The sequence below is a fragment of the Bos indicus genome, chromosome 3 (assembly GCF_029378745.1).
Source record: "Bos indicus isolate NIAB-ARS_2022 breed Sahiwal x Tharparkar chromosome 3, NIAB-ARS_B.indTharparkar_mat_pri_1.0, whole genome shotgun sequence".
In the NCBI taxonomy this organism is placed as follows: Eukaryota; Metazoa; Chordata; class Mammalia; order Artiodactyla; family Bovidae; genus Bos; species Bos indicus.
The window spans coordinates 76135196-76207284 of NC_091762.1; positions in this window are offsets into that span (position 1 = coordinate 76135196).

Below are 72089 nucleotides of genomic sequence, written 5' to 3' on the forward strand. Positions count from 1 at the left end.
TTTTAGTCCTTGGCCTGCCTACTGTAGCCTCATGTGATCAAGATCCTCCCTCCTCCCCCAAAAATGCCTTGATTTCTTGATTTTGTTTGTTTTCACTCAGCAGAAAGCAAGAGAAGATTCTGGGCCAAGAGTGGATTGGATCAAAGACACTAGCATCTTTACTTTGCAAAAATTACTTGCTAATTGAAACAGATTGGAAGGAAAAAAGGTCAGAGAGAATGTCATAAAAGGATTATGGGCATAGTGAAGACTATATTGAGTATGTCAAAATTCATTAATAGTTTGAAAAATATTACCCAGGAAGTCTTCCATGATTGTGTTTATATTGATTAACATGTTGAAATCTCATTTTCCCCTTAGTGACCTATGAACCCTTGGGGAAACTCTTGTTTTGAAGTTTAGTTTTGTTACTTATTCCCAGAACATTTAGTGAACACCATTTACTCTCTGAATTTTAACTTTATCTGTAGCTCAGACGGTGAGGCGTCTGCCTACAATGCGGGAGACTCGGTTCGATCCCTGGATCGGAAAGATCCCCTGGAGAAGGAAATGGCAACCCATTCCAGTACTCTTGCCTGGAAAATCCCATGGATGGAGGAGCCTGGTGGGCTACAGTCCATGGGGTCCAGAAGAGTCGGACACAACTGAGCGACTTCACTTCATACAATTTATAGGGGTCTCCCGGGTGGCTCAACTGTAAAGTATCTGCCTGCCAATGTAGGAGACTCAGGAGACACAGGTTCGATCCCTGGGTTAAGAAGATCCCTTGGAGGAGGAAATGGCAACCCACAGTATTTTTGGCTGAGAAATCCAAATCCCATGGACAGAGGAGACTGGCAGGCTACAGTCGATGGGGTCGCAAAGCATGTGCATGCATACTAAGTCGCTTCAGTCATATCTCACTCTTTATGACCCTATGGACTATGGTCCTCCAGGCTCGTCTGTCCATGGGATTCTCCAGACAAGAACACTGGAGTGGGTTGCCATGCCCTCCTCCAGGGCATCTTCCCCATCCAGGGATGGAACCCAGGTCTCTTACTTTGGCAGTGCCATCTGGGAAGCCCACATGCAAACGCACAGGCAAAATTATAATAGGAATCTTGAGATTTCCACTTTTATCTGTAAACATAAACTTTGGGGAGGTTTAAATGGATGGGTAATTTGTACCCTACGGATATTTGCTTTATTCATATTAACAAGCTTTTTCCCTGGGAATGGTCAGACATAGCATGCTTCATGTGCATGAACAGCCATGCAACTTTTAAAATTCTTTATAACTCTAACAGGGTAGGTGATTACTATCTTATTTATCCATGAAACTGTTTTATTTATCCATTTATTCATGAAAAAGAGTAGCAAAGCAAAGATGTTGCCAGCACCCAGAAGAGGCATAAATCAAGATATACTCCATTTCTGTATCTTTTTAAAGAAAACATTTATTGTTATGTATGACTCCCCTTTCAGCCTTTGTGTGATAAAAACTCACTTTGTCTCCATTCCTTCCCCAGAAGAGTTTTCAGTCATGGTATGAACTGTGCATCCTTCCTGGATTGGTCAATCAGAAATACTCCATTTGCTTATGTCAAATCAATAAGTTGAGGGTAATGAGTGGGATCAAAGCTGGATAAAACAGACTTTCTTAAGACAATTAATATATGACTAATCAGAAAACATTCTTATACACTATATTCATTTTTCAGAAATTGTCAACTATCATATCCTAGAGAAAATAGGAAAAAATTGAGAGATATCTCATAACACTGGCATCAAAAATGAAAAATTGTGGTCAGAGCAAAATTATTAGTAATGTTTAAAATGCTAAAAAACTTACCTAATGTTAAAATGTTATGTTAAAACACTAACTAATATCTTGTTAAAACAGTAAAAACACATTTCATTTGTATCACTATGAAGCTTTATTTCCATATTAGGTATAGTTTCTTATATTAATATCTCTGTATCATCATGGATTGCCTGGAGGTCCAGTGCTTAAGACTCTGCTTCCAACGCAGGGGGTGAGGGTTTGTCAATCCTTGTCTAGGAGCTATGATCCCACATGCCTCAGACATAGCCAAAAAATCCCCTCTGATTCAGCAAAATTAAATTCATTAAACAGACAAAGTCTAAACTGCTTGCCTCAGGTTTCCCAGGTTAAGGAAGAAGTCCTTGGCCTCACATAGGAAGAAGAGAGAGACTCGTCTAAAAGGAGAGAGACAGGTCTTAATCTTGAAGGGACTAGATCCTTCATTTACTACTCAAGATGCCAGAGTGGGAGAAGAAGAGGAACAGTAGTCCACACACATCAAAGTTAGCTAGTATTTTATTTGCTTCACTGTCTCCAACCCAGAAAATCATGTCCCAAAATTTAAGAAATGCTTTCATTCTTGCAAACAAGGAGTTTGCAAGACTTTGAATAAGACATCATTTTGTTCTAGCTCCAGATGCATTCTTGGATTACAATAAATAAGAGAAAGTAAGGAAAGATGTCCAATCATCTGTAACAATAATTATTCTCCCCCAACAACCATTTATTTCTCTCACATATATATTTGCAGGTAAAGTATTAGAAGGTATTTTTATTTACATTTCCCGGTAGGTGATTTACCTAGTCACTGGTTTTAATTCTTATCTGTATGCTGATAAAATCGAATTTATATGTTCCTTAAATTTCAGATTGTGTATCCACTTTCTATACTTTCACTTGGGTGTTTAATATCATGTCTCAGAGAGAACTTCTGTTCTCCCAAATTTTCCTTTTCCAAGTAACTACCTTTCTGTTCATGTTCATAATTTGGGAAAATCCTTTACTTTTTTTAATCCATTCAAGTCAACATTCTTCACACAATCCCTGAAGAGATTTCTGATAAAATAGAAATTTCTTTTGATAGGCAGTGTCCTTTATGATTTGCTTTATCTTTAACATGGTTTATTTTCCCACATGACCATAGAAAGAATATTCATTTCCCATAAAGCAATATGCTCTTTCCATATGCTAAAATTCATGGCTGGAATTATTTCCCCACCCAGTTCCTGATGACTTCCTAGCCATTCTTTACAGTTTAACTCATGCCTCACTTCCCCTCTGAATTTACCCTGATACTCAGGAGCTACCTTATTTGTTGTCATAGCATCTTCTGCCTACATAGAGTTATTTTCACTTGGAATCTAACAATATGAAATAATATGGAACTTTATCTCTTTTCTATTTCTCTTTTTTAGACTATGAAAACTTCAAGGCTAATTTTTTTTTTCTCTTTTTCTTCTTTTTGCCTTGTTTATCTTTAAACCAACAAGAATGTAGCACAAATTCTGGCAAAAGATGGTACTCTACTAATATTTTGTTAAATAATAAATGCTACCAAATAAAAAGCATGATTTTGTTCACTTAAATTATTTAAGAATTATTTCCATTATTGTATTAATTAGTATATTAGGCATTCAGTAGGTATATTCCTCTATCAACACCATCTTCAACTCTTAGGTACTGGACAAACAAATCTTAAACCTAAAACACTTTCTTTACTCTGCTGTGAAATACTTTCTTTACTATCCTGTGAAGGGATAAAAATAATTTGTATGGAAACTGCATTTAGAGTGAATTATTAAATCTCTAGTATAGTTTCAAAGTACAATAAATGCCTTTATCTGTGAGTTGAGGTTTGAGGCATATTCATAAGAAGAGATTTGAAGTTTGCATTTACAGTGGTTTTACAAGGACCATCTCTACAAGCAGAGATGTTTTAATCATCTATAGTTAAAGAAGAAAGCCTCAGGGCTGAATGGAAATAAGAAGCTCTGGCTCTAGTTATATAGAGATCATGATCCCTGAGCAAAATTAAAGGTAAGAAACCTAAATCTGGAAGACAAATATTTTTAAAATTTTATTGAGAGAAAGGAAAAAGCAATCTTGAAAAAGGAACATAAGGCTGGAAGTCAGCAGACCTTGACTCTGAACTTTGCTTATTGGGGGACCTTATGTAAATTCTCCATTTGTTCTAATAGTGTAGATAAAACCAGATATATCTGCCTTCAGTTTTTGCATCATAATAAGCAAAGGATAAGATGGAAAAATAAATGAAGAAACGATTTTGAGAAAGGAAAACTCTCTTCTAACTTAAGCAATAATTAGTATTACTTAGAATTAATAAACAGATTTTTCTAAAAAGCAATATTAATAAAATAAGAGGGACTCCTCTGGCAGTCCAGTGGTTAAGACTCTGAACTTCCATTTCAGGGGTCAAGGAATGAAGGTTCAATCCTTCATTGGGGGACTAAGGTCTGGCTTGCAGAGTAATGTGGTTAAAGAAATTAATAAACAAGATAACTGGTGATGGTGCTCAGTTTTAGGGAGAGTCTGTCAATGGATACTAACTTTGAAGTGTCAAGCTGTTCCCCACATACCTGAAACTATCTTGTTCACCTTCTTCACCCATTTATATTCTGTCACTCCTTCACACTCAGATCAAGTTAGAGAATTTTAGAATTATTGGGTATCCAAAAATCATTGGGATGACCCAGAGGGATGATATGGGGAGGGAGGAGGGAGGGGAGTTCAGGATTGGGAACACGTGTATACCTGTGGCAGACTCATGTTGATGTATGGCAAAACCAATACACTGTTGCAAAGTTATTAGCCTCCAATTAAAATAAATAAATTAAAAAAATCATTAATCTAATTGCTCCTCTATTTCATAGCAAAGGAAGTATATAAAACCCAGAAAGATTGATTGAATGAATGAGAAATATGCCCAGTCTTGTCTGAGTCTTTGTGACCCCGTGAACTGTAGCCCTCCAGGCACCGCTGTCCATGGGATTTTCTAGGCAAGAAAACTGGAGCAGGTTGCCATTTCCTTCTCCAGATGCAATCGAACCCATGTCTCTTGCGTCTCCTGCATTGGCAGGTGGATTCTTTACCACTGCACCACCTCAGAAGCCCTGAAAGATTACATAGCTTGCTCTAAATCGCTCTGCCAGGGAGCAGTAACACGACAAGGTCATATTTTTGAGAACCACCAATTTGATGCCATTTTTACCCCCCATGAATCCCTCTGTGTGCCTCCAGCATAGAATCTAACTGCTTGAGTTTACAAAGCAGAAGATTGCAAGTGAGAATTAAATTCTATCTCTGCCACCGACTGTTTGATTTAGGCAAATCACTTATCATCTCTGAGCATCTATTTTTCATTTCTAAAGCAAGAATATAATAAATGGAAAAACTAATTAAAGAAACATTCATAGAATGCCAGATTTTGCACTTGGTCCTGAAAATAAAGATTTATTTGAAACAGACCATACTCCTAAAGATGTCACAAATTTTCAGTGAGACATTTTATAAACTATACTCCTTGGCACTCAGATCCTTTAGGAAGTAAATACTGTTTGGAAGGAAAGATATGGGAAATGAGTAATTATATGTCTGCTTTTGCAGATTTGTAATGCACGTTAGCATACTGAAGGCTTTCAAAACTCCTACTTTTTTGTTGTTGTTGTAAGTTTTTTTATATATTTTATTTTATTTTTTAACTTTAAAATATTGTATTGGTTTTGCCATATAGCAACATGAATCCGCCACAGGTATACACGTGTTCCCCATCCTGAACCCTCCTCCTTCCTCCTTCCCTGGTTGGACTCTGTGAGAGAGGGAGAGGGTGGGATGATTTTGGAGAATGGCATTGAAACATGTATAATATCGTGTTTGAAACGAGTCGCCAGTCCAGGTTTGATGCACAAAACTCCTACTTTAAGTCAGCTTAGTATTGACAAACAAAGATCTGAGATAATATTTCTGAAAGTGCCTTGTTAAGTATAAAACAGAAGACAGATATAACATTCATCCTGATCTTTTGCAAATTTTTATTAATTAGAGTTTTTCCTACTTGTCTTTTTATTTTTATGACTTCACTAATCTTTCTTTCTTTAGTTTTATCTCCTAACTAGTTAGTCATTAATGGACTCTAGAGGTAAATTGAGATTCAGCTAACACAATTTGCCAGGATCTGAGCTAAGCATATTCCTTTGCTGTCTGGCCTAGCACATAATAACCAGTGTAAAAATATTGGCTTCTACTGTGAGGATGAAGTTGAACATGTTTTAAAGTTGGTCCTTAAATAAATATATGAGATTTTGTTCTGAAAGTCACATTAAAACAATAAGAAACTGCTTCAGCACATTTAATATTGATAACTACAACTACTGACATTAACGAAGCACTTCCGGATGACAGGCTCTGTGTTACATAAGAGATTATGAATTGGGGTGGCCAAAAAAGTTCATTCCAGTTTTTCCGTAAGCTGATACAAACTTCTGGGCCAACCCAATACACAGGCATTTATCTCTTTAATTGTATCAAATGCCTTTTTCTCATTGGTGGTTTCACCCTGCTCTTTTCAGGCAACTATTGAGATAATCCTTTTTGGGGGAGTTTACCCTGTTAATGGAGTGAATTTGATTTGTTGATATTTAAATGTTAAACCAAAATTGTATGACTGCAATAAAGCCAGCTTTTTCTTGGTATATTTTTGGATTAGAATAGCTAGTATATATGAAGAAAGTTCATAGTAATGTTTATTAAGGTTGTAAGTGAAAGTGTTAGTTGCTCAGTCATGTCCAACTCTTTGCAACCCCAGGGACTATAGCCCAAGAGTCTCCTCTGTCCATGGAATTCTCCAGGCAAGAATACTGGAGTGGGGTGCCATTCCCTTCTCCATGGGATCTTCCCGATCCAGAGATCAAACCTGGGTCTCCTGCATTGCAGACAGATTCTTCACTGTCTGAACCACCAGGGAAACATATCGGTCTGTACTTTTCTTAAAATGTTTCTGCTAGGTTTTAGTGTTGGAGATAGGGGCTTCTAAATAAATTGGGAGGTGTTCCTTCATCATCTGACTTCTAAAATGTATTGTGAAGATTCTTATGCTTCCTTCCTTAAATATTTTCACAAGAATATCTTCTGGGCAAGAAGTGGTATTTTGAAAAAGTTTTGATAATGATATCTTTTAACATATAATTGTTATTCATATTTTCTGTTTGACATCTTGTAGCATTTTTTCAGTTATGCGGTTCAAATAACTCATTCATTTTGTCTAAGTCATCAAATTCATTGGCTTTAGGTCATTCATACTATTTGGTTATTATCCTTATAATCTGTAGGATCTGTAGACATATTCCAGTTTTATTCTTGATATTTATATTTTCTTCTTTTTTGATCTTTATCAATATAACTAGAATTTGTATGTGCATGAAGATGTAAATATATGTGTGTGTACATATATATACATCTCTGATAATAATTCTTGCTTTGAGCTATAATTTATCTAATATTAATATAGCCACACTTGCTTTCTTGGCATGGTATATGGCTTCTATTTATATATCTATCTATGATTTTATGTTTAAAATGCATCTCTTATAGACATATAGCATATAGTTGGGTAGTACATTTTTATACATCTTGACAATTTGTAGCTTTTGATTAAAATGGTTAATTCAGTATATTTAAAGTAACTTTTATATTGTTTAACTATAACATTTTGCTAGGTGTATTTTTTGTCCTCTATTTTTCCTCTTTGTTCCTTCTTTTTTACCTTCTATTCAATTAAATAAATATTTTTGAGTATACTGTTTTAATTTTCCTAATGAGTTCTTCAATTTCATTACAATTCTATGTATTACAATATGAACTTGACTTCTAAAGTCTTCTTAGAGTTAATATTGTATTTGTTGTTTGCTGTTGTTCAGTGGCTAAGTTGTGTCCAACTCTTTGTGACCCCACAGACTTCTTCCCTGTCCTTCACTGTCTCCTGAAGTTTGTTCAAACTTATGTCCATTGAGTTGGAGAAGCTATCCAACCATCTCATCCTCTGTTGCCCCTTTCTTCTCCTGCCCTCAATCTTCCCCAGCAATAAGGTCTTTTTCCAATAAGTCGGCTGTTTGTATCAGGTGGCTGAAGTATTGGAGCTTCAGCTTTAGCATCAGTCCCTCTAATGAATATTCAGGGTTGATTTTCTTTAGGACTGACTGGTTTGATCTTGCTGCTGTCCAAATGACTCTCAAGAACCTTCCCACTACAATTTGAAAGCATCAGTTCTTCAGCGCTCAGCCTTTTTTATGGCCCAACTCTCACATCCTTACATGACTACTGGAAAAGCCATTAGCTTTGACTAGATGGACCTTTGTCAGCAAAGAAATGTCTCTGCTTTTTAATATGCTGTTTAGGTTGGTCATAGCTTTTCTTCCAAGGAGCAAGAGTCTTTTAATTTCATGGCTGCAATCACCATCTGCAGTGATTTTGGAGCCCAAGAAAATAAAATTTGTCACTATTTCCATTTTTTCCCTTTCTATTTGCCATGAAGTGATGGGATTGGATGCCATGATCTTAACTTTTTGAATGTTGAGTTTTTTAAATGTTAAGCCAGCTTTTTCACTCTCCTCTTTCACCCTCATCAAAAGGCTCTTTGCTTTCTGCCATTATAATAGTATCATCTGCTTATCTGAGGTTGTTGATATTTCTCTAGGAAATCTTGATTCCAACTTGTGATTCACCCAGTAATATTGTATGCTGCTGCTAAGTCGCTTCAGCTGTGTCCGACTCTGTGCGACCCCATAGAGGGCAGCCCACCAGGCTCCCCCATCCCTGGGATTCTCCAGGCAAGAACACTGGAGTGGGTTGCCATTTCACTTCACACTAAATATATTTTAGATAATGCTCCTTACAACACTAAAACTCCATCTTCGTTCTCATTGAATGTTCTATTATTGTCATATATTTCACATGTATAAATATTATAAGCCTCATAAGGAAATACTTTTTTCACTTAAGCAATCAATTAACTCTAGGAAATGAAAAAGAAAAGAATATGCTAGTCTATTTTGTTTACCTAGAAATTTGCATTTGTCTGCCTCAAGTGTTTCCTTCTTTCAAGAATCTGGTTCTATACTGCTTATTTTTCACTGACTTTCAAAAGTATCACATATTTAGCCATGTGATATTTGTTTACAGCAGGATGGCAATTTCAGTCTGCTTACCCTATAGCTTCTTATCATGACTGGATGCAGAAGTTCTGTGATCATTCACTTACCTAAACCATGATATTTTAAATTCTCAGAGAATCAAGGGTAATAATACACCCGAAGTCTATTACCCTAGCTTCTGAAACAGTGGCTAATTAGAAAATCCAAGTTATTTCAAATTTGATTATTTTCTGCTATTAACACTAGAAGAAAATTGTTGGTTTAACTGATGGACATGTGACAATGAAGTCATATTTCATAAAGTAGATGCCTCAAACATAAAGTTTCTTATAAAGCTGCAAGTTCTATTTGATAATTATACCTAAGTTTTTTTTTCAATTTGGCATATTTATACTGGATTTTGATTATGTCTTATCTCATAGTTTCTATATAAAAATATCTATAATTTGATACATGAATTTCTCATTAAACCCAAATTCCTTCCTTGTTTATCTTTAGTTTCAAAATCTCCCTCTTTCAATCCATTATTATCCTTTTTTATACCTACATCCCATACTGTCTGGCTTTCAAATCCATCTAATATTTTTCTTTCTATGTTTGAGAATTGCATGTTGAGTCTGTTTCTTTGGAAAGATTTTTCTCTCTTACCTATGAACTCCAGATTTACCTTGCTAGCTCAAAACCCTCTGGACTTGCTCTGTATATTTTCTGTTGGTATATCCACTTTCTAAAAATTAGCTAAAGACAAGTTTTTCCCACTGTCTTTAATGCTCCAAACTTGGCTCATTCTTTTTTTCTATAGTTATTTCTGCTCTCCTTTTGGGACTATTCCTGAATAAATGAGCTTATCTATTAACATGTAAGAAAATCATCTCAGAAACCTGGCCAGAGCTGCAGTTTTAAATCAACCTTCTGACAACTTATTTTACAGATGAATATTTAAAATAAGGAAGTCCAAACTGGAGGAAATAAGCAATCTTCTGAAATGGGCTTTACAAATAATGATAATAATAAAAACAACTTATGTACCCTATTTCTTTATGTAGCAGCCATGCTGACTTTCAAATGACTGCTGTTAACTTAGGGTACAACATTAATTTTCAGAAATCTTTCATTTATAAAAGAGGCAAGAAAAGTCCTGCTTCCTGATAAGTGCCTCATATTTCCATTTCAGGTGAACAGAAATTGAATGGAAATACAGTTCATAAAAAAATGTAAGCTGGAAATAAGTAAGTTCTTGACATTCAGTAGAAATGGCAGCTTAGATGGGAAAGAAAATTTTGTTCATATCCAGCATCAAATGTATCTGCAATATTATTAAAGAAGTAATGAGAATTTATCTCCTGAGGTCATTTAATACCCGTTACTAAGGGAGTTCTCCATTGCTTGTTCTGTAGGTACATATACACCTGTGCCTTTAGTGCACATACTGAAAGATATATTGCAATTATGTTGACTGTACTTTCTAGGCCTAACATCATGTCACATGGTTGGACAATGATATTTAATATTGCAATCAATATAATATATAATATAGAATGTTAAAACATCATAATATATATAATAGAACTTGAGAGAGAAAACTACATTAAATATTTATTATTATGCATCAGAAATATTGTATATTGCTCTACTGACTTGTAACAACATTATTTCTAGGCAGGGATTACTTTAATATAAAAATTAATATATAGCTAATACGTGAAAAGATAAACTGTGAATTAAGTTAGTCTAACTTATGCATGTATGTGTGTGTTCAGTCAGGTGGATTCTTTACCACTGGGCCACCTGAGAAATCTGACTTATAAAACATGTTAAAACATTTTATACATCTCTCAAGAAAAAAAGATTAATTACAAAGCCACTGAGCACTGAGATTTACTGTGTAAATCGAGATATGTGCTTATTGGCTTCAGTCATGTCTGACTCTTTGTGACCCTATGGACTGTAGCTCACCAGGGTCCTCTGTCCAAGGAAGTCTCTAGGCTAGAGTGGGCTGCCGTTTCCTGCTCCAGGGGATCTTCCTGACCCAGAGATTGAACCCATGTCTTCTGCGTTTCCTGCATTGCAGGTGGATTCTTTACTGCTGAGCCACCAGGGAAGCCCAAATTGAGATACAGTCAGTGGTAATATAAAACAAATATTTATGAAGTAAAATTTATAGAAGTTTGCAAAGACTTTTATGTTAGTAGTTGAGGGAAAGGAAAAATTTAGAGAATACTCTAAGTTAGTAGTTCTCAATTCCACTTATATAAAAGTATTTCTAGTAATTCCCTTTGTTTATCCTGAAATGAAATTTATAGATGCCTAAAAATTATCTGCATCCATTTGTTAAGCAAAATCAGTATAATATTTTAAATGTGACTTATAAAAAGAGAAATTAAAGGAAAGCAGTTTTAGCAAAATGTACTTCCTTATGCAAACTATAGCATAATCACCATGGAAAGGCATAAGGAAGTTGTTATGTATTGAATGGATGAATGAATGAATGAATGAAAAAAGTGATTCTAAGATTTTTGCACCCATATGAATAATAACTGAATACAACAGCTACAAATGCAGACTTATGGTGACTTAAACACCATGAGTTGTGTTGCCAACAGTGATGTAATTTTCTGTAATGATGAACATCTCTGGGCAATATTTAAGGAAAAGGACAATTTACATGGTGTATACATTTCTAAAAATTCATTATGTATTGAAACTGCCAAAAACTCTATGCTTAATGTTAAATGGAGTTAGATTCAAGGCTGAAGGAATTAAAAAAAAAATGTATTTTACCTTTCTGAATGTCTGAGAAACAAACATACCTATGAAACAAAAACAGACTTCCATATATACAGAAGAGATTTGTAGTTGCCTGAGGAGCGAGGATGGGGGTGGGAAGGACTGGGAGTTTGGAATTAGCAGGTGCAGTATAGAATGACTAAACAACAAGGCCTAACTGTATAGCACAGGAAACTATAGTCAACATTCTGAGATAAACCATCATGTAAATGAATATGCAAAGGACATATATGCATACCTAAGTTACTTTGCTATAGAGCAGAAATTAAGCAGAACATTGTAAACCAACTATACTTCAATAAAATTAAAATAAAATGAAATTCATGCAACATGTGAAACAATTTTAGGGGGATGTGGGCAGCCTGATGTGTAGTATCTTTAGCCCCTCTACAAGAACTACTACTGGTAAGTCTCAATTCTCATGACAATCACAACCTGAAGGCCACACAAAAGTCCTAAATGCTACCCTAGGAGAGTATCTTTTCTTCTGAGAACTGCTGTGCCAAGAACTTGAGACTTGGTGTTAGGGATGATGTAGATGTCATTCATAAAGACTGGTAACATGTAAGAAAGTGCAAGTTTTGGAAGGACAGATAATGAAATCAGTTTTAGATGTATTGAGATGAAATTAATGTAATATATTCATGGATAGTTATGTATGACAAGTTCGAAATAAAGAACAATAATTAAAAGAGAGACTATTCAGTAGCTTAGAACCATAAGAATGAGTAAATAGTCAAAGAAGAAAATATAGAAATTAGAAGGAAAGAAATATAAAGACAGATCCATACATTTAGAGGACTTCCCTTGTGGTAAAGTGGGTGAGAATCAGCCTGCCAGTATAGGGGACACAGGTTTGATCCCTGGTCTGGGAAGATTCCACATGCCATGGAGCAACTAAGCCTGTGCACCGCAACTACTGAGCCTGGGTTTTAGACCTTACAAGCTGCAACTCCTGAAGACTGCACACCTCTAACCTGCACTCTGCAACGAGAGAAGCCACAGAAATGAGCAGCCTGAGCACCATAACCAAGTGTAGCTCCTGCTTGAAGCAACTAGAGAAAGTCTGCACCAAAATGAAGACCCAGAGCATCCAAAAATAAATATTTTTAAAAGAAATTTAGAGAAAAGAAAGTGAAATGGCAACCAGCAAATTAGACCAAAAAGTAAGATGCAGAGTGATAATAGAAGTAGGACATATATATTTCAATGAAGAAAAGGGAAAGAGAGATTTGGAAAGAAAGAGTGGTTAGCACTCTCAAATATTTGAAAGCAATGAAGGAGAATAAGCAGAAGAACCAAGATAGTTCGGCAGAATTTGGTAGCATGACACAGTTAAACGCCACGTGTGGGAGGGACTGAGAGGAGTAGAAACTGAAGATATGGGAACAGGCATATGCATTCCTTCCTCTACCAGCTCTACTTGGCATCAGTCTCCGGAAACATTCAAGCTTTGAGCTTAGTCCACAGCAGACAATTACAGAGAACATCTATATAATCTAGAAAAAAAAACCCAGCAATCCGGTAGCATTACAGGGGCCACATTTTCATGGGTATGTGGATCTGGAATGAATCCTATTACCTTCACAGTATTCAGTGGATCTTAGATGAGGTCTGGGCATAAGACTAGACATTCATAGATCTCTACATCCTGTAGAGGTAAAAACTGCTGTGATAGGGCCTGTCTGATGCAGTCTGCACACTCAGCCAGGCTCATGTTGTACTCTGTTTCTGAAACCAGACCAGTTTCAAAATCTCAGTGTGTGACTAGAACCCTGGTCTCACTGAATAGACCTTCTGATTTGTGGTCCTCTATGGCTGGGTACAAATATCCCTATTACAAAGGCATCCTTAAATCTTTAACAGGCCATACCAGGTGACACCAGGATTACTTCAGTTCCAGTTCTTCATGCCCTCGTAGACACCATATTTAAAGTGTTGAAGTACAGTCAGGAGTCTGGCTTCCTGCTTTTCCCCATTAACTTTCATATTCCTGTATCTACAAGAACCAAGCCTAGATGAATAAACTCAGCTGAGGAAAGGTGTGCAGAATACCCATTCAAGAAATTTAGAGGTGAAAATGGAACAATGGACTTTCATCAAACAGTATTATCAATGAGATAATTGAATAGTTATCCTTGGACAAAAACTCAGATAGTGAATAAATGACAATATACTTTTAAGCTATGGAGAGAGAGAATGTTTTTGTTGTTGTTTAGTCGCTAAGTCACGTCTGACTCTTTGCAACCCATGGACTATAGCCCGCCAGGCTCCTCTGTCCATGAGATTTCCCAGGCAAAAATATTGGAGTGGGTTGTCATTTCCTTCTCCAGGGAATCTTCCCGATCCAGGGATAGAACCCAAGTCTCCTGGATTGGCAGGCTGATTCTTACTGCTGTGCCACAAGGGAAACCCTGAGGGAGAGAATAATAAGACAAAAATTCAGAGTAAGATAAATCTACTGGGGTAAAGACAAAAATTCAGAGTAAGATAAATCTACTGGGGTATTAAGGAGAGGGACATGATTGTATGGTGTCTTCAAAGGCAGTGGTCACACATATTTTATCTCTTAAAATGGGTAGAAGTATGTATTTTCTTTATTATTTATAATGCATATATCAATATTATTGGGGCATATGTAATATTTCACATGAGTAAAATTTAAATTTTTTAGGAGTGGTAGCAACCAGAGCATGGTCAACAACAATGCAATCATATGTTATTTGTATGTCATGTTTTAGATACTATGAAAGTTTCTATGAATCTTCACAGAAATTTTGTAAGGTAGTGATTATTACTTTTATTACCTGCATGCTATAAAGCCAGGATCCCTAAGTGCCAGTACTGGTCCACAACCTGTTAAAAACCAGGCTGTATAGCAGGAGATGATTGGTCCCTAGTACCAAAAAGTGTGGGGACCACTGCTACAGAGGATCAGATAATAGTGATCATGAACAAAGGCCCGGGGTTATAAGGGCTTGGGTTCAAGTCTATGAACTGCCACCCAGCTGTATGTCCTGAAGTAGTTCAAACACTGTCCCTATACATCCTCATCTATAAAATGGGGATAACAGAGCTATCTACTTTCCAAGATTGATCACTTTAAAATCAATGTACAACTGTGTTATTATTATCATTGCTTTAAGTATTCCTAACTGAAGGTGTCATCTTCATAGTTCCAAAGTCCATGGTGTTTCATTGTTTGACTTAAGAGCAAGACTGGCAGACTATTTAAGAGAGTGAGGAAAATTAATGTCAAGGTCTTACGTAGTAGGAGAGTATGGAACAATCTATTTCCTTTATGGTTTAGCCTAATAGGCATAACTGGATAGAGAAGCTAGTTTCTTTTTCAGAAGTAACTTTTAAGATTTTCCTGCCCTTTTTAAAGCCAGAGATTTCATAAGAGCTAGATCTCAAGTGCTCTGCCCAGCATCAAGAATACATACATTTGATCAGGTTTAACAGGAAAAATAACACACCTTTGCTGAGGTAAAAATCAGACAATTTTTTCTTTTTTTTTTTTTCAAATATCATACTTGATACCTTATTCTACCAGGAAAAAGATGTGCAATTTTCCATATTTTAAACGCAGTATACACAAAGCCTATCTATGTATCAAGCAGGAGCCATAGATGGCTATTACTTCTACCTGAAAATATTTAATCTAAAAAAAGTCAGGAAGCACTTTGTAAAAATTGGACAGAATTTCATGGAGTCATTTGAATATTTGTTTTGCTGTGCTTAGTTATTCAGTCATGTCTGACTCTTTGTGACCCCACGGACTGTAGCCCTCAGGCTCCCCTGTCCATGGGGATTCTCCAGGTAAGAATACTAGAGTGAGTTGCCATGCTCTCTTACAGGGGATCTTCCCAACCCAAGGATTGAACTGCAGGCAGATTCTTTACAGCCTAAGCCACCAAGGAAGCCCAAGAATACAGGAATGGGTGGACTATCCCTTCTCCAGGGGAACTTCCCGACCCAGGAATTGAACCAGGGTCTCTTGCATTGAGGGCTGATTCTTTACCAGCTGAGCTACCAGGGAATATTTGCTATGGAATGTCAAGTGTCCATCAACAGCAAACAAAATGAAGAGGTTATTTACATCAGGATGGGTTTTTCAGAGGTAGTGTAAGAGGTTAATACTGTGGGCTCAGGAGCCAAAGTGCTTAGCTTCATATCCATTTCTGTCACTCACTAGCTGTGGGACCATGGGCATATTACTTAGCCTCTTTGTGCCTCAGTTTTCTTAGTTTTGAAATGAACTCATTACGAGTACTGATCTCATCAGAGTTTCAGGGTTTAGGTGAGTTAGTACTTACTATACAGCAAGTTGATCTTTCCAGGTGGCTCTAGGGATAAAGAATCTGCTTGCCAATTCAGGAGATATGAGACACAGATTTGATTCCTGAGTCAGGAAGATGCCCTGGAAGAGGGCATGGCAACCCACTCAAGTATTCTTACCTAGAGAATCCCATGGACAGACAAGCCTGGCAGGCTATGGGTCAAAGTGTCACAAAGACTTGGACATGCTAAAGTGACTTAGCACACACACATACAACAAGCTGTTCTAAGAAAAATTCTAGGCACTTAGTAAGCCTTTAATGAGTTCTAAATGTTATGGATGATAATTATAATTCTTTCTTTATACCATTGACATTGTTTTATTTCAGAAGTGTATTATAACTCATAAGAGACTGTAAAACTTCATGAGATAAGAACATTTTCTTTTCAACTTAAAATGATTTTTTAAAAATCAGTGGAAGACATGCTTTTATCATCAGGTTGGGAGAAGACAATAGAAGCTAAATATAATATTTTAGCTTGAGTATAATCAAAATATCTAAACACCTTTTGAAACAATAGTTCACAAAAGGTTATTCTTACCAGAAAGAACATTTCCAGATATTTGTGAAAAAATAGAAATAAGGATGTTCAGGAGAGTATATTTAAGAATGCTGAAAACTTGACAGCAACTTGAATGTCCAACAATAGAAAATTAATTTACTAAATTATGGTATAATAATATATGCATTAAAAATATGTTATAAAGAATATTGCTGTATAAAATGGTAAGTAGAAAATTAAATGGCTACAAAACAGCAATTACGTTATCATAATGTATAAAGGCAAACATAATGTATTAAGATTTACATACAAATTGTATATACAAAAAATACTTATAATGGGACATTTAATTAATGGAATTGTTGATTTTTTTTTTCCCTTTGTGCTTTTCTATATTTTCCAAGTTTTTGGAATTGAACATACATTAATTTTATATTTACAAAAGGTTATTGAAATAAATGATGACTAAAAATATTGAATATGTGAGTTATAAATTTAAAAATATGCAAAATTCAAGTTATAAAAATAGAATATTCATTTCAAGAAAATAACATCTAAAATTTTTAAGGTAAATATAAAAACATTTTCCCTATAACAGATTCAACAAACACAAGCCAGATGCTCTTAACAGCTCCAAAAAAGGACAGAAGTTTTAAAATAAACTGTTAGAAAATGATCACAGGCTGAAACTTTAGGTGGCTCATTATTGGTAGACATCACTGCTGCTGCTGCTAAGTCACTTCAGTCGTGTCCGACTCTGTACGACCCCATGGACTGCAGCCTACCAGGCTTCTCCGTCCATGGGATTCTCCAGGCAAGAACACTGGAGTGAGTTGCCATTTCCTTCTTCAATTGGTAGACATTAGGCACTCTATAAATCTGTGACTTGATTATTTATAATAAAAGATAACAAAGCTATAAACAAAACATTATGTGGATTATTGATGTGCTGAAAACACTGATGTTTATTTCATCGCCATAAATTTCACCTATTAAAAATGTGAGTATTATAGAATTCCTTTATATCTATTAACTGATTTTTTTTTCAAAATCATTTACTAAGTTCTTTCTAAATTATTAACGCTTCAGATGTGTCAACTTAAATAGAGAAATGAATTGTATGGTCTCTGCTGTCAACAGTTTACGCAAGTTATGATGTGGTGTTTTGCGGTACACAGTATTGTCATGTGTTATGAATAACGTGTTTGCATATAGTTGTGTCATCAGACACTTTCTAGATTCACGGACAGCCAAGGCCATAAACATGAATACTGTCTCCTCAAGACTCTTTGGCAAGCAAAGCTTTTTATAAAAATAAGTAGCTTCTGCACAAGGAAAAATGCAGGAAAAAGTGCCAGCTCCCTAAGTAGAAAAGGGCTTTTGTAACAAAGGGAGAGTTTATCTCATGATCACTATAATTTTCAGAAACAGTCAAACTTCTCTGATCAGCAGCAAGTGACTCCATGGTGGCTATCAGAAACCGAAGAGCTTTTGTGAGGAGGAAGAAATACATGAGAGTTTTCTACGTGAAGGCAGAGGAACAGATAAGGTTAAAATTTACAATTTTAACTTGTGATAACTACATACACTCTTTCCTGTAACAGAGAGAGTTAATCTTTTACTCCTGTGAACCCGGTTTTTGTCTCTGGGACTCATGCCCCCAAGGCCTTATGTTCTTTAACTTGCAAGACCTGTTTTACCCAAAGCCATTCCCTAGTCCTTTTCCAGAAAAGGCTGTAGTCTTGTCTTTGTGTATCAGTTGTGTATAGTTTACAACACAATGTGTTTTGATTAGCACTTAGCATGAAATTAATTTTGTTTCATTGTATTAACTCTTTCTAGAGCCTTGATCATTTAGCATTGAGAAATTTGACTAATCAATTGACTTAATATCCCCTATCCAAATAGACACTGTATTCCAAACTGCGTGACACAGTAATTTTAAAAAACTTATAGTCAAATACTCTCTCCTTGATCAATTCCTATCTCCTTTACCAAAATCCACTTTAAACTACTTTTGTAATTATTAGCCACTTATGGATATGGAAAATTACCTCTAGATTGATTAAGATGCGACATCTGAAATTCATGAATTTCTTGAAGGACTAATACTTGTCCAATCTGCTGGGTTTAAATTTCTTCCAGCTCTTCACTTGGCAAGCTGTTGTCTAAGAGCTTGACATAATCAGGAGGAAATGTTGTTAGGTATAAAAGAATGAGAGTATATTTGGATGTTCATGTCATTGACATTCCAAGGATGAGAGTGCACAATCAGTCACTCATCATTTTGAGTTGCAAAGAGATTTTGTGATTCAAATCAGATTTTTTTTTCACTGAATCATCACAGTTGTAGAAGTGGTTTTGACTTTGATGGCACTTAAAATTAGTGAGGAAAATAACACCTCAAAAGGCTGCAGTAACACCAAGACATTAACATTGCATCAGCCGGCATAGCAGTCTACCTATTCCAGGACTGTTTTAGCTTTGTATTTCAGGAGGATTAGTAAACCCTTATCTTCTCAGAACACTATATACATTTCTCTGGATCTCTGTCAGTCTTTTGGATGGACCTGAGCTTATTAGTGTCTCTAAAAGTTGTAGCCAGACAATTCAGAAGCAGTTCTCCTACCTCAGATATAGCTTTGACAAATTCAAAGTGCTGTGGAAGAAAAAAGAATGGAATCAACAACTATTGGTCATTAATGGAGAGAAATACTTTCTGTGAAAAATAACACATGATTTTCATAACAGCCAAATCTGTTTAACCATGTTCTGCTTTTCACATCATGATCAAGTTCCCGTGTCTTCTATCTAAATGGACTATGGCCAGGGCTAATTGGCAGGTGTACCAGGGCACCCAGAGTTGGTGCTCTGGGATATCTACAGGGACAGGGTGGGTAGAGAGGTTGGAAGGGGGTTCAGGACAGGGGACACATGTATACCTGCAGATGATTCATGTTGATGTGTGGTAAAAACCATCACAATATTGTAAAGTAATTACTTTTCTTTTAAAATAAATAAATAATAATAATAAAAAAAATTCCAGCACAGAATCTCCTTGGACAGGAATATACGACTGCACAAAATAAAGTGGTTAGCCTCAAATAACAAAAGTCTGTCTTTCTAGTACCAAAGAAGGCCCTAGATTAGAGAAAAAGAATGTGATGAGATGATGTTGAAGATGAAGATGACGATAAGAAGCATTTTCAGAATTCTTATTAGTTGATAAGCACTATTATTTGTATACTTTAATTCATTTATTTCTCAAAGAAACTCCTATCATGTTAGTATTATTTTTATCCCCACTTTAAAGATATAAAAGCTGAAACTCAGACAGGCAAATTAACCTGCTTAAATTCACACAGCTAACATATAACACAGCAGGATTCCACCAGGGCAGTCTGCTCCATGTCTGTGTTCTTAAGTCCTCTGTTTTGCCATCAGCAAATATTGAATGAGTGAATAGATGCATAGCAGCAAAATATTTTCAAGAATAAACACACACATACACACACACAAATCATATATACTCTGAAAGTTCTTGGTCCTGTCTTTCAGAGACCTAAACAGTGATAAGCAACTTATGACTCACAGATCCCACAAAATCTAACTTCAAAAGTGAGACAAAAACAAAGGTAAAGCCGATGTGATATGAAAAATGCAACACGATAGCAGATAATATTTGGCACCTATAATTACTGATGACAATTTTAATATCCACATCATATTTTTTCATTCTCCAGGAAACAAAACTCTCATCAATGCTTGTTCCCTCAGCATGTTAAACAGCTGAAATCTCTGCTTCATTTCTCATCTTCACTGTCCTGCTTTCTCTGCCTCTCAGCAGCTGTCTATGAATCAGCCAATGCCTGGCAGAGAAAAGCACTATGGACTTTGGATCACCTCTCTGGATTTTGTTTTTCTCTGAAATCTTAGTCTCACAAGACTTGTGTCTTTGTAGCTCTCTGATAACTGAAAATAGATTTGATTTTAAAATATTTTTTTCCAGCTACTCCAACTCTTTTGAATGGGAGGCTTGGTTCAAAGCAAGGCAAATGAATCCATCATTGTTAATTAAAGACTTATCCTCCTACCTAAACTGTAAAGGGAGATTTTTCTTTTTTCCACAGCAGAAAATAGAGATCTCTGATCATTTAACCATTAAGACAACTCTCAAATGCTCAGCAACTAGTCGTGTGCTGCTAAAAGGTTGTAAGCTTGCATATCAGTCTACATAATTTTCTTTTTTCTTTTTTTCAAATAGGCATTTTATGGCAGTTATCTCCTTCAGGGTTTATAGAATATGGGATTCCAGAACTCAAATGTGCATCATTCAGTGACCATGAATTGGGAATCAGATGCAATAACTCTCTGAATCTATGAAAAAATTCAAATGGAGAGAGAAAGAGAGCATTTTTGTTATAAGAGGAATAGTTACAGTGTACTTACTGTTGACAAAAAAATGGAAAATTTTATTCGAGCCAAATTTGAGGATTATAATCCAGAAAGAGGATCTCAGAAAGCTCTGAGAACTGCTCCTCCCTTTAGAAGTCAAGGTACAGTTACATAAGTTTTTTGAGACAGATGGCTGTACTTCGAATGACATATTGCTGATAGTTTACATAATTCAGATCAAAGTGCCACACAGCCCCTTATCAAGAAGGAATATCATCTTTAAAGAGCTGTCTTATTGATGCTAGAAAAATATTACTCTTTATGATTGAGTGGGCTTTTCTTCCAATAGGGAAGGTTTGTTGCTTACATTGTACACAGTGTACAATGGAGGGAGAGAGGAGGGCAAAGAGCAAAGATTTCTTTCTTTAAATTTTTCTTGTCTTGGCATAAAATTTCATTTCATTTCACACTACTTATAAGCATTGTTTAAATTGTGGTTATGAGATGAGATTTGTGTGTGTGTGTGTGTATGGACATGTGTATGCGCATGTGCCATCCATGAGACTGATTATGTTTTATATTTGTGGTTTTTTATAGCCAACCTTCTGTGCTTCCTTCTAATACACTTTTCTCCCCTTTGGACTGCAAGGAAATCAAACCAGTCCATCCTAAAGGAAATCAGTCCTTAAGGACTGATGCTGAAACTTCAAGACTTTGGCCACCTGAGGTGAAGAACTGACTCATTGGAAAAGACCCTGATGCTGGGGAAGATTGAAGGCAGGAGGAGAAGGGGATGACAGAGGATGAGATGGTTTGGATGGCATCACCAACTCAATGGACATGAGTCTGAGTGAACTCCGGGAGTTGGTGATGGACAGGGAGGCCTGGCGTGCTGCAGTCCAAGGGGGTCTCAAAGAGACGGACACTACTGAGTGACTGAACTGAACTGACACCTTTTCTCTTACTCCCTCATTTCAAGATGGTTATTCTCTCACTCTTAGTACATTCCCTGCTTGACCAGTGCCTGCATCACCTAGTCCCTACTCATAGGACTAACCTTCTTACATACATGCCCCAGGTCCAAGCTAGTGATTGATCAAAAAAGCAGATTCAAACATGTGTTAATCAGGGAAGTGCGGGGATGTGGAAACTAAGGAGGAGCAGTCAAGAAACTATAGTTCAGCTCAGGACAACACCCTGGCTCCTCCTGGAGGAATATACATAACAATGTATCTCTGAGCTCTTCTGTAAGATGCTAAGGCCTCCACTGAGGCAGAAGAGAGTAACTACAGCCTCAGACCCCAGACTGCTTGAAAACCAGATGAGTGAGAGTCCTGGAACACTGACTACCCTGTCACTTCACCATCAACTAATCAGAAAAGTCACACACCCTTTAGCCCTCACTCTAAATTTTGCCTAGAAAAACTTCTCCCCAAAAGCCATCAGGGAGTTTGGGGGTTTTGAGCATGAGCCAAAAGCCCATCTTCCTTGTGTGGCCCTGCAATAAAGTTTTCTCTGCTTCAAACTCTGATGTTACAGCTTGTTTGGCCTCACTGCCCACAAACTCACATACCGGAACAAACCCACACTTTTCCTGTGGTTGTCAGACCCAGGATTTTTGCAGGAATGATTGGGAAAGAAGCATGCGATGTCTCTGTAATGGCTAAGCTGGGATGATGAAAGTTTGAAACCATCATGGGTCATCGCAAGAATGTGGGAGCCTACCTGTGGGAGAAGTAGAGCTGAGGAATGGAAAGAAATTCCTGATGATCTGAGTACTTCTTGATGACCACCTTTATGTGTGAAAGTGTTAGTCATTCAGTCATGTCTGACTCTTTGCTACCCCACGGACTATAACTTGTCAGGCTCTTCTGTCCATGGAATTCTCCAGGTAAGAATACTGGAGTGGGTTGCCATTCCCTTCTCCAGGGAATCTTCCCAACCCAGGGATTGAACTTGGGTTTCTTGCATTACAGGCAGATTCTTTACCATCTGAGTCATCAGGAAAGCCCAACCTAAAGGAAAAGGGAACTACTATAGAAGGATCCCAGAGGTCAAAAAAAGGAGACAGTATACTATCAGAATTTATACATGTCCTTTATGTTTTTCTTTTTGCTCAAGCTAGTTCGGGCTTTTCAATTCATATCTGAAAGAATTCTAATTCAATTGATATATATTCTGTGATTGCTTGATGGAGAAGTATTTTCTAAGCAAAAAAGAAGTGGGAATAATTTTAAAGGAAGAGATATGAGGATTTCACTAATGTCAGTAGATGAAAGTCACTGTGATGCTTCCCCTAAGACCCTTGAAATTAGGAAAATAAGATTGCTCTGTGTGAATTAAACCAAGAAATCAATGCTTAATGAAAAGAAATTAAGATATGCAAAGTCACACTAAAGCTAGAATGTGGATTTTGTTCCGGCTATGTAGTCTTTGCAATTAAAAAGAGGGTCTATGGCTTCCTCTTTGTCATTCTTAAGGCTTGCTTGGAAAGTCTTACCAAATGCCTTCATGGACATTTTCTTTTATCTTTATTATTTTTTTGATCCAAAAATCAGACCCAGGCCATTTTGTAACAAAGCAGGACCCTTCTCTGAACAGACCTCCCTCCCCATGTCCTACACCTGCCTCTTGTCTGTAGAAAAACTGTCACCTCCTAGGCCTTCCCTAAGTTCTAAAGAGTAAATTTAATCAGAAAAGTGAAAAAATGCATAAAGAAACCACAATCAAGCAAGACAGAATAATATTTTAGCCACTGAAGAAAGTCAAGGACTTTTAGTTTCTCTTCAAAAGCTATAGATGATACTCTGAGTCAAGTCTTTTGAGTTGTTTTGAAGATACTGAAACCCCTGTAAAGTGGGAGAAGTTAACTGTATGTCACCTACAAGCATATATATAGACACCCGATCAATTGGAACCAGAAGGTTGATGATGCTGATTCCTGATTAACCTCCATCAGACAATCAGAAGAATGGCCAAGAGCTGATCACACACCCTATAACCCTTCTCCCTCACCTTTTCTTTAAAAACCTTTCCCTGCAAGCCTTCGGGGAGTTCAGGTCTTTTAAGCACTGGTTGCCCTGGACTCCTTACTTGGCACCAGCAATAAAGGTTGCACTTTCCTTCCCCACATTCCAGTGTCACTAGATTGGCTTTACAACACATGGGCAAGTAGACCCAAGTTTGCTTCAGTAACAATGTGACCCAAACATCATTCCAGTAGTCACATCTCTTCCCTTTTGTAATGTAAGATGAGACATTTAATTTATAAAATTCTGTGTAGAATGTAGAAACTCAGAGAGAGAGGAAGAGAGAGAGAGAGTTTCCTCTAACTTGTTGCAAGTCCACCAGGACTCCAAGACTCACGTGAGAAGAGAGGTTGAATAAGGTTATTTTCAGTGAGCTGAAAACATTGTACTTTAATTATAAATTTGCAGGTTAAATAAGCTAACAAAAAGGAGGACAGGAAATTAAGACAGAGGCAGTTTGGGAACCAAGGGACTTCTCCAGTTGCTATAACAGATGCTGAATTTCCTGCTGAGTTTCCTCAGAGATGTCTGCATTCTGGAAAGTCAGATTTCTTGAATAAGCTCAGGAATGCTATGGATTTTTATAATATACGCCAACACATAAAATTGTTTAATTACATTTGAGGAAAACAAAGCTCTTGGCCAATCACATCTGTGGTCTATAAAATATTGGTTTGATTGATTAAAATTAAAATATACCTATTTTGGACTTCCTGGTGGTACACAGGGTAAGAATTCCCCTGCCAAGACATGGGTGACAGGTTCAGTCCCTGATCCAGGAAGATTCCACATGCAGAAAAGCAACTAAGCCCATGGGCCACAACTGCTGAGCCTGCATGCTGTGACTACTCAAGCCCATGTGCCTAGAGCTTGTGCTGTGCAACAAGAGAAGCCAGCACAATGAGAAGCCCACAAACCACAGTGAAGAGTAGCCCCTATCAGTACACCTAGAGAAAGCCCAGGCAAAGCAGCAAAGACCCAGCACAGCCAAAATTAAATAAGTATTTTTTTTAAATCAATAAAAGATATAACTATTTCAATTCATTATTTTGGTGTCACATACAGTTCATATATTTGGTTCCTGAACCACAGTAATTCAATAAATTTTGTAAACAAACAAACAAGAAAATAAAATTGTCTCAATGTTTCTACTAAACCTCAGTGAATTTGCTTCATCTAATTTGCAGCTGGTTTTATAGATTTAAATACTCTAGTAAATCAAAATGCTTTATTCAATTATTTTGTGTTATGCTAGCTAACTATTAAGATAAGTAACTGTAGCACAGCATTGAAATGAAAATGAGAGCAGTAGGAAATTTTCCTGGAAAAGAAAAATGCCAAGGAATGTCTACTATTAGCTGCTTTTAGTTTGTGATGCAAACATAAAAACACACAAGTAACATACCAGAAAAGGATGCATTTCTGTCTCATATAAATTATTACACCAGTTTTTGCAAAGTATATCACAGCTTTAATAATGTTTGTTGAGGAACAGTTTTTAGAACTTGCAAATAGAGCAGGTTTACCATTCTTCAGACTCTCTTTACTCTTTGAAATCTGCACAGTGGCCATATCAAGTGCCCACAGCACCAAGCTAGCACTGTGTTTTCTCTGACCCCTGGGAACTTTTGCAATATGATGTTAGACCTTCGATGTCTACATGCAAATTTTTTTATCTTGAAAGTAGAAAATAAATACATCTGCTTATTTCTAAAACCATTTTCACACAAGAAGTCTGTGTTCACTTTCTGTTTATTTCCTTGAATGGTGTTGTTTTCCATTGTTTTTTTTCTATTTACAAAATAGAATAGAACTGCATTGTGATCTTTGAGTTTCCTTTAGCACCCCAGTTAACTGACCAGCAGCAATAGTAAGGTAAGTTTATGCAGTGACACCACAGGGTCCAGACAGTAAAATCAAAGGATCTGCTTAGGCAAGAAATGTTAGTAAAACAGTATTTGAAACAGCAAGTAGGTGGAGGCCCAGCAAGTGGCTGGCTGGTGGTCAGAGGCAACCTGGAGACCATAAACTGAACATCCGCTTGGAGCCTTAGAGGACAGTGCCAGCTACTTAGCTCCATCCTGCTCTGAGAAGACTGTTCCTATACAGGGAAATCCAAGAAATCAGAGCAGACTAGTGCCTAATTAAATGAAAACAAAGTACACCCTCAGAAGGAGTATTCTTCTATCGCTTTAGAGAATCCTATTTCATCAACCGCACAGAATTAATGAGTTAAGTTTGCAAAAGCACTTGCCATAAATGCTTAAGGTTAACTGCAGATTATATCTAGGATTCAAACAGAATTGATATGTACTAACAAAAATTTACTTCCAAATGGTACAAAGCATAACTTTCATGTAAATGTAGAATTAACATGTGTACAAAATTTATTTGATTTATTAATGAAAAATAAGTATCACAATCAATGTGGTTCAAAGGGCATTTTCAAAACTGGGTATTTTACGACATTTGATAAAGAATTTTAAGAAGGATTATCAGGTTAGATTAAAAAAAAACTGGTAAATGTTATACAATACACTGTGAAAGCTAACTTTCATACAAATGATTAGCATTTATACCACATGAAATCTCCAAGTTCACATGTAACTTCACAGTCTTAACTTCAGTCAGTTCAGTTCAGTAGCTCAGTCATGTCTGACCCTGCAACCCCATGGCCTGTAGCATGCCAGGCTTCCCTGTCCAACACCAACTCCCAGAGCTTACTCAAACTCATGTCCATTGAGTCGGTGATGCCATCCAGCCATCTAATCCTCTGTTGTCCTATTCTCCTCTCGCCTTCAATCTTTCCCAGCATCAGGGTCTTTTCTAAGGAGTCAGTTATTCGCACCAGGTGGCCAAAGTATTGGAGTTTCAACATCAGTCCTTCCAATGAATATTCAGGACTGATTTCCTTTAGGATGGACTGGTTGGATCTTCCAGTCCGCGGGACTCTCAAGAGTCTTCTCCAACACCACAGTTCAAAAGCATCAATTCTTTGGTGCTCAGCTTTCTTGTAATCCAACTCTCACATCCATACATGACTACTGGAAAAACCACAGCTTTGACTAGACGGACCTTTGTTGGCAAAGTAATGTCTCTGCTTTTTAATATGCCATCTAGGTTGGTCACAGCTTTTCTTCCAAGGAGCAAGGATTTTTTTTTTAATTTCATGGGTGCAGTCACCATCTGCAGTGATTTTGAAGCCCAAAAAAGTAAAGTCTGTTACTGTTTCCATTGTTTCCCCATCTATTTGCCATGAAGTGATGGGACCGGATGCCATGATCTTTGTTATTTGAATGTTGAGTTTTAAGCCAACTTTTTCACTCTCCTCTTTCACTTTCATCAAGAGGCTCCTTAGTTCTTATCTTAATAAATAATGAATAGCAATGAGAAACAACCGTACATTCTCTTAAAGAATTAACTGTTAGGTGATTCAATCAAATATACTTCAGTTTGACATTAAAAAAATTACAAGCATTCTTTTGCCTTATTTATGTATCTTTAGATATTTTTTCCTAACAGTACTAAGCAGATACCAGAAAATAATTCTTTGTATTTACAACCAAGATGTGCCATTATCTCCTCAATGTGTAATAGCCATAAATTTTCCTGTTATGCCAACCAATTATTTTATGACTGATCCTATTTGGATTATTTCTTGCCTAAAATGCTTTATAGTTATTTGAGGGAACTTGGCTTTCTCAATATAATCTTCAAGGGCACATAGCTGAACATGGTGTTAGAATATCAAAAACAGACCATGTGATTTCAAATAAAAGGTAAGGACGAGAGAGATGTTAGAATCTTCTCTTCTGGTGTGGTGGATGTAATAGGAAGAATAAGAACTGTAGAAACCCTGGAGAAAAACTGTGATCCTGAAACTCAAAGAAGTTGGTAAAATCTCTCTGATTTCAATTTGGATTGGATATTATAACTTCTAATAGTTAATAAAATTGTCCAAGTTTCTGTGAGCTAGATAGCCTCTGATTTCTCTAATTTTACATCTTGTGAGGCCATGGCTAGTATAGACAGAAATCCAGATACTGATTGACAATGATGTGTTGTGTAGCTGATTAAAGATTTTCTTAAGAAAATATCAATCTCACCTTTGAATTTCACTGGGATTAAACATGATAATAGGCCTGGCAATTAAATCTTTATTATTAAAAACAAAAAACAATAATAAGCCTTGTTATCATGTTATTAAAAACAATATAAAGAAACATGATTTTTGTCTTTATAAAGCTCACCTCTAGTAGCTATGTATGGTTCAGGCAGAACCATACATAGGGCATATTTCAGGGCATGCATTTAAGAAAACTATAAGTCAATATAACACTTGGTTGTGTCTATACAGGTAATTTAATAAATTGGAATTTTACATTTTGTTATGTGAAAATGACTTCAAATTTTTAAAAAATACATTCATTTATATGAGGCAATACTTAATATCCTAGAAGTAGTTTATCAATCCTTGGTCTCTTCTAACAATTAGTTTCTGGATGCACTTATGAATTTATATATGTGAAAGAGAAAATTTCTTTTTTTTTTCTTTTGGAAAATAAAATTTCTGGGTGAGGCCAGACTGGATATACAGTCAGGAAAGTCAATGTGATTTGAAAGAATATCCAAACACCAGGGTCCCTGAACTGTGACCTATGATCTATAGGACAGTCCCTCAAAGGATTGTATGACCAAAATTCTGCAGTGGGAATATGAAGTCTTGAGAAGCAGATGTAAAGAACATGAAGAAAGAAGCAAGGGTTAATGCAGCTACATTGATACTATGCAGTTACACAGGGTGTGTGGGATACCAAAAATGGAGTAAAGACTTTAAAAAGTAGCATCACAGAATAGCTTTGGTGAAACTAGTATTTTTGTACATTAAACAACAGTTTTAAAAATGCTGAGAGAATCTCGGTAACTACTATAACCAGAATCATTCTAGACTCTATAGTCAGCCCCGATTCTGTCAAATGATACTTCAGTGTGACATTAAAAAGATATGCAAGCATTCTTTTGCCTTATTCATAATCTTTAGATACTTTTTCCTAACAATACTAAGCAGATAAGTAGAAAATAATTATTTATATTTATAACCAAGATGTGCCATTATCTCCGCAATGTGTAATAGCTATAAATTGATGTCTATAAGGATAATGATAATTGGGATTTAAGGAGAAAAAAAACCTAAATACTTGCTCATAGAGGCTGGCACAGACTTAAAAGGAGAGTGAACTAAGCAGGCACAGGGATGGTTCACTTATAGACAGAGACAGGCGAGTGACATGGTGTTGAAGGAGGAGGAGAGTAATACACCACATTAACAAATTGAAAAATAAAAACCATATGATTATCTCAATAGATGCACAGAAAGCCTTTGACAAAATTCAACATCCATTTATGATAAAAACTCTCCAGAAAGCAGGAATAGAAGGAACATACCTCAACATAATAAAAGCTATATATGACAAACCCCCAGCAAACATTATCCTTAATGGTGAAAAATTAAAAGCATTTCCTCTAAAATCAGGAACAAGACAAGGGTGCCCACTTTCACCATTACTATTCAACATAGTTTTGGAAGTTTTGCCCACAGCAATCAGAGCAGAAAAAGAAAAAAAGGAATCCAAATTGGAAAAGAAGAAGTAAAACTCTCACTATTTGCAGATGACATGATCCTCTACATAGAAAACCCTAAAGACTCCACCAGAAAATTACTAGAACTAATCAATGATTATAGTAAAGTTGCAGGATATAAAATCAACATACAGAAATCTCTTGCATTCCTATACACTAATAATGAGAAAAGAGAAAGAGAAATTAAGGAAACAATTCCATTTACCATTTCAATGAAAAGAATAAAATACTTAGGAATATATCCAACTAAAGAAACTGAAGACCTATATATAGAAAACTATAAAACACTGGTGAAAGAAATCAAAGAGGACACTAATAGATGGAGAAATATACCATGTTCATGGATTGGAAAAATCAATATAGTGAAAATGAGTATACTACCCAAAGCAATTTATAGATTCAGTGCAATCCCTATCAAGCTACCAATGGTATTCTTCACAGAGCTAGAACAAATAATTTCACAATTTGTATGGAAATACAAAAAACCTCGAATAGCCAAAGCAATCTTGAGAAAGAAAAATGGAACTGGAGGAATCAACCTGCCTGACTTCAGGCTCTACTACAAAGCCACAGTCATCAAGACAGTATGGTACTGGCACAAAGACAGGAATATAGATCAATGGAACAAAATAGAAAGCCCAGAGATAAATCCACGCACATATGGACACCTTATCTTTGACAAAGGAGGCAAGAATATACAATGGATTAAAGACAATCTCTTTAACAAGTGGTTCTGGGAAAACTGGTCAACCACTTGTAAAAGAAGGAAACTAGAACATTTTCTAACACCATACACAAAAATAAACTCAAATTGGATTAAAGATCTAAATGTAAGACCAGAAACTATAAAACTCCTAGAGGAGAACATAGGCAAAACACTCTCTGACATACATCACAGCAGGATCCTCTATGACTCACCTCCCAGAATATTGGAAATAAAACCAAAAATAAACAAATGGGACCTAATTAAATTTAAAAGCTTCTGCACAACAAAGGAAACTATCAGCAAGGTGAAAAGGCAGCCTTCAGAATGGGAGAAAATAATAGCAAATGAAGCAACTGACAAACAACTAATCTCAAAAATATACAAGCAACTCCTACAGCTCAATTCCAGAAAAATAAATGACCCAATCAAAAAATGGGCCAAAGAACTAAATAAACATTTCTCCAAAGAAGACATACAGATGGCTAACAAACACATGAAAAGATGCTCAACATCACTCATTATCAGAGAAATGCAAATCAAAACCACTATGAGGTACCATTTCACGCCAGTCAGAACGGCAGCAATCCAAAAGTCTATAAATGCTGGAGAGGGTGTGGAGAAAAGGGAACCCTCTTACACTGTTGGTGGGAATGCAAACTAGTACAGCCACTATGGTGAACAGTGTGGAGATTCCTTAAAAAAACTGGAAATAGAACTGCCTTATGATCCAGCAATCCCACTGCTGGGCATACATACTGAGGAAACCAGAATTGAAAGAGACACATGTACCCCAATGTTCATCGCAGCACTGTTTATAATAGCCAGGACACGGAAGCAACCTAGATATCCATCAGCAGATGAATGGATAAGAAAGCAGTGGTACATATACACAATGGAGTATTACTCAGCCATTAAAAAGAATACATTTGAATCAGTTCTAATGAGGTGGATGAAACTGGAGCCTATTATACAGAGTGAAGTAAGCCAGAAAGAAAAACACCAATACAGTATACTAACGCATATATATGGAATTTAGAAAGATGGTAACAATAACCCCGTATACGAGACAGCAAAAGAGACACAGATGTATAGAACAGTCTTTGGGACTCTGTGGGAGAGGGAGAGGGTGGGATGATTTGGGAGAATGGCATTGAAACATGTATAATATCATATATGAAACGAGTCACCAGTCCAAGTTCGATGTACAATACCGGATGCTTGGGGCTGGAGCACTGGGACAACCCGGGGGGATGGTATAGGGAGGGAGGAGGGAGGAGGGTTCAGGATGGGGAACACATGTATACCTGTGGCGGATTCATTTTGATGTATGGCAAAACCAGTACAATATTGTAAAGTTAAAAAATAAAATAAAATAAAAAAAAGAAAGAAAGAGGAGGAGAAGGACTTGAAACAAGAGTTGAAACCAACAGGTGAGATCTAATTAGACTTACAAGTGAGCAACACTCAAATCAGACCAAATGACCACGGAAAGGGAAGTTGCTCAGTCATGTTCAATTCTTTGCGACCCTATGGGCTGTAGCCTACCAGGCTCCTCGGTCCATGGAGTTTTCCAGGCAAGAGTACTGGAGTGGGTTGCCATTTCCTTCTCCAGGGGATCTTTCCAACCCAGGGATCAAACCTGGGTCTCCTGCATTGCAGGCAGACGCTTTACTATCTGAGCCACCAGGGAAGCTGGCCTTAAATCCAGATACAAAAGGCATTCTAAAAGAAGAGAGATCAATCCCTCTAACATATTTGGGAAATGGTTCACTGGGATGGGGTTTTGCAAATTGTTAGGTCTTTACTAGATTGAATAGGGAAAGTACTACAAAATAACTAATACTGAAAGCTTGCTAAAAATAACTAGTAGCTATTAAAAGCAACAAATTTGCCAAATTAAAAATAAAACACATATAATAAAATAAAAAAGTGTAAAATACAAATTTTTCTCAGTTCTGATGCATATTTCTTTGCTTCTATTTAGTAAGTCTGGCATACTCACAGTGGGGTGCCCCCCAGAGACAACAACATTTTCCAAATGACAAAAAAATCTTCTAATCTGATTGCTAAACATGCCGTGATTAATGTACAGAAAGGTCAAATACAGTAAAACACATAAAATAGAAGATTCTGAGATTTGACCTAAATGATGGCTATAAGTCAAACAAGCCCAATTGTAACTACTGGTTTAGACTGGAATACTTGTCCTGCAGGGTATTTTCACTTTGCAGTGGTTATTTCAGACCTTTTAGAACTATTAAGAACATTGATGGTGAATGGTATTTCATTTTTTAAATTCCTAAGGAGATTGAGGAATATAGTCAGAAAAGCTATGAAAAGTCTGTTATTTGGATCTTAAGTGTGGTGGGAAACAACATATTTTTATTGCAATAAAAACCCTATTAAAATGTTTGACTCTGTTATGTTAACTAAATGAAAGGAGAAGTTTCCAATGAAGTTTTAGTGAGAGCTTTAAAATAATTAAATATTTAGAGTTAAAGTACAATTATGTAACTCTAATTCCTAAAATTTTCCCCATATAAATGACAAAAATATGTAAAGAAATGCAAACAGCATATGAATTCTGCATAATATGAACATATTCCTAACTAAGAACTTCAGATTAAACAGACTTGCTAGGAAAGATTAGGGAAAAAGCACACTATCTCGTTGGTGAGGGGTTCTTTAAATGAATTTTAATTATTTCCCCAGACTTTATTTTTATCTGTTAATATACTTTACGAATGATGAAAGCTATGGTTTATTTTCTTATTAGCTTCATTATTGTCACTGGGAGACGTTGATTCTCTCTTTCCCTTGGCCTTCACTGCAGAAATATGTAGAAGCACAATGAATGTAATAGTCTTATTCCAGTAGAAGGGATGTCTTTTTGTTTATTAACCATGTTTTAAATATCATGATTTTTAATCAAAACAACTGTCCATTAAAACTTTAAATAATTAGATTGAGACAAAATTAAATTCAAGGCAAATTGAATGATATAGAAAGTACCACTTTATAACTGTAATGTGCAAATCTGCAATGTGAACATATTATAGTTTGTCATGAATATTTAAATATTATAGCATCAAAATGTGTGTGTGCTAAGTTGCTTCAGCCTTTTCCAACTCTTTGCGACCCTATGGACGGTAGCCAGCCAGGCTCCTCTGTCCGTGGAATTCTCCAGGCAAGAATATTGGACATACCATCCTCCAGGGGATCTTCCTGACCCAGGGAGTGATCCTGTGTCTCTTAGTCTCCTGCACTGGCAGGTATGTTCTTTACTACTAATGCCACCTGGGAATCCCGATAGCATCAAAATACCAAATAGATAATAAATGCAGAAATGTATCTCTTTTACCTTCTGTTAGATTGCACAGAAAATACTGTAAGTAAGAACAGAACAGTTTATAGCAAAGGAATTTATAAAGTTGGATGAATACTGATCTATAGATATATTTGGTTAAAAAAAGGAACTCATCCATGTAAGAGTTATAAAAATGGACTATATATTAAACTCAAAGATAAAGTCATTTAATTTCAAATTTGAAATAGTACAGACTGCATTATCAGATGATATTACAATTCAACTGAAAATCAGGAGCAAAAATAGAAACCAAAGAAAATTTCCAGCTATCTTAGGTAGGCTCTGAAGGGGCTACCTTTCTGGGAATCACACCTTGTTTCTATTGGTAAGTTTCAGGAGCCCAAGGATTTCTTTAGGTAGAACAGTCACAAGCTGCTACTAGAGAGATTTCTGTTGGCAACACAATTTCCTTAAAATCCTAGTATACATCAGGATTATTTGATTGTGGTCAGTTTCATAAGAGAGTAAACTAAACCCAAAGACAAAGATCTTAAACTTGAGGAATCATCTGTTGGTCACTGGTCCTTTTCTCTACCCATTTGTCAATTTGGAAAATAGCCACAATTTGAAAAACAAAAACAAAAAACATCGCATTTAATCTAGCCCTTGCCTGATTGTGCACTCCTTTTGTTTGACAGAGAAAGCTTACCAAAAACATTTTGGAGGAAATCTCTGGAACTTCAGTGTTGTCAATATCAGGCTTGCTAATTTAAAGTGCTTCAATATTGTGTAGGATAGATTAGAGCTCACATTACAGAAATCATTCCAGCTAAGCTAAGTAGAAAAGGATTTAACCAGGGAAATTTGGTGCTTACAAAATAATCGGAGAGCTGGGTTTGGGTCTGGCAGGCTCTAGGCCTAACTTCTAGGAAGGACTCACAGAACAGCACTGCATACTGGCGCACAGAGAGCGGCTGCTTTTGCTGCTGTCAGGAAACCGGGCCATTGGATAATCACATAGGATCCCACTGTTCTGCCTCAAATTGAGCCAGCCATAGGAAGTCACTTGCTTCTGAACACTTACATGCTAAGTCGCTTCCATCATGGGTCAGTTTAATGATGTTAAGTTTTAATTTCCTCATCTGTAAATAGGAATGGTAATAATATGACTACTGATAGAGTCATTGTGCAACTTAAGTGAAATAGTGTTCTGAAGTGCTTAAAACATCACCTGAGGGCACATAGTAAGCCCTCTGATGGTGAGCCTTGTTTCTTTTTTGTTCCCACCACCTAACTACTTTTTGTTCCCTTGATTTTCAAGTATACCATCTCTTTAAGTCAAAATCTTACATCTGCCACTATTGTTCTAGAGGCAATTAGCTTCCAACATCACAAAATCCACTGATCTTTATTCAGTCCGCATTCAGTTTGGTTACTCTCTTTGATTTGACATCGTTCATTATTCTCATCCATTCTCACACCATTGACACTGATGGCACATACCAGCTTTCATGCTCTCCCTGCCCAGTTCCATCCCTCATGCTCAATCTGTCACAGTAACTACAGCAATATTTGTAATCATCTTTTTTCTTTTTCATCTATCCTCCTAGAGCTAGCTCTCATTATCTTATGCCTGTGCAGATTTTTTATTCACATACTGCTGGCTGACATTTTTCATTATCTTGGCTTCAATTCATTTTGTGTACCAACCAACAAAAGAATATCTTTAAAATATTGATTATGTCATTCTCGTGCTCAAAAATTTTCAGTAACTTTCAACTGTCTATCAAATTAAGTTTGAACACATTGGTCTGGTTATCAAAACACTTCTCATTCATCTCCTACCATGCCTTTTGGCTTCCCATCCAGTAATTTCTGAAACATGGTGCTCATCATGTTCTATGGTTCTATTGAGGCCTTTCTTCTTACAGAAATTTTCCTGGAATGCCCTCTCCCCAGCCATTTCCATCTCTTGAATTTTTATTCATCTCTCTAACTCTAGTTAAAATGTTTTTTCCCCTTGAGTAACCCCAATTAGGAGCAATCAGTCTCTCCTTTTTCACAACATTAAAGATTGATATTCATCACTGGGTGCATCACATACATGTTAGAGCCATTTTTGGGGTAAATATCACTTAACTGGTACATTATACCAGGGTCAAAAATCTTCCTTAAAGGCTAGATAGTAAATGTGTAAGTAAATATGGCTTAAGGACCATATGGTCTTTGTCACAATTACTCAACTCTTTAGTGAGAAAGCAGCTGTAGACTGCTTATGTAAACAAATAGGCATGGCCATTTTCCAAAAACACATTATTTACAAAACAAAAACAGTTGGCCAGCCCAAGGGTTGTAGTTTGTTGATCACTGCACTAGACCATCAACTTCTGAAATGCTGGAACCATGCTATATTTATTTGAACACAGTTAATACTACCACTAAGGAGTCATTCACTATTCCACTATAGTCTATTTCAGGAACTATGGCAAATGCTTTTGTATATGTTGTTTATAATCACTGCCGTGACTTTAAAAAATAAGTATTGCTATATTCCTTTTGCAGGTGAGGGAATTGAGGTGCTTACCACAAATCAAAATTCTTGTTTTTAAGTATTTGTTTATGGAGTTTTAGGTGACTCCCTCTAGAGGGAAACTATAAAAACAAAGAACAAGGCTGTCTCCTTTGCTAGTGTTTCTGGCACAGAATAGCTATTCAACAAGTGTTTATTTAATCAATTAATGAAGGAATTAAACACAGAGCAGTTAACCCATGGTCACACGGTAAACAATATGGCAAGAATTCAAATTCACATCTTCCTTTTCTCAACGTTTCTTCATTTTTTCCAAGCAAAGATTTCTTGAAAACTCACCATATGCCATGGGCTATGAAGAGACCCAGGTTCAATTCCTGGGTCGAGAAGATCCCCTGGCGAAGGAAATGGCAACCCACTCCGGTATTCTTGCCTGGAGAATCCCATGGACAGAGGAGCCTGGCAGGCTGCAGTCCATGGGGTCGCAAGAGTCGGACACGACGATTGAACTACCACACGAGTTTTCAACCACACAGGACCACCTATCATATTGTATACAATAATAGCCAACACTTAGAGAGAACTTACTACGTACTAGGCTCTGTTCATGTCAACTTATTAACAATCTCCTAAGGTAGGTATTATTATTATCACCTCTACAGATAAAATTTAGGCTCAGAAAGCTTAAGCAACTCACAATATCTAGTAAGTGGTAAAATCCAGTGCTTTTAAAAAAGTATACTTTATTGCATTTTGATAAGTAGTTTCTAAATGCTGATAAACACTGATTTTTCTCCTTACCTCTTCTTTTGTACTAGCCAGTTGATTATGTTTTACAGTAAGCTGCCTTACGTAACGCTGGGATCCACTGCCACCTAAAATTAAATTTTAATTCTGGTGACTCAAACCATCTCATTTTCACCTTTTCATTTGCTCTTACTATTTCCCTAATTTGGAATACCTTCCATTTTCTCTGTTTTTCTAAACTCTCTCAAAGTAGGGAGCTATATAAGTTTAATAACCCTATCTCCTATAAAATAGAAAATGTTCATTTAACCTTTAAATCATGCTTGAATTCATTCAGTAATTAGTATTCTTAGAATGACTTAGCCTGTATTGTTGCTGTTCAGTCACTCAGTCATGTCCAAGTCTTTGCAACCCGTTGGACAGCAGCATGCCAGGCTTTCCTGTTCTTCACTATCTCCCCGAATTTACTCAAACTCATGTCCATTAAATTGGTGATGCTGTCCAACCATCTCATCCTCTGTTGTTCCTGTCCCATCTCCTCCTGCCTTCGATCTTCCCCAGCATCAAGGTCAGTTCTTTGCATCTGGTGGCCTAAGTATTAGAGCTTCAGCTTCAGCATTAATCCTTCCAGTGAAATTCAGGGTTGATTTCCTTTAGGATTGACTGGTTTGATCTCCTTGTTCTCCAAGGGACTCAAATTAGCCTGTGCTACTGCTACTGCTAAGTCACTTCAGTCATGTCTGACTCTGTGCGACCGGACAGACGGCAGCCCACCAGGCTCCCCCGTCCCTGGGATTCTCCAGGCAAGAACACTGGAGTGGGTTGCCATTTCCTTCTCCAATGCATGAAAGTGAAAAGAGAAAGTGAAGTTGCTCAGTCATGTCTGACTCACAGCAACCCCATGAACCACAGCTTTCCAGGCTCCTCCGTCCATGGGATTTTCCAGGCAAGAGTACTGGAGTGGGGTGCCATTGCCTTCTCCTTCTTCTAGCCTGTAGGTCATACCTAATGTTTGACATCTTACAATAGCACTCCCTTTCACATAATAATATGAAAAAAATTCTGCATTCAATTTTTGTCTTTTTGACATTATATATAAAATTTATCATTACATAAATTTATCAAGTGAGACATTAGCCATCTTTGAACTCTTCTTTCAAGTATTTAAATATGTCATTCTTCCACTTCTGGATTGTGATTTGGCTAGAAGCAGGTACTATGACTGATCCATCACAATATTTTGTATAGGGTGCTCTTAGTCACATACGAGATGAACTAGATGGCTAGGTATACGTATGCATATGGGACATCTACTTTATCTTCTTCTAATTAGAACTTAAGCTAACCTCCTAAATACTTCTCAGACCTCTGTTCTTGTTCTTATTTTGCCACAATTCAGGCCCCCAGAGCCTTTTACCAGCATTCTTAGAACAGCTATGAGCCAAGCCTCCTTATGATCCACGTCGCCCAACTTCTCAGTTCATCCTGTTCTTTGCTTCCAAACTTGGAATTTTGGTTTCATTATGGATTATATAGTTGGCTGTCCATGTCCATAGGTTCCATGATTCAATATTAAAATTTCAAAAAAAAATTTTCCAGAAAGTTCCAAAAGGCAAAACTTGAATTTGTCACATTCTGGCAATTATGTACATAATATTTACATTTTTTACAACTATTTACATAGCATTTACGTTGTATTAGGCATTATAACTAACATAAAGCTGATTCAAATTACATAGGAGGATATGCATATGTTGTAAGCTAATACTGTGCAATTTTATATAAGGGACCTGAGCATCTGTAGATTTAGGTATCTGAAGGAGGTAGGCAGATGTGGTCTTGGAACCAGTTCCCTGTGGATACTGAGGGAAGATTGTATACTCTTCAGTGTCCTTCCTCCCATACTGTAGGTGTGGGTCAAAGCTCCTTACAGCTGCATATAAGTCCTTCCCCAGCCCTGCTGCCCCGCCCAGCTATCCTGATTCATTGCTCCTGCTCATCTGCATTCTGTATCCAGTTACACTGAGTATAGTATTTCAAACTTTTGGAACACAACAAGCTCTTCTCTTCAACCTTGACATGTAGATATGTATTTCCTTCTGAATGGAATATCCTTTTTCCCTCTTTGTGGGAAATGCACTTTTCTCCCAGTGTAAGACTTAAATATCATTTATCCCATGAAGCCTTTTGCCAAGCCCAAAACTAAAACTTATTCTCTCTCCTCTGCTCCTGCAGCCATCTTTCTTTCTGAATATAATATGTTTATATAGCTGTTTTTCCCATTGAACTAGAAAATCTTTGAGAGTAGCAACCTTCAAACAGTTGTAGCCTTGTCACAATGCTGCCATATAGTTAAGCCAAAATAAGAACTTTTCAATGAATGGTTTAAGTAATCAATCAATAAATCTATGCTGACATTAAAAAGGTTAAATACATGCTATAGAGATAAGAGTCATTCAAAACAAAATTTTGGAACTATAATGTTGAAAAAAAGATTTTGAGTACAGTATTCTTTAAAATCATGATATGTGGTTATATATGATATCCCCATAATTTATTTGGAAAGAAAATGTCACCTGTAAGTGATTAAATAGCTTAATCAAATAATATCTGGCATTTGAAAATAGATAACCTGACAATTAAATTGTAAGAAGTTTCTATTTAAAAATGGACATATAAAGGAAACCGCATTGTTTTTTGATGGCAACATTATAAAAATTATTTATAGACATATTAAATGTACCATGGATATATTAATTTTCCTAAGTGATATTTAATTGTTGGTCTCCAATTTTCCTATTTAATTACTAACCCACTCCAGTACTCTTGCCTGGAAAATCCCATGGACGGAGGAGCCTGGTAGGCTGCAGTCCATGGGGTCGCTAAGAGTCAGACACAACTGAGCGACTTCACTTTAGCTTTTCACTTTCATGCATTGAAGAAGGAAATGGCAACCCACTCCAGTATTCTTGCCTGGAGAATCCCAGGGACAGAGGAGCCTAGTGGGCTGCCATCTATGGGGTTGCACAGAGTCAGACACGACCGAAGCAACTTAGCAGCAGCAGCAGTTGCGAATTTAATGAGTGTTTACTTTGTGGAGAACAATACCAAAAAACCTTATTTCAAAAGAAAAATCTGTACTAAAAATTGGAAGAATTGTTAGGTTACTGATGGGGCAAGTAGAGTAACATTCTAGTACCCTACCCTAACTGCCCCATCCCAATTACATAGTTTATGATGCTTTTGTGAGGGAAACTGCAAGCGATAAAGTGTCTACTTTTACCAGCCAAATCAAAGGAAATGTCTGGTTTATTTTATCATCAATATCACAGGAATTTGAGGCATCTTTAAGTTACTTAGTGGGACATTTGAACAGAAATAATCTTAGGAGACTGTCATAAATATCAATCTTTTCAGAAAGAGAACTTTGACACAGGGTGTGAATAAATGGTATCAAGATACCAGTCTTGGCAAGAGCACTTTTCCTCAAGTGGCTCCAGGGTCTGTTAGGAATCCAAAATGCCTCTGCCTTAGATAGTGGAGTAGAGGTTTATATTGGTTCATAACCAGAGTTTTCCATGGAAAATTATAATGCTTGAGCAAAATAAATAAAATTGTTGTTGTTCAATCACTAAGTCATGTCTGACTCTTTGTGACCCTATGGACTGCAGCACGCCAGAGTCCTCCACTATCTCCCAGAGTTTGTAAAAATTCATATTCATTGCATCTGTGATGCTATCTAACCATCTCATCCTCTGCTACTCCCTTCTCCTTTTGCTTTCAATCTTTCCCAGCATCAGGGCCTTTTCCAATGAGCCAGCTCTTTGCATCAGGTGGCCAAATTATTGGAGCGTCAGCTTCAGTATCAATCAGTCATACTAATAAAGTAGAAAGGAATATTCAAGTGAGGTACATTTTTTTTTAACAACTGGTAAGTGTTGTCTGGCAAAATATAGTATTTAGAGCTTAAGACTAATTTATTCATCCAGTAGGTTTTCAATAGATACTGGTTGAATGAATGAAAGATGTAATTCGAGGGAGGAGCCAAGATGGCGGAGGAGTAGGATGGGGAGAACACTTTCTCCCCCACAAATTCATCAAAAGAGCATTTAAATGTCGAGTAAATTCCACAAAACAACTTCTGAATGCCGGCAGAGGACATCAGGCACCCAGAAAAGCAACCCAACTCTTCGAAAGGAGGTAGGAAAAAATATTAAAGACAAAAAAAGAGACAAAAGAGGGAGGGACGGAGTTCCGTCTCGGGAAGGGAATATTAAAAAGAGAGAAGTTTCCAAACACCAGGAAACCTTCTCACAGCTGAATCTGTGCCGAGCTTTGGAAGCACAGAGGGCAACATAACAGGGAGAAAAAATAAATAAACAATTAAAACTCGCAGATTGCGAGCCCTATGGTAACTCCCTCAGCGGAGAAGCAGCGCAGACGCCTGCACACGCCATTAGCAAGCGGGGGCTGGGCAGGGAGGCACGGTCCGGGCTGCATCGCTGAGAGTAAGAATCTGGCCTGAATACCCTGAGCGCTATCTGAGCGAAATAATTTGGGCTAGCAAACCAGACTGTGGGATATCTACCACGCGAAAAGCCAACCTTAACCTAAGACACCGCCAGGCCCGCGCACAGAACAAAGGACTGAACAGAGATAGCCGGCTGCAGACCTTCCCCCTCCGGTGACAGGCAGCCAGAACCAGAAGGGGGCAATTGCAGCCCCAGAGAGACATTATCTATAAAACCGTAAGCAGGCTTCTTTGCTAACTAAAACTTCTTGGGGGTCTGGACGGTCAACATCTGCCTGAGAAGGTGCGCCGGTTTTACACCCAGATAACCGAGTGGCGGGGAGGCGATAAGTCACAGCATTGGCGCTCGCCAAACACCTCATCACCTGAGCTGCTCGGACCTGGGAAGAGCACAAAACGCAGGCCCAACTGAGTCTGCGCCTCTGAGGACTACCCAAGTGCCTGAACCTGAGCAGCTTGGACCTGGGAGGTGCATGCAACCCAGGGCCGGCCTCGGATTGTTCCTGGTGGAACAACCTAGAGCCTGAGCAGTGTGGGCAGGGAGGCTACACGCGCGGTGATCGGGGGCAGACCCAGTGTGGCTGAGGCACTGCGAGTGCACGCCAGTGTTATTTGTTTGCAGCATCCCTCCCTCCCTCCCCACAGCGCGACTGAACAAGTGAGCCTAAAAAAAAAAAAAAAAAAAGTGTCCTCCACCGTCCCCTTTGTGTCAGGGCAGAAACCAGACACTGAAGAGACCAGCAAACAGAAGAAGTTATAACAGAGGGAAACGCCTAGGAAGTTACAGGCAATAGATTAAAACCCTGTGGTTACTACGGACTACATAGGAAGGGGCCTATAGATCTTGAGAAATATAAGGCGGACCAAGGAACTAGCCAAAAATGAACTGAACCCACAATACTCACAACAAAACCAAAGAAAGTCCTAGATATATTTTTTACTATTTTTATGATCATTCTTTCTTTTTTTTTTTATTAATTAAAAAAAAAAATTTAAGTCCTCTATTGTTCCTTTAATTTACACTTTTATAACCTATTACTTTGCAAAAAAAAAAAAAAAAGACCCTATTTTTTTCCTCTTCAGCAAACTTCATATATATATATTTTATAATTTTTTGACCTTGTTTTTTTTTTTTTTTTTCTTTTTTTTTCTTCTTTTCTTTAACACTGTATTTTTGAAATTCCAAACTCTACTCTAGATTTTTAATTTTAGCTTTTTGGTATATGTTATCAATTTTGTACTTATAGTTTTTTTTAATAATTTCTGTGACTTTTTTTTTCCCCTCTGTTTCTTTCTCTTCTTCTTTTATATAACATTGTATATCTGAAATTCCAAACTCTACTCTAGATTTTTAATTTATGCTTTTTGGCATTTGATAACAATTTTGTACCTGTATTTTCTTTTTAATTTTTGCGACATTGTTTGTTTTTGTTTGTTTGTTTTCTCTCTTTATTTTTCTTCTTTTTTTTTAACATTGTTTTTTGAAATTCCAAACTCTACTCTTGATTTTTAATTTTTGCTTTTTAGTATTAGTTACCAATTTTGTACCTGTATTTTCTTTATAATTTTCACGACCTTGTTTGTTTTTGTTTGTACTTTTTTTCTCTCTTTCTTTTCCTTCTTCTTTTCTTTAACATCGTATTTTTGAAATTCCAAACTCTACTCTAGATTTTTAATTTTTGCTTTTATGTATTTGTTACCAATTTTGTACCTTTAAGAACCCAATCTTCAGGACCATTTTTTCACTAGGGAGCGAGATTACTGGCTTGACTGCTCTATCTCCCTTTGGACTCTCCTTTTTCTCCACCAGGTCGCCTGTGTTTCTTCCCTAACCCCTCTCTACTCTACCCAACTCTGTGAATTTCTGTGTGTTCCAGACGGTGGAGAACACTTAGGGAACTGATTACTGGCTGGATCTGTCTCCCTCCTTTTCATTCCTCTCTTTTATCCTTCTGGCCACCTCTGTCACCTTCCTCCTTCTTCTCTTCTCTGTATAACTCCGTGAACATCTCTGAGTGGTCCAGTTGTGGAGTGCACATAAGGAAGTGACTACTGGCTAGCCCACTCTCTCCACTATTGATTCCACCTCATCTCATTTGGGTCACCTCTAACTCCCTCCTCCCTCTTCTCTTCTCCATGTAATGCTGTGAACCTCTCTGAGTGACCCTCACAGTAGAGAAACTTTTCATCTTTAATGTAGATGTTTTATCAGTGGTGCTGTATAGAAGGATAAGTTTTGAAACTACTGTAAAAATAAGACTGATAACTGGAAGCAGGAGACTTAAGTCCAAACCCTGACTCCAGGGAACTCCTGACTCCAAGGAACATTAATTGACAGGAGCTCATCAAATGCCTCCATACCGACACTGAAACCAAGCACCACACAAGGGCCAACAAGTTCCAGGGCAAGACACACTAAGCAAATTCTCCAGCAACAAAGGAACACAGCCCTGAGCTTCAAGATACAGGCTGCCCAAAGTCATCCCAAAACTATAGACATCTCATAACTCATTACTGGACATTTCATTGCACTCCAGAGAGAAGAAATACAGCTCCACCAACCAGAACACGGGCACAAGCTTCCCTAACCAGGAAACCTTGACAAGCCACCTGTACAAACCCACACACAGTGAGGAAACGCCACAATAAAGAGAACTCCACAAACTGCCAGAATACAGAAAGGACACCCCAAACTCAGCAATTTAAACAAGATGAAGAGACAGAGGAATACCCAGCAGATAAAGGAACAGGATAAATGCCCACCAAACCAAGCCAAAGAGGAAGAGATAGGGAATCTACCTGATAAAGAATTCCAAATAATGATAGTGAAATTGATCCAAAATCTTGAAATTAAAATGGAATCACAGATAAATAGCCTGGAGACAAGGATTGAGAAGATGCAAGAAAGGTTTAACAAGGACCTAGAAGAAATAAAAAAGAGTCAATATATAATGAATAATGCAATAAATGAAATTAAAAACACTCTGGAGGCAACAAATAGTAGAATAACAGAGGCAGAAGATAGGATTAGTGAATTAGAAGACAGAATGGTAGAAATAAATGAATCAGAGAGGATAAAAGAAAAACGAATTAAAAGAAATGAGGACAATCTCAGAGACCTCCAGGACAATATTAAATGCTACAACATTTGAATCATAGGGGTTCCAGAAGAAGAAGACAAAAAGAAAGACCATGAGAAAATACTTGAGGAGATAATAGTTGAAAACTTCCCTAAATTGGGGAAGGAAATAATCACCCAAGTCCAAGAAACCCAGAGAGTCCCAAACAGGATAAACCCAAGGCGAAACACCCCAAGACACATATTAATCAAATTAACAAAGATCAAACACAAAGAACAAATATTAAAAGCAGCAAGGGAAAAACAACAAATAACACACAAGGGAATTCCCATAAGGATAACAGCTGATCTTTCAATAGAAACTCTTCAAGCCAAGAGGGAATGGCAAGACATACTTAAAAGGATGAAAGAAAATAACCTACAGCCCAGATTATTGTACCCAGCAAGGATCTCATTCAAGTATGAAGGAGAAATCAAAAGCTTTTCAGACAAGCAAAAGCTGAGAGAATTCAGCACCACCAAACCAGCTCTCCAACAAATACTAAAGGATATTCTCTAGACAGGAAACACAAAAACGGTGTATAAGTCCGAACCCAAAACAACAAAGTAAATGGCAACGGGATCATACTTATCAGTAATTACCTTAAATGTAAATGGGTTGAATGCCCCAACCAAAAGACAAAGACTGGCTGAATGGATACAAAAACAAGACCCCTACATATGTTGTCTACAAGAGACCCACCTCAAAACAGGGGACACATACAGACTGAAAGTGCAGGGCTGGAAAAAGATTTTCCATGCAAATAGGGACCAAAAGAAAGTAGGAGTAGCAATACTCATATCAGATAAAATAGACTTTAAAACAAAGGCTGTGAAAAGAGACAAAGAAGGTCACTACATAATGATCAAAGGATCAATCCAAGAAGAAGATATAATAATTATAAATATATATGCACCCAACACGGGAGCACCGCAGTATGTAAGACAAATGCTAACAAGTATGAAAGGAGAAATTAACAATAACACAATAATAGTGGGAGACTTTAATACCCCACTCACACCTATGGATAGATCAACTAAACAGAAAATTAACAAGGAAACACAAACTTTAAACGATACAATAGACCAGTTAGACCTAATTGATATCTATAGGACATTTCATCCCAAAACAATGAATTTCACCTTTTTCTCAAGCGCACATGGACCCTTCTCCAGGATAGATCACATCCTGGGCCATAAAGCTAGCCTTGGTAAATTCAGAAAAGTAGAAATCATTCCAAGCATCTTTTCTGACCACAATGCAGTAAGACTAGATCTCAATTACAGGAGAAAAATTATTAAAAATTCCAACATATGGAGGCTGAACAACACGCTGCTGAATAACCAACAAATCAAGGAGAAATCAAAAAAGAAATCAAAATTTGCATAGAAACGAATGAAAATGAAAACACAACAACCCAAAACCTGTGGGACACGGTAAAAGCAGTCCTAAGGGGAAAGTTCATAGCAATACAGGCACACCTCAAGAAACAAGAAAAAAAGTCAAATAAATAACCTAACTCTACACCTAAAGCAACTAGAAAAGGAAGAAATGAAGAACCTCAGGGTTAGTAGAAGAAAAGAAATCTTAAAAATTAGGGCAGAAATAAATGCAAAAGAAACAAAAGAGACCATAGCAAAAATCAACAAAACCAAAAGCTGGTTCTTTGAAAGGATAAATAAAACTGACAAACCATTAGCCAGACTCATCAAGAAACAAAGGGAGAAAAATCAAATCAATAAAATTAGAAATGAAAATGGAGAGATCACAACAGACAACACAGAAATACAAAGGATCATAAGAGACTACTATCAACAATTATATGCCAATAAAATGGACAACGTGGAAGAAATGGACAAATTCTTAGAAAAGTACAACTTTCCAAAACTCGACCAGGAAGAAATAGAAAATCTTAACAGACCCATCACGAGCACGGAAATTGAAACTGTAATCAAAAATCTTCCAGCAAACAAAAGCCCAGGTCCAGACGGCTTCACAGCTGAATTCTACCAAAAATTTAGAGAAGAGCTAACACCTATCCTGCTCAAACTCTTCCAGAAAATTGCAGAGGAAGGTAAACTTCCAAACTCATTCTATGAGGCCACCATCACCCTAATACCAAAACCTGACAAAGATCCCCCAAAAAAGAAAACTACAGGCCAATATCACTGATGAACATAGATGCAAATATCCTTAACAAAATTCTAGCAATCAGAATCCAACAACACAATAAAAAGATCATACACCATGACCAAGTGGGCTTTATCCCAGGGATGCAAGGATTCTTCAATATCCGCAAATCAATCAATGTAATACACCACATTAACAAATTGAAAAATAAAAACCATATGATTATCTCAATAGATGCAGAGAAAACCTTTGACAAAATTCAACATCCATTTATGATAAAAACTCTCCAGAAAGCAGGAATAGAAGGAACATACCTCAACATAATAAAAGCTATATATGACAAACCCACAGCAAACATTATCCTCAATGGTGAAAAATTGAAAGCATTTCCTCTAAAATCAGGGACAAGACAAGGGTGCCCACTTTCACCATTACTATTCAACATAGTTTTGGAAGTTTTGGCCACAGCAATCAGAGCAGAAAAAGAAATAAAAGGAATCCAAATTGGAAAAGAAGAAGTAAAACTCTCACTATTTGCAGATGACATGATCCTCTACATAGAAAACCCTAAAGACTCCACCAGAAAATTACTAGAAATAATCAATGACTATAGTAAAGATGCAGGATATAAAATCAACACACAGAAATCCCTTGCATTCCTATACACTAACAATGAGAAAACAGAAAGAGAAATTAAGGAAACAATTCCATTCACCATTGCAACAGAAAGAATAAAATAATTAGGAATATATCTACATAAAGAAACTAAAGAACTATATACAGAAAGCTATAAAACAGTGGTGAAAGAAATCAAAGAGGACACTAATAGATGGAGATATATACCATGTTCATGGATTGGAAGAATCAATATAGTGAACATGAGTATACTACCCAAAGCAATTTATAGATTCAACGCAATCCCTATCAAGCTACCAACAGTATTCTTCACAGAGCTAGAACAAATAATTTCACAATTTGTATGGAAATACAAAAAACTTCAAATAGCCAAAGCGATCTTGAGAAAGAAGAATGGAACTGGAGGAATCAACCTACCTGACTTCAGGCTCTACTACAAAGCCACAGTTATCAAGACAGTATGGTACTGGCACAAAGACAGAAATATAGATCAATGGAACAAAATAGAAAGCCCAGAGATAAATCCACGCACATATGGACACCTTATCTTTGACAAAGGAGGCAAGAATATACAATGGATTAAAGACGATCTCTTTAACAAGTGGTGCTGGGAAATCTGGTCAACCACTTGTAAAAGAATGAAACTAGAACACTTTCTAACACCATACACAAAAATAAACTCAAAATGGATTAAAGATCTAAATGTAAGACCAGAAACTATAAAACTCCTAGAGGAGAACGTAGGCAAAACACTCTCTGACATACATCACAGCAGGATCCTCTATGACCCACCTCCCAGAATATTGGAAATAAAACCAAAAATAAACAAATGGGACCTAATTAATCTTAAAAGCTTCTGCACATCAAAGGAAACTATCAGCAAGGTGAAAAGACAGCCTTCAGAATGGGAGAAAATAATAGCAAATGAAGCAACTGACAAACAACTAATGTCAAAAATATACAAGCAACTCCTACAGCTCAATTCCAGAAAAATAAACAACCCAATCAAAAAATGGGCCAAAGAACTAAATAGACATTTCTCCAAAGAAGACATACAGATGGCTAACAAACACATGAAAAGATGCTCAACATCACTCATTATCAGAGAAATGCAAATCAAAACCACTATGAGGTACCATTTCACACCAGTCAGAATGGCTGCGATCCAAAAGTCTACAAGCAATAAATGCTGGAGAGGGTGTGGAGAAAAGGGAACCCTCTTACACTGTTGGTGGGAATGCAAACTAGTACAGTCACTATGGAGAACAGTGTAGAGATTCCTTAAAAAACTGGAAATAGAACTGTCTTATGATCCAGCAATCCCACTGCTGGGCATACACACTGAGGAAACCAGAAGGGAAAGAGACACGTGTACCCCAATAATCATCGCAGCACTGTTTATAATAGCCAGAACATGGAAGCAACCTAGATGTCCATCAGCAGATGAATGGATAAGAAAGCAGTGGTACATATACACAATGGAGTATTACTCAGCCATTAAAAAGAATACATTTGAATCAGTTCTAATGAGGTGGATGAAACTGGAGCCTATTATACAGAGTGAAGTAAGCCAGAAGGAAAAACACCAATACAGTATACTAATGCATATATATGGAATTTAGAAAGATGGTAACAATACCCTGGTGTACGAGATAGCAAAAGAGACACTGATGTATAGAACAGTCTTATGGACTCTGTGGGAGAGGGAGAGGGTGGGAAGATTTGGGAGAATGACATTGAAACATGTAAAATATCATGTAAGAAACGAGATGCCAGTCCAGGTTCGATGCACGATACTGGATGCTTGGGGCTAGTGCACTGGGACGACCCAGAGGGATGGTATGGGGAGGGAGGAGGGAGAAGGGTTCAGGATGGGGAACACATGTATACCTGTGGCGGATTAATTTTGATATTTGGCAAAACTAATACAATTATGTAAAGTTTAAAAATAAAATAAAATAAAAAAAGAAAGATGTAATTCAAGTTGTAAATATCCCTTGAAATAACGCACTCACTTCTCTTAAAAAAAGAAGAGAAGACTTCTAGTTGGAGAATATCCAATTTTAGGATGTCAGAGTTACATCCAATGAATACAAATTAGCCTTTTCCCAGTAGTTGCCAGTGAAATCTCTCACAAATTTTAATATAAATGCTCATAAAGAACAGGGAAAAAATGTTTGATTTTCATATTTATCGACAGAACCTGGCAAGTATTATAAAAGATTATAATGATTCAAATTTCAGCAAATAATTGGTGGTCACAGAAAGACTCAATGGATATAACTTTGAGCAAACTTTAGGAGATAGTGAAGAACATAGGAGACTGTTAGGCTACAGTCCATGGGATTGCAAAGAGTCAAACACAACTGAGCATCTGAACCAACAACAGACACTTTATCTCATGAAGAAATCCCCTCTATTTAAAATAAAATTTGAAGACAATATATCCCTATCCTCAGTCTACATCTTTGCTAAGAGAACCAAGACATGTACAAACTATAAAATTTTATAGCTGCCTCTCAACCTTGGAGAGGTCACTAGCTTCATGAGGACAAAGGGTATTTATTTAGGATCACCACTGAATTGACAGGGTCTGGTACCTAGTTCTGTGTTTACTAATTATATTTCAAAACAATGAGTTGTCATAAAGCATTTTTTTAGTGTTATGTCTCTAATTTTAATTCTTCCTTCTCTCTGTGGACCCCAAAGATGCTCTGAAGAAACTTACTAGTGTAAATTAGATAATGTAGCTTTCTTTATATATCACCAATTAACCAGGCAAAATGACTGGGAGAATATCCAATTTTAGGATGGCAGAATTATGTCCAATGAATGCCAAGTAGACTACAAATTTTATCTAAGGAAATGGATATTCACTGGTCCCCTAGGCAATGGGGTGCTATATTAAAATATGTTTACTGTGCTGTATATCAGCTGATTCTGAAGGTAGGATGTAAGTTCTCATTTGTGGTTTTTGTTGATTTCTATGGTGTATTTTAAGACTATATGACTTAGGGCAGTAATGGAACTGGGTCCAAGATACTACTACTTCCAGGTACTTATACCTCAGTAACAAACTCTTATGCAACAAACAAACAAAATATATAAATGATGTCAGTAAAGTTGCTCAGTCATGTCTAACTCTTTGCGACCCCATGGACTGCAGCACACTAGGCTTCCCTGTCCATCACCAACTCCTGGAGCTTACTCAAACTCATGTCCGTTGAGTCAGTGACTCCATCCAACCATCTCATCCTCTGTCGTCCCCTTCTCCTCCCGCCTTCAATCTTTCCCAGCATCAGGGTCTTTTCCAGTGAGTCAATTCTTCCAATCAGGTGGCCAAAATATTGGAGTTTCAGCTTCAGCATCAGTCCTTCCAATGAATATCCAGGACTGATTTCCTTCAGGATGGTCTGGTAGGATCTCCTTGCAGTTCAAGGGACTCTCTAGAGTCTTCTCCAACACCACAGTTCAAAAGCATCAATTCTTTGGTGCTCAGCTTTCTTTATAGTCCACCTCTCGTATCCATACATGACTACTGGAAAAACCACAGCCTGGAATAGATGGACCTTTGTTGGCAAAGTAATGTTTCTGCTTTTTAACATGCTGTCCAGCCTCATCATAACTTTTCTTCCAAAGAGCAAGCATCTTTTAATTTCATGGCTGCAGTCACCATCTTCAGTGATTTTGGAGCCCAGAAAAATAAAGTCTGACACTATTTCCACTGTTTCCCCATCTATTTGCCATGAAGTGATGGGACCAGATGCCATGATCTTCCTTTTCTGAATGTTGAGTTGTTTTTTTTTTTTTTTTTTTTCTGAATGTTGAGTTTTAAGCCAACTTTTTCACTCTCCTCTTTCAGTTTCATCAAGAGGCTCTTTAGTTCTTCTTCACTTTCTGCTGTAAGGGTGGTATTATCTACATATCTGAGGTTATTGATATTTCTCCTAGCAATCTTGATTCCAGCTTCTGCTTCATCCAGCCCAGCATTTCTCATGATGTACTCTGCGTAGAAGTTAAATAAACAGGGTGACAATATACAGCCTTGACGTACTCCTTTTCCTATATGGAACCAGTCTGTTGTTCCATGTCCAGTTCTAACTGTTGCTTCCTGACCCGCATACAGATTTCTCAAGAGGCAGGTCAGGTGGTCTGGTATCTCCATCTCTTTCAGAATTTTCCACAGTTTGTGATAATCCTGACCGTCAAAGTCTTTGGCATAGTCAATAAAACAGAAATAGATGTTTTTCTGTAACTCTCTTGCTTTTTCCATGATCCAACGGATGTTGGCAATTTGATCTCTGGTTCCTTTGCCTTTTCAAGATTCAGCTTGAACTTCTGGAAGTTCATGGTTCATGTACTGCTGAAGCCTTGCTTGGAGAATTTTGAGCATTACTTTACTAGCGTGTGAGATGAGGGCAATTGTGCAGTAGTTTGAGCATTCTTTGGCATTGCCTTTCTTTGGGATTGGAATGAAAACTGACCTTTTCCAGTCCTGTGGCCACTGCTGAGTTTTCCAAATTTGCTGGCATATTGAGTGCAGCACTTTCACAGCATTATCTTTTAGGATTTGAAATAGCTCAACTGGAATTCCATCACTTCCACTAGCTTTGTCCGTAGTGATGCTTCCTTAAGCCCACTTGACTTTGCATTCCAGGATGTCTGGCTCTAGGTTGGTGATCACATCGTGTGGTTATCTGGGTCATGAAGATCTTTTTTGTACAGTTCTTCCATGTATTCTTGCCACCTCTTCTTAATATCTTCTGCTTTTGTTAGGTCCATACCATTTCAGTCCTTTATTGTGCCCATCTTTGCATGAAATGTACCCTTGGTATCTCTAATTTTCTTGAAGAGATCTCTAGACTTTCCCACTCACTTTTATCAAGAGGTTCTTTAGTTCTTTTTCACTTTCTCCCATAAGGGTGGTATCATCTTCATATCTGAAGTTATTGATATTTCTCCCAGCAATCTTGATTCCAGCTTCTGCTTCATCCAGCCCAGAATTTAGCATGATGTACTCTGCATATAAGTTAAATAAGCAGAGTGACAATATACAGCCTTGATGTACTCCTTTCCTGATTTGGAACCAGTCTGTTTTTCCATGTCCGGTTCTAACTGTTGCTTCTTGACCTGCATACAGATTTTTCAAGAGACAGGTCAGGTGGTCTGGTATTCCCATCTCTTGAAGAATTTTCCACAGTTTGTTTTGATCCACACAGTCAAAGGCTTTAGCATAGTCAATAAAGCAGAAGTAGATGTTTTTCTGCAATTCTCTTGCTTTTCTGATGATCCAACAGGTGTTGGCAATTTGATCTCTGGTTCTTCTGCCTTTTCTAAATCAAGCTTGAATATCTGGAAGTTCATAGTTCATGTACTGTTGAATCCTGGCTTGGAGATTTTGAGCATTATTTTGCTAGTGTGTGAGATGAGTGTAATTGTGCGGCAGCTTGATCATTCTTTGGCATTGCCTTTCTTTGGAATTGGAATGAAAACTGACCTTTTCCAGTCCTGTGGCCACTGCTGAGTTTTCCAAATTTGCTGACATATTGAGTGCAGCACTTTCACAGCATTATATTTTAGGATTTGAAATAGCTCAACTGGAATTCCATCACTTCCACTAGATTTCTTCATAGTGATGCTTCGTAAGGTCCATTTGACTTCACATTCCATGATATCTGGCTCTAAAAAAGATGTCCTTTTCATTACAGGGGACTGGAAGGCAAAAGTAGGAAGTCAAGAGATACCTGGAGTAACATGCAAATTTGGTCTTGGATTACAAAATGGAGCAGGGCAAAGACTATCATAGTTTTTCCAAGAGAAAGCACTCATCATAGCAAGCACTGTCTTCCAACAACACAAGAGAAGACTCTACCCATGGACATCACCAATGGTCAATGCTGAAATTAGATTTGATTATATTCTTTGCAGCCAAAGACGGAGAAGCTGTATACAGTCAGCAAGAACAAGACTTGGAGCTGACTGTGGGTCAGATCACAAACTCCTTATTGCCAAATTCAGGCTTAAATTAAACAAAGTAGGGGAAACTGCTAGACCATTCAGGTATGAATTAAATCAAATCCCTTATGATTATACAGTGAAAGTGACAGATTCAAGGGATTGGATCTGATAGGCAGAGTGACTGAAGAACTATGGACAGAGGTTCATGGTATTGTACAGGAGGCAGTGATCAAGACCATCCCCAAGAAAAAGAAACGCAGAAGGGCAAAATGGTTGTCGGAGGAGAACTTACAAACAAATAAATGATATAATAAAATAGAATAATAAAAAAGCATTCATCACTATTTGCTAAGTACTATAAAATTCCTTTATTTGCTGCCTATCTATTCATGTAGTATAGTATTTATTATTTTTATTATGAAAATGCTGTGTCCATAGCAGATTGTAATTTACTTATAGGCAAAATGTTAATCCAGTTATTTATTCAAAAATATTTGTTTTTTATCAACTGTATGAATTCTCTATATTATAAAACATAGTAGACTTACTACAGAGTGGGTTTGAAAACAGGTTTTTTAATAAGTTAAATTCTTTATAGATTCTCTGTAGTCCCGTCAGTTGCCCAATTTCCTCTCTGACTGATAGGCTCTTGGATATCATACATTTTCAGGTAATATTTGTTGTTTTGCAACTCACAAGAAATTTAATTTTTATATATCTTTACATATATTTACAGATAAAGAACTCATATCCAAAACACAATAAGTTTCTTCTAGGTAGCGATTAGATTTTATTGTTCTGTGTCTTTAGAACCCAGTCAAAAGATTTTTATGACTCAAGAGTTCTTTTATAGCTCTTTGGTTTCTAGCAAATTAGTTTCTCAATAAATATTGGTTGCATTTAACAGAATGCTTTTCTCAAGCTCTTAATTAATTCTTTAGTTTCTTGATGTAACTACAAAATTTATATGAAAACTAAATATGTCACTGTTATAAAATACTGGTTTAAAGGCTATATTTATTCCTCCACTTTAAAAACTATATATTCAAGGTATATTAATGCTTGGGATACAATGATAAAATGAAATTTTTCTAACTGGCTAACCATTGGATATAAACCATACTATATTGCCAAATATGAGAGAAATATATACATATATATATATTACAATAATAAATTATTGAAATAAAATTGTTAGCCTTTCTGTTGAACATTTTTCCATATTAACAGAATACATTCCTTGAATATCCCCAAGTGTTCTTTAAATTAGTGGGAAAAAAATGATTCTAATAAAATCTTTAAGGTTACAACCATACTAACTCTGTCTGTATTTTGCTGAAATAACAAAAGGTTGTTAACCTAAAAATATAGAGTTAGAACTAAAGAATTTTTTACTTTCCATCCAGATATGAGATACCTTGCAAACACAGCTAGTCATAAAGAGTGTGCCTCTGCAGTATTTCTGTTAAATTATGAAAAAACTAATAAACAGAAAGACAAGTGTAAACTGACCCTGTGTTAGGTAATCTATTTTCTTTTCAAAGTAATGAATAAAGAAATATACATGATCTAAATTGACAATGCCATACTCCAATAAATATACTCACAAGGGTATCCTATATCCTATCAAACAAGAACTATGATATTGCCTTCTCTGAATGTTTTAAATGATTTATTAAATCTCACATTTACTAATATAAGGTGTGGCTTTAGAATTGACATTGGTACAGTATCCAGTGAGAAAATTCACTTCACCTTTTTCACAATTATTCTGTTGTAGAATATGTATATTTTCCTCCCTACTCAATTGATGTTTCATTTTAATGTAAGTCCTATTTGATTTTTGAAGAAGTGATACATTTACCTATTCAAAAAAAGTACAAAGTATACTGTAGAAATTCTTCCTACTACCATCATCAGTTTTTCATGACCAATTTTCTTGTCTATTGTTGTTCAGTCACTAAAGTCTTGTCCAACTTGAGATGTCATGGACTGTATGTAGCATACAGTCTACACACAGGACAGGCTTCCCTGTCCTCCACTGTCTCCTGGAGATTGCTCGAATTCATGTCCATTGAGTTGGCGATGCTATCTAACCATCTTCTGCTGCCCTCTTCACCTTTTGCTTTCAATCTTTCCCAGCATCAGAGTCTTTTCCAATGAGTCAGCTCTTCACATCAGGTGGCCAGAGTATTGGAGCTTCAGCATCAGTCCTTCCGATGAATATTTAGGGTTGATTTCCTTTAGGATTGTCTGGTTTGATCTCCCTCCAGTCCAAGAGTCTTCTCCAGCACCTCAGTTCGAAAGCATCTATTCTTAGGTGCTCAGCCTTCTTAATGGCTCAACTCTCACATTTGTATATGACTACTGAAAAAACCATAGCTTTTACTATATGAACTTTTGTCACCAAAGAAATGTCTCTGCTTTTTAATGTGCTGGCTAGGTTTGTCATAGCTTTCCCTCCAATGAGCAAATGTCTTTTAATTTCATGTCTGAAGTCAGCATCCACAGTGATTTTGTAATGTAAGAAAATAAAATCTGTCACTGCTTCCACTTTTTCTCCTTCTATTTGCCATGAAGTGAGGAGCTAGATTGCCATAATCTTAGTTTTCTGAATGTTGATTTTTAAACCAACTTTTCACTCTCCTCTTTCACTTTCATCAAGAGGCTCTTTAGTTCCTCTTCACTTTCTCCCATTAGAATAGTATCATCTGCATATCTGAGGTTGCTGATATTTCTCCTGGCAACCTTGATTTCAGCCTGTGATTCATCCAGCCCGGCATTTCACGTGGTGTATTCTGCATAGAAGTTAAATAGAGTGACTGAATACGGCACTGTAGTTCTCCTTTCCCAATTTTGAACCAGTCGATTGTTTCATGTAAGGGTCTAACTGTTGCTTCTTTACCTACATACAGGTTTCTCAGGAGACAGGTAAGGGGGTCTGGTATTCTCATCTCTTTAAAAATTTTCAACAATTTGTTGCTATTCACACAGTCAAAGCTTTGGTGTAGTCAATGAAACAGAAGTAGATGTTTTTCTAGAATTCCCTTGCTTTCTCTATGATCCAGTGAATGTTGACAATTTGGTCCCTGGTTCCTCTGCCTTTTCTAAATCCAGCTTGTACAAGTGGAAGTTCTCAGTTCATGTACTGCTAAAGCCTAGTTTGAAGGATTTTGAGCATAATCTTATTAGCGTACTACATGAGCACAATTGTATGGTAGTTGAACATTCTTTGGTATTGCTCTTCTTTGGGAATGTAATGAAAGCTGACATTTTCCAGACTGGTGGCCACTGCTGAGTTTTCCAAATTTTGCTGACATATTGAATGAAGCACTTTATTATTTTTTTTTACTTTATTTTAATGTTTTATTTTGAAGTTCGTGAGTGACACACTAAAACTTTTATTAAGCCTATGAAGTTTTATAATTGAGACCATAATTATCTCCAAGAAAGAATTTGCTAAAATGCAGAATTGCTCCTCTGGAGACTTCAGAAGTATTCCCTCAGTAAGTCTATAATTTCTTAGCATTCTTTAGAATTCTGAGTTTGGGATGGGGAAGGTCACTTAAACACTAGATTTCTTCTCTTCTTAAAGAATTTACTAAGAGAAGTTGTCTCTTCCTTATTGTTGAGGTTTTGAAGTTTTCTTCTCTTTATTGTTTGATTAGTATTATCTTGTTTAGAGTGATGGTGAGTTCTCAGAATGCTGGATATATGCACCATTGTTGTTCTTCTTTAGTCATCCAGTCATGTCCAACCCTGAAGCACTTTAACAGCATCATCTTTCAGGATTTTAAATATCTCAGCTGGAATTCCATTACCTCCACTAGCTTTGCTTGTAGTAATGCTTCCTAAAGCCCACTTGACTTCAAACTACAGGACTTCTAACTCTAGGTGAGTGACCACACCATCACAGTTATCTAGGTCATTAAGAATTTTTTTGTATAGGTCTTCTGTGTATTCTTGCCACTTCTCCTTTATCTCTTCTGTTCTGTTAGGTCCTTGTCCTTTATTTCCTTTATTGTGCCCAACATTGCATGAAATGTTCCCTTGATATCTCCAATTTTCTTGAAGAGATTCCCTTGCCCAGAAGCATTAAATGTTGCATATTTTTATTTTACCCTTCCCTATGTATAATATACACCAACATTTTTTTAATAAAAGAAAAGATACCAGTCAGGCCTCCTACATCTCACTATTTTTTACAATTTAGCAATACATATTTTAGGAATCACTTAACAGTGCATAAAGCTCTTCCTTGTGTTTTTTTTTTTTTAATAGTTCCATAAATCTCTATTGAATAGCTGTTGCCATAATGTATTTAAACAGATGTCTATTGATGACCTTTGAGGTTGTCTCAATTTCTTACTAATACAGATCTTCCTTGATTTAGGATAAGACTACATCCTGACAAATTGATCATAAGTTGAAAATATTATGTCAAGAATTCATTTAATATACACTTAAACTACCTAACACCATGGTTTGGCCTGTCTAACTTTCAGATCAGATCAGATCAAATCAGATCAGTCGCTCAGTCGTATCCGACTTTTTGCGACCCCATGAATCGCAGCACACTGGTCCTCCCTGTCCACCACCAACTCCCGGAGTTCACTCAGACTCATGTCCATCAAGTCAGTAATGCCATCCAACCATCTCATCCTCTGTCGTCCCCTTCTCCTCTTGCCCTCAATCCCTCCCAGCATCAGAGTCTTTTCCAATGAGTCAACTCTTCTTATGAGGTGGCCAAAGTACTGGAGTTTCAGCTTTAGCAGCATTCCTTCCAAAGAAATCCCAGGGCTGATCTCCTTCAGAATGGACTGGTTGGATCTCCTTGCAGTCCAAGGGACTCGCAAGAGTCTTCTCTAACACCACAGTTCAAAAGCATCAATTCTTCGGCACTCAGCCTTCTTCACAGTCCAACTCTCACATCCATACATGACCACAGGAAAAACCACAGCCTTGACTAGACGAACCTTTGTTGGCAAAGTAATGTCTCTGCTTTTGAATACGGTATCTAGGTTGGTCATAACTTTCCTTCCAAGGAGTAAGTGTCTTTTAATTTCATGGCTGCAGTCACCATCTGTAGTGATTTTGGAGCCCAGAAAAAGAGTCTGACACTGCTTCCACTGTTTCCCCATCTATTTCCCATGAAGTGGTGGGACCGGATGACACGATCTTCGTTTTCTGAATGTTGAGCTTTAAGCCAACTTTTTCACTCTCCACTTTCACTTTCATCAAGAGGCTTTTGAGTTCCTCTTCACTTTCTGCCATAAGGGTGGTGTCATCTGCATATCGGAGGTTATTGATATTTCTTCCGACAATCTTGATTCCAGCTTGGGCTTCTTCCAGTCCAGCATTTCTCATGATGTACTCTGCATAGAAGTTAAATAAACAGGGTGACAATATACAGCCTTGACGTACTCCTTTTCCTATTTGGAACCAGTCTGTTGTTCCATGTCCAGTTCTAACTGTTGCTTCCTGATCTGCATACAAATTTCTCAAGAGGCAGATCAGGTGGTCTGGTATTCCCATCTTTTTCAAAATTTTACACAGTTTATTGTGATCCACACAGTCAAAGGCGTTGGCATAGTCAATAAAGCAGAAATAGATGTTTTTCTGGAACTCTCTTGCTTTTTCCATGATCTAGTGGATGTTGGCAATTTGATCTCTGGTTCCTCTGCCTTTTCTAAAACCAGCTTGAACATCAAGAAGTTCACAGCTCACATATTGCTGAAGCCTGGCTTGGAGAATTTTGAGCATTACTTTACTGGCATGTGAGATGAGTGCAATTGTGTGGTAGTTTGAGCATTCTTTGGCATTGCCTTTCTTTGGGATTGGAATGAAAATGGACCTTTTCTAGTCTTGTGGCCACTGCTGAGTTTTCCAAATTTGCTGGCATATTGAGTGCAGCACTTTCACAGCATCATCTTTCAGGATTTGAAATAGCTCAACTGGAATTCCATCACCTCCACTAGCTTTGTTCGTAGTGATGCTTTCTAAGGCCCACTTGACTTCACATTCCAGGATGTCTGGCTCTAGGTCAGTGATCACACCATCGTGATTATTTGGGTCATGAAGATCTTTTTTGTACAGTTCTTCTGTGTATTCTTGCCATCTCTTCTTAATATCTTCTGCTTCTGTTAGGTCCATACCATTTCTGTCCTTTATTGAGCTCATCTTTGCATGAAATATTCCTTTGGTATCTCTGATTTGTGCTCAAAAACTTGTATTAGCCTACATTTGGGCAAAATCATCTAACACAAAGCTTATTTTGTAATAAAGTACTGCATATCTCATGTACTTATTGAATAGTGTATTGAAAATGAAAGCAGAGTAATTATACGGGTACAGATGATTGTAAGTGCGTTGGTTGTCTACTCCTGTGATCGTGTGTCTGTGTGACTGGGAGATTTGTCACACTGCAACTGTCCAGCATCATGAGATGTCTAGCCTGGCAAAAGTTCAAAATTTAAAGTACTGTTTCTACTGAAAGTGTATCATTTTTCACTGTTGTAAAGTCAAAAAATTACAAATCAAACCATTATAAGTTAGATATATTTGGTATAAACAATGCTCATATGAATATCATTGAACATACATCATTTTGTTCATGTCTGAGAGTATCTGAAGAATGTATTCTTTGCAGTAGTTTTGTGGGGAAGAGGAATGTGTGCATTTGTAGTTTTGATTTTTGATGCAATAAAAGTTGACTTCCATAGAGGTTGCATTAATTTATATTTGTACTATCACTGCCATAGAACATTTTCTTCTTATTCCCCAGTTAAAATACTTTTTATATTTCTGCCATTTGCATAGTTGAAAAACATAACTTCATTTTTTAAAATGAAAAATAATATACGTTCAGAAAAATGTACAAAATCTGAACTGGATTAATTAATTTTTACCAGGTGAACAAGTCCATGTAAGAGAAAGGAACTAATGATTAAAAAATAAAAATAAAAAGATGAAACATAATTGGACTTAACAAAGTAGAGATATGTGTTCATTACACCCTTAGTTTCTCTTTTTGAAAAATATAGTTTCTGTATTGTCTCATTTTAAACTACTCACATTCCCCTTTATAAGCATATTACTTAATTTATTTAATATTAGACCCACTGTCAAATATTTAATGCTCACTAATGGTTCTTCTCTATAATGTCCCTGTCAGGACAGGACCAACTGAAAATAAGAAATTTCTAGAAGCAAGAAAATTCAGTGTCTGTGTACCAAAATAGCATAAAGAAATCAATAGATTTTCTATATACAGAAAAAAGAAGCGTTTTAAAGATATAGTGAGGAAATATGTCTATTCATAATACCAATACAATTATTAAAAAATAAATATAGGAAAGTATATAAAATCTCTATTAAAAAGTAAATGTTATTGGGGGAGGCAAAAAAATTTAGAGAAACAGAAAAACATATAATTTTGAATAAGAAAATTTAAAGATGGGTATTTTTAGTTTAATCAAAAGGTTTCACAAAAACAATAATAATGCTTTTAGCATTTTATTTTTTAATCATTATTTCTTTTGTCTTAAGTGACTATGTATAGTAAATACAATGTAATTTACTATTAATAGATACACTATTTAGGTATTTTACAGCATAGTTTACTTGATTAGTCCCAGAATAAGAAAGATTAGAACTACTGGATTTTGGATTTATTTCTTCATGTGACTTTCACAATTAATTGTTTTATTACTAAGATATTTTATCATTTAGCCCTTAGATATTAATACTCATATGTTATGTGTAAATTGAGGTCTTATCATTACAAAGTGATTCTTTTGTCATTTAACGTTTATTTTCTCCTGAATTCAACTTTTTCTAAAACTATGATAGTGATCCTTGCTTCTTTTTGTCTGCATTTACCCCATATAACTTTCTCTCCTTCCCCCCCGCCATTCCCCCATGTCTATATGTGTTTTTATGTGTTTGTATGTGTGTTTATAATTTTACATGTTTTTTGAATATAACAGATCTAGATTTTGGATCAAGTCATTATAATCTGTTTGCTTTGTTTGGGGTACCTGTATCTTCTGTTATTTTTCATTGTTTCTTTTGCTTCTAATGGTTAACTAATGTATATTTCTATATAATACCTTGATTCTCTACTTCTTTAGAGAATATCTATTGATTTATCACCTTCACAAATGATGTCAATATTTTATCTTCCTCTCCTATCCACTCTCTTCCTTTTTCTTTCTCCCCTTTTTTCTTTGCAGATTATCTTATTTTTCTCAGTGTTTTTCTTTGTTTTATTAAATATGTTTGTACTGGATTTTATCCACTTGTTTCTCAAGAACTACTCACTATCTGTAATTCTCCATTCTATTCAGTGACCTGAGATGTTGACACATATAATATGGGCTGTATCAAGAGTTTCTGTTACCTTCTGGCTTCCATGTGGATCAGTCAATGGAAACCCCCGTTGAGTGACCCTGTACCATATAATGGGCTTCCTGGGTGGCACAGTGGCAAAGAATCCATCTGCTAATGCGGGAGACGCAAGAGACACAGGTTTGATCCCTGGGTTGGAAAGATCACCTGGAGCAGGAAATGTCTACCCACTCCAGTATTCTTGCCTGAAGAATTCCATGGACAGAGAAGCCTGGCAGGTTACAGTCTGTGGGGTTGCAGAGTCAGACATGACTGAGGACACATGCACATACAGTGTAATAGAAACTCCCTTGCCTTCGTGTTTAGAGTAGTAAGAGCTCCTCACTGTTACCAGCTCCTGGGGAATTTACCATCTCTAGCTGGTTTCTTTAACTTTGCCAGCATTAAAAAAAAAAAATCCAAGTGTTAAATCTTCTCAGTTATCTCATTCAAGCATGTCATCTACCTCCTGCTGAGACCCTGACCAATACATTATTTTTAACCCTGCTCACTGATTTCTGGTTTCTGAACTTCACGTAGTATCTCTTGAAATTTTGTTAATACATATGAGAAATTAAGCAGCTTATATTCCCTCTCATCATCTCTCCTACTCCCACTCTTGCTTTTCCTTTTTGAAAAATATAATTTCTGTATTGTCTCAGTTTAAAATGCTCACATTCATTTTATAAGTGTATTACTTATTTTATATTAGACCCACTGTCAAATATTTAGTGTTCACTACCAGTTCTTCTCATCCTCTGTCGTCCCCTTCTCCTCCTGCCCCCAATCCCTTCCAGCATCTGAACCAGTTCTTCTGCTATAACATCCCTGCCCTCCTTGGTTATGGAAATTTGTTCCATTGTGTTTTTATCTTTGAGAAAGAGTCAGGAGATTCTAACATTTCTTCTTACTTCTTACATGTTGAAAATATTGGTGCTTCACATTTGAATTATATTTGGCTAAGTACAAAAATTTTAGGTCACAATTTTATTTCTTGAAACTTTGTAGGATCCTCACTGCACACTTTTCTTCTTCATGCCCACAACACTCATATTTATGTACACTTGCCTGGTGGTTCAGACAGTAAAGCGTCTGCCTACAATGAGGGAGACCTGGGTTCAATCTCTGGGTCAGGAAAATCTCCTGGAGAAGGAAATGGCAACCCACTCCCGTACTCTTCCCTGGAAAACCCCATGGACGGAGAAGCCTGGTAGGCTACAGTCCATGGGGTCGCAAAGAGTTGGACACGACTAAGCGACTTCACTTTCACTTTCAATCTGGTAAAGAAGACTAAGATCTTCCTCTTTTAAAAATCTTGAACTATACAAATGGGACCTAATTAACCTTAAAAGCTTCTGCACATCAAAGGAAACTATTAGCAAGGTGAAAAGACAGCCTTCAGAATGGGAGAAAATAATAGCAAATGAAGCAACTGACAAACAACTAATCTCAAAAATATACAAGCAAGTCCTACAGCTCAACTCCAGAAAAATAAACGACCCAATCAAAAAATGGGCCAAAGAACTAAATAGACATTTCTCCAAAGAAGACATACAGATGGCTAACAAACACATGAAAAGATGCTCAACATCACTCATTATCAGAGAAATGCAAATCAAAACCACTATGAGGTACCATTTCACACCAGTCAGAATGGCTGCGATCCAAAAGTCTACAAGCAATAAATGCTGGAGAGGGTGTGGAGAAAAGGGAACCCTCTTACACTGTTGGTGGGAATGCAAACTAGTACAGCCACTATGGAGAACAGTGTGGAGATTCCTTAAAAAACTGGAAATAGAACTGCCTTATGATCCAGCAATCCCACTACTGGGCATACACACTGAGGAAACCAGAAGGGGAAGAGACACGTGTACCCCAATGTTCATCGCAGCACTGTTTATAATAGCCAGGACATGGAAGCAACCTAGATGTCCATCAGCAGATGAATGGATAAGAAAGCAGTGGTACATATACACAATGGAGTATTACTCAGCCATTAAAAAGAATACATTTGAATCAGTTCTAATGAGGTGGATGAAACTGGAGCCTATTATACAGAGTGAAGTAAGCCAGAAGGAAAAACACCAATACAGTATACTAACGCATATATATGGAATTTAGAAAGATGGTAACAATAACCCGGTGTACGAGACAGCAAAAGAGACAGTGATGTATAGAACAGTCTTATGGACTCTGTGGGAGAGGGAGAGGGTGGGAAGATTTGGGAGAATGACATTGAAACATGTAAAATATCATGTAAGAAACGAGATGCCAGTCCAGGTTTGATGCACGATACTGGATGCTTGGGGCTAGTGCACTGGGACGACCCAGAGGGATGGTATGGGGAGGGAGGAGGGAGGAGGGTTCAGGATGGGGAACACATGTATACCTGTGGTGGATTCATTTTGATATTTGGCAAAACTAATACAATTATGTAAAGTTTAAAAATAAAATAAAATAAAATTTAAAAAAAATCTTGAACTTTTAAATACAGTTGCTATCTTTTTTAAGATTTGATTTTTAAAAGGATTAAGAGATTTGACTCTTTGGCTTGATCCACACAAATTTTGTGAGGCAGGCAATTTCTTTTTTTCAATTTATTTTTAATTGGGAGAAAGTTTGATACTTTCAAATCTTCTTTTAATTTTGAAAGTTTTCTCTGTTCCTTAATTGTTTACTTCTTCTTTGTGGAATTCTATAATTTATACTTCAAATCTCCTTTTTAAAAATTTACCCCTATTTATCATTCTCTCTTGGCAACTCACTCCAGTATTCTTGCCTGGAGAATCCCACAGAGATTGTAGAATGTAGCCTGGCAAGCTACATTCCATGGGGTCGCAAAGAGTTGGAAATAACTGAAGCAACAGCACAGCACATCATTCTCTCTATAATCTTTGTCAAATATCTATTATCCCCATTTATTTTGTTCATTTTTTATTATTCTCACCTTCTATGCCCCTTCCTGTATTTTCAGCTGTCTATTTATTCTTTACTTGCTTTCAGTTTTATCTTTATTTCTTCTATTGTTCTCATCATCTCTTCCATGAATGCTTGTATTTCTGCCTTGCACTCTTTTTCTTTCATAGAAATTATTGTATTACTAATTCTGAAAAATATATAGCCATATTTTAGCACAACATTCTCTTCCATAATAACATCTTTAAACTAGGTGATTTTTATCTGGAATGTGTTGTTCCTGTTCCTTATTTTTGCGTTTTCACATAACATTGATATTGTGTTTGTTCCTTATAGATTCCTCATATTGGAATAAAGGTAGGAAGTTTTATTTTTTTTTCTTAATTATTTGCAGAAATTTTCTGTTGGCAGATGCCATGGCAATATTTTGGGCCAGCAGAAATTTTTCTTGGTATTTAGTAAATTCTTTTAGCCTTAACCTCTTTCATACTAGTGGTTCTAAGTATCTGTAAGATTGCTGTTTACAATGAAGACTCTATTTCCTACTCTGCTGCTTAAAACCAAACAAGATAAAGAGAAGAGACCATTGCTAATATTGTGTATCTTATAGCTTTCCTTGTAGATATGAGATTTTAGTTTTATTCTTAACACTGTTTCCTTTACCTTTGGAGGGTTTACTCTGAAGTTCTTCTGAGATCTGAAGCCTCTGGCATTCTTTCTCTTTCCTTTGCTTTTACTGTGGCAAAATATACATAACATAATATTTATCATTTTAATCATTTTAAGTATACAATTCAGAGGTATTAGGTATATTCACAGTGTTGTATACCATCACTGCAATTTCTTTGCAAAGCTTTTCACTATTCAGAAAGGAAATTCTATACTAATTAAATAGTAACTCACCAACCCTTACCGCAGCTGCTGGCAGCATCAATTCTCTTCTTTATCTTTATAAATTTGCCTTTCTAGGTACCTCATATGAGCGGAATCATACATTTTTTTTCCTTTATTTGTTTGGTTTACTTCACTTAGCACAGTGTTTTCAAGGTTTATCCATATCTGCAGCATGTATCTGAATTTCATTTCTTCTTATGGCTGAATAATATTATATTGCATATACATATACCACATTTTCTTTATTTATTCAAGTACTGTTGGAAACTTGGGTTATTTCCACCTTTTAAAAGTTATGAATAATGCTGCTATGAACATCAGTGCGTAAGTATCTGTTTGAGTCCTTGCTTTCAATTGTTTGGAATATATACCTAGGAGTGGAATTGCTTGTTTAACATTTTTTTAATGTTAATTAAAAAAAACTTTTCACTTTTGTTGATGTTCATAGTTTATGGTAATGCTTCCACATATATTATTGATTATATCCATAAGACAGCTTATGGATTTGTTATAGAATGTGTTTTTATTTCTGGTTTTTATTTTTCTTGCTGATTTTGGGTTTCATCTACTCTACTACTTTGAACCACAGCATTTAACCAATTCTTACTGTCAACTGATTTGTCCAGAAATACTTACAATATCAATGCTAAATTGAAGTTTATTTCTATTTTTCATGTATACAAAAACTATACAGTATACAGTTCAGTGCCTAAAGAAAAAAATGAGTAACAATTCAGCACCTACTATACCCTGGGTTGGATGCTTGGGGATTTAAAATGATATATTATTACTTATTAATTTGATCATTTTAAGTAGCCTTAATATTTATTATTCCTATTTGATAGGTAGGTTAAAATCTGTAACATAGAACTTGAGTAATTTTTCAAAGCTACATGTCTAACAAGCTTTCTGAGAGTATACCCAATTCTTCCTAACTCTATAACTCATATTATTTTCTCTGTACCAAACGCCTACCCACTGTAACAGGTGGTTTAGTTTTCAGTAAAATCAAATACCTCAGCTTAGATCACGAAAAATTAGAAAAGATTAACCAATTGGCGAGTTTTAAACATAAGTGCATAATTTATTCGGTCCAATTCATTATATATATATACACTTACACATATATAACAAAACAAAAAAATCCAAAAAATATTGTTTAGGAAGAAGTAAGAGTTTTGACTTGATTTAATCTCAAGAGACCAGTGTCACACTTAAAATAAGAAAAACATAACATCAACAGTTACCTGGTAGTTACGAATTAAAAGATTGACTCAATCATTCATATTTCTCCGTTTTTCTTACATACACACAGATAAACACTGAATACTGACATATCTATAATAAGGACTAGCAATGAACACATGTGAATATTAACTTTGCTGTGAAGATTATGCTTATATGGGCTTAAATAAATATTCTTTTTCTTGATGAAGGTCATTAATTAATATGTCTCAGTGAAAATATGCTTTCAATTTCAAAGTACATTTGCATGCTGTATATCTTGCATGCCACAATAGGTACACTTAACTTAGTGAAACTTGTGTGACTTTTACAATAAAATTCCATTTATAAGCCACTAAAGTAATATTTGTATAGAACTATAAAGAGGATTGGAGAAGGCAGTGGCACCCCACTCCAGTACTCTTGCCTGGAAAATCCCATGGATGGAGGAGCCTGGTAGGCTGCAGTCCATGGGGTCGCTAAGAGTCAGACACGACTGAGTGACTTCACTTTCACTTTTCACTTTCATGCATTGGAGAAGGAAATGGCAACCCACTCCAGTGTGCTTGCCTGGAGAATCCCAGGGACAGGGGAGCCTGGTAGGCTGCCGTCTATGGGGTCACACAGAGTCGGACACGACTGAAGTGACTTAGCATAGCATAGCATAAAGAGGATTGTAATTTTAAATATTCTCATTTGTCTTTTTATTATACATTAATTAATTTTCAGATTTCAGTGCTTTTATGGATCTTAAGAAATATAGTCATATTTCTCATTGGAAAAGACCCTGATGCTGGGAAAGATTGAAGGCAGAAGGAGAAGGGGATGACAGCAGATGAGGTGGTTGGATGGCATCACGGACTTGATGCACATGACTTTGAGCAAGCTCTGGGAGTGAAGGACAGGGAAGCCTGGAGTGTGCAGTCCATGGGGTCACAAAGAGTCAGACACGACTGAGCGACTGAACTGAAGAAACATAGTATGTATCTAAGTATTGTGTTGTTTCAGAAATAATTTAAAGCAATGTATAAGTGGATATGTAAAATAAAAAACAGAGTAGGGAGAATCAAAGAAACAATAACTGACATATACATATATATATAGATCTTGATATGTTGAAGTACTTTCCCAAGAATATAACCAAAGATATGAACACAAAGGATAATTTTTGTGAGTTTAAATATATTACAGAAACAGTTTTGACACCTTAAAATTCTATATATGAAATAAAATTTGACTAAAGTAGGTTAAAAAAAATATATATATAGCAGACAAAGTTTTCAAATATCTAAAAGCAAAGACTAAATAAATAAGGCAGTTTCAGAAATTCCTAGGTGCCTGGCCCAATTGCCATATCTTAGTAGTATAATATCTCAATTTATAGTAATGCCATGTTTCATATTGCGGATTGACAAAGACTGATACATTTGAAAAAATAAATCATGTGAAGCATTGAAAACAAAAACTAAAGAAAATAAAACAAAAGTGGAGGTATGTATTGATAAGATATTCCTCAAGTAAATTTGAATTGTGTATGAGGGTAAATGAGGAAAACAACAGAATGGGAAAGACTAGAGATCTCTTCAAGAAAATTAGAGATACCAAGGGAACATTTCATGCAAAGGTGGGCTCGATAAAGGACAGAAATGGTATGGACCTAACAGAAGCAGAAGATATTAAAAAGAGGTGGCAAGAATACACAGAAGACTGTACACAAAAGATCTTCACGACCCAGATAATCACGATGGTGTGATCACTGACCTAGAGCCAGACATCCTGGAATGTGAAGTCAAGTGGGCCTTAGAAAGCATCACTATGAACAAAGCTAGTGGAGGTGATGGAATTTCAGTTGAGCTATTTCAAATCCTGAAAGATGGTTCTGTGAAAGTACTGCACTCAATATGCCAGCAAATTTGGAAAACTCAGCAGTGGCCACAGGACTGGAAAAGGTCAGTTTTCATTCCAATCCCAAAGAAAGGCAATCCCAAAGAATGCTTAAACTACTGCACAATTGCACTCATCTCACACGCTAGTAAAATAATGCTCAAAATTCTCCAAGCCAGGCTTGAGCAATACGTGAACTGTGACCTTCCTGATGTTCAAGCTGGTTTTAGAAAAGGCAGAGGAACCAGAGATCAAATTGCCAACATCTATTGGATCATGGAAAAAGCAAGAAAGTTCCAGAAAAACATCTATTTCTGCTTTATTGACTATGCCAAAGCCTTTGACTGTGTGGATCACAATAAACTGTGTAAAATTCTGAAAGAGCTGGGAATACCAGACCACCTGATCTGTCTCTTGAGAAATTTGTATGCAGGTCAGGAAGCAACAGTTAGAACTGGACATGGAACAACAGACTGGTTCCAAATAGGAAAAGGAGTACATCAAGGCTGTATATTTTCACCCTGCTTATTTAACTTCTATGCAGAGTACATCATGAGAAACGCCAGACTGGAAGAAGCCCAAGCTGGAATCAAGATTTCTGGGAGAAATATCAATAACCTCCGATATGCAGATGACACCACCCTTATGGCAGAAAGTGAAGAGGAACTCAAAAGCCTCTTGATGAAAATGAAATTGGAGAGTGAAAAAGTTGGCTTAAAGCTCAACATTCAGAAAACGAAGATCATGGCATCTGGTCCCATCACTTCATGGGAAATAGATGGGGAAACAGTGGAAACATTGTCAGACTTTATTTTTTGGGGCTCCAAAATCACTGAAGATGGTGACTGCAGCCATGAAATTAAAAGACGCTTACTCCTTGGAAGGAAAGTTATGACCAACCTAGATAGCATATTACAAAGGAGAGACATTACTTTGCCAACAAAGGTCCATCTAGTCAAAGCTATGGTTTTTCCTGTGATGATGTATGTATGTGAGAATTGGACTATGAAGAAGGCTGAGCGCTGAAGAATTGATGCTTTTGAACTGTGGTGTTGGAGAAGACTCTTGCGAGTCCCTTGGACTGCAAGGAGATCCAACCAGTCCATTCTGAAGATCAGCCCTGGGTGTTCTTTGGAAGGAATGATGCTAAAGCTGAAACTCCAGTACTTTGGCCACCTCATGTGAAGAGTTGACTCATTGGAAAAGACTCTGATGCTGGGAGGGATTGGGGGCAGGAGGAGAAGGGGATGACCGAGGATGAGATGGCTGGATGGCATCACTGACTCAATGGACGTGAGTCTGAGTGAACTCCGGGAGTTGGTGATGGACAGGGAGGCCTGGCGTGCTGCGATTCATGGGGTCGCAAAGAGTCGGACACGACTGAGCGACTGAACTGAACTGATGAGGGTAAAATTTGGAAGAAACATAGGTGTCTGAAAAAAAAATACTATCAGATGGATAAATTATACATCCAGAGGATAGTTTATATACTTGTTACAGTGCCTGCTCAGTCGTGTCTGTTTCTGTGTCACCCCATGGACTGCGTCCTCCAGGCTCCTCTGTTCATGGAATTCTCAAGGCAAGAATATAGGAGTGAGCTGCCATTTCCTTCTCCAGGCGATCTTCTCTATCCAGTGATGGAACCCATGTCTCCTGCATCTCCTGTATTTGCAAGAGGATTCTTTACCATTGAGTCATCAGAGAAGTGCCTTGTCCAGAGGCTAAACTAATACATAATCACTAAAATGTTGTTGCCAATAAAATATTAAGATACAGGAAAATATTTATTATATACTGATAAGTAGATTCATGGGGTCTCAAAGAGTCAGACATGACTGAGCGACTGAACTGAATTGAACTGAAGTAAATGTCTGGTTTAAATGTGGTGCAGTTTAATTTTCAAATGTATACTGTTGTATTTTTCCTATCTAAAGATTTAGATATGGATTCTTATTTGGAGACTGTCTTGAGGTTGTGTGTGTGCTATGTTGCTTTAGTCTGACTCTTTGTTATATTATGGACTGTAGCCTGCCAGGCTACACTGTCCATGGGATTTTCTAGACAAGAATACTAGACTGGGTTGCCATTTCCTCCTCCAGGAGATCTTCCCAACACAGGTATCAACCGCGCCTTTTACATCTCCTGTATTGGCAGGCAGGTTCTATACTGCTAGTGCCACCTGGGTAACTCCTCTTGAGATTATTTATGGGTGATTTGTTTTCACTTCTGATTTTTTATTGATATTACCCTCTTCAAATTTTCTACAGTTATCATGCACTGCGTTATAACCAGAAAAATTATTTCTGTGAAATAAACTGGTTGAAAAATGAAAGAAAAACAAAGATAGGGACATATGTAGGTACTGAGCATTTAGCAAAACATGCAACTTCAAATGAACTAACCATTTAATCTGGACTCTTAGAAGCCAATAAGGAGTTTAACCTCATTCATAAAACGAAAAAGGAACTGTTCAAAGGAAACCAAACAGTCATGGTGTTAAGGTCAGACATGAATTAGTCTAAGGTTGCTTTTTAAAAACAACATTCTGAGGTGAAAAGCAATATCTTCGGTAACATCCTTAAGACAAAAGATTTAATAATAGTGTACCAAATGGTCCTTTTCCTTGACCAGTTTTTGCTCATCCTTCAGATCTTTAATTGGGACACTGCTTTCTCTAGCAAGACTTTCTGAAGCCTCCAGATTAAGTCCAAACTTCTCTTCTTGGCTCCTAGGGCATCTTGCATTGCTCCCACAACAGCACTTTCCTTTCTAAGTTGTATGTATCAGTATATACCTGCATACATCACCAGGCTCCACAGGAGCCAAAACATCTCTGGTTTGCTGTCATATCCCTGGTCCTTAGCCCGATAGCACATAGTAGATGCTCAATAATTGTTGAACTAGACTGAATTTCACATGACTGCCTGTTATTATAAATTTCAGTGTAAGCTGTTGGCATCATCAAATCAGAAGACAATTTACAACAAGTAATTTGGGATATGTAGCCTTTATAGTATACTTTGTATGTTTACCTCTTGCCTGGTCTGGCTTGGTATTTTAGAATATCTGAGAAGGTGAGTGGACTGTTTGTTCCACATAAAATTGTTCAAGTACATTGTATCTCTCAAATAAATATTGGAAGATATTTGGTTTTAGTGAGTTTAAATTTGTTCAGTAACTGGCAAGATTCTGATGCACAAATATTTTTTTCTTTTTTTTTTTTTGTTATCAGTTATATAAAGACTCATAAGCCTTAACAGATCAGGGAAGATAGTGATAAACATCCATCTTGAAAGTTGTCTGGAAACTCATCAGTAGGATCAACTCTTTTCTTTGAAATATTTTTATTTCATTTTTGCACATAAGCAAATTATATCTGAATTATGTACCTTATTTCACTGATGCGATGACTATACACTTCAAATAGAAGTTAAGCAATGCAAACTCAGTTGT